This window comes from Oncorhynchus mykiss, chromosome 22 (genome assembly GCF_013265735.2).
Source record: "Oncorhynchus mykiss isolate Arlee chromosome 22, USDA_OmykA_1.1, whole genome shotgun sequence".
NCBI lineage: Eukaryota > Metazoa > Chordata > Actinopteri > Salmoniformes > Salmonidae > Oncorhynchus > Oncorhynchus mykiss.
In genome coordinates this window covers 16,434,556-16,506,644 of record NC_048586.1, presented here as the reverse complement: position 1 = coordinate 16,506,644, position 72,089 = coordinate 16,434,556, and the positions used below count along the sequence as shown (strand labels likewise).

The 72,089-nt window shown below is 42.5% G+C and overlaps 2 protein-coding genes across 9 annotated transcripts in view; both read right to left on the bottom strand.

The window, feature by feature from the left end:
* Nucleotides 1-5,184, bottom strand: part of ifih1 (interferon induced with helicase C domain 1) — an 18,147-nt gene extending 12,963 nt beyond the window's left edge. The window contains exons 1-4 of one of the 2 annotated variants that reach the window (XM_021578585.2): nt 4,776-5,184; nt 2,083-2,257; nt 1,747-1,923; nt 224-295 (exon numbers count right to left, since the gene is read on the bottom strand). In XM_021578585.2, coding sequence (XP_021434260.1) covers nt 224-295; nt 1,747-1,923; nt 2,083-2,227 — 394 coding nt within the window. In that variant the 5' untranslated portion in view covers nt 2,228-2,257; nt 4,776-5,184. 2 annotated transcript variants of the gene reach the window in all.
* Nucleotides 5,185-12,193: 7,009 nt separating this feature from the next.
* On the bottom strand, nt 12,194-62,609 carry LOC110502057 (potassium voltage-gated channel subfamily H member 7). Of its 7 annotated transcripts, none has more exons than XM_036958872.1 (17): nt 62,169-62,607; nt 61,479-61,709; nt 51,396-51,551; nt 47,588-48,043; nt 47,353-47,373; nt 46,594-46,808; nt 42,659-43,084; nt 28,592-28,991; nt 28,255-28,455; nt 26,958-27,212; nt 19,724-19,929; nt 17,680-17,776; nt 17,305-17,529; nt 16,368-16,421; nt 15,755-15,911; nt 14,077-14,260; nt 12,194-13,870 (listed from the first exon to the last, which is right to left on the bottom strand). In XM_036958872.1, exons 1-17 carry the CDS (start codon nt 62,242-62,244, stop codon nt 13,613-13,615), a joined length of 3,618 nt encoding a protein of 1,205 aa, XP_036814767.1. In that variant the 5' UTR covers nt 62,245-62,607; the 3' UTR covers nt 12,194-13,612. The 7 variants fall into 7 exon arrangements, with proteins under 7 accessions (XP_036814767.1, XP_036814769.1, XP_036814764.1 ...); XM_036958874.1 differs by having other exon boundaries at nt 17,305-17,776; nt 26,958-27,210; nt 28,256-28,455; nt 28,592-28,677; nt 28,837-28,991; XM_036958869.1 differs by having other exon boundaries at nt 17,305-17,776; nt 26,958-27,210; nt 28,256-28,455.
* Between the last annotated feature and the right edge of the window lie 9,480 nt (nt 62,610-72,089).

Here is a 72,089-nt window from a genome sequence, read left to right as displayed (position 1 = left end):
TACAGTAGGACTATATTTGTGATTGTCTGATGACTCGCAATAGTTCAAAATGTTTTAAAAAGAGCCTATGCTATGAATCTAACATATAATCCAACTGCATTATTTTCTAAGGTAATGTCAGATACAGTTTCTAACTTTTGTTCAAAGAATGATTAGGGGTTGAGCTATTTTCCAAAAATTGCCGCATATGAAACAGAACAGGACAAGGTGAATTAAATATTACCTGACATTGAGAGATCCAAGCTATTTTCCGGTTTCCCATTTTCCATTGGTTCTTCTGTGCCACTATATAGGTCTAAAAAGATCAAACAATAATTATTTACACAACTGGTGTGTTAATAATTTTCAAAGGTTAAAGTCATCCATCTCAATGTGATATTTTCAGCTTAATGTGTTAACATTTGTTTACACAGATTTTGTACTGCACAAAATATAAATGCAACATGTAAAGTGTTGGTCACATGTTTAATGAGCTGAAATAAAAGATCCCAGATATTTTCCACACGCACAAAAAGCTTATTTGTCTCTAATTTTGTTTTGTTGTAAAGCATTTCTCCTTTACCAAGATAATCCATCCACCTGACAGATGCGGCATATCAAGAAGCTGATTAAACAGTATGATCATTACACAGGTGCACCTTGTGCTGGGGACAATAAAAGGCCACTCTAAAATGTGCAGTTTTGTCCCACAACACAATGACACAGATGTCTCAAGTTGAGGGAGCATGCTGACTGCAGGAATGTCCACCAGAGCTGTTGCCAGAGAATTTAATGTTAATTTCTCTACCATAAGCCACCTCCAACGTCATTTTAGAGAATTTGGCAGTATGTCCAACCGGCCTCACAAGCACATGTAACCATACCAGCCCAGGACCGCCACATCTGGCTTCTTCACCTGCAGTATCATCTGAGACCAGCCACCTGGACAGCTGATGAAACTGAGAAGTATTTCTGTCTGTAATAAAGCCCTTTTGTGAGGAAAAACTCTTTCTGATTGGCTGGGCCTGGCTCCCAAGTGAGTGGGCCTATGCCCTTGCAGGCCCACCCATGGCTGCACCCTAGCCCAGTCATGTGAAATCCATAAATTAGGGCATAATTTATTTATTTCAATTGATTGATTTCCTTCTATGCTTCCTTGCATGTTGTGTTTATATTTTTGTTCAGTATAAATACTGTACAGTTGAAGTCGGAAGTTTACATACATCGTAGCCAAATACATTTGAACTCAGTTTTTCACAATTCCTGACACTTAATCCTAGTAAAAATTCCCCGTCTTAGGTCAGTTAGGATCACCACTTTATTTTAAGAATGTGAAATGTTAGAATAATAGTAGTTTGTAAAACAAGAAATGTGTGGAGTGGTTGAAAAACTAGTTTTAATGACTCCAACCTAAGCGTATGTAAACTTCCGACTTCAACTGAATTTACTGCTTTGAACTAGTACTGCTTCAGTGTTTCAAAAATGTGTCTCCAATGCATCTTCCTCTAGCACTCTACTTATTTATCCTTAAAGGTTGAATATCCAACCGGGGCCCGTGTTCATAAAGCGTCTCAGAGGAGGAGTGCTGACCTATGAACAGGCGTGTCGCCCGTGTCCATTAATTATAATCTAAAATGCAAAACTGACCCCAGATCAGCACTCCTACTACGAGACGCTTTATGAACAAAAGGCCCAGCACTACAACCTTGACTCTCATGATCAATGCTGTAAAGGTCAGTAAAAGGGTATGACTGTGTTATATTGCACCTGCAATTTCTGAGTCAGCCTCTGAAGGTTCATCCAGATGCATGCTGGTCACACTGCTATCCAATGTCTCCTGCTCTGGGAGAAAAGATTTCCCAGCTGCTTCTACAGGACCCTCCTCCACCATTGGATCCACATTCCCTGGAGCTTCATTCACAGCCATCAGGACACCTGGCTCATCTGGTGTATTGGTCATGTTATAAATTATATCACGATGAGAAAAAGACAGGGATAGGCTAGTCAATATTTACAACTTATTCAAAGCTACTATTCAAGTTCAAAGGAGCATGGTTTAGGCTAGCATGAAGGACAATGTATGGGCAATCTATACATTCTTACCTATCAAGTTATCACCAGGTGACTCCCCTGTCAATTCTTTACACAGGTCATTGTGTTCAGTGACCTGTAAGGCCTTCAAGAAGGTGGAGAACCATCCGGGCGGGAATCTCACGATTCTCCTGAGCAGTTCACGAGCACCACCCATATTTCCTCGGTTTTGACATTCAGCTAAAATCTAAAACAGAAATAGAATGGGTTAAAAATAGGCTAATGTAAGCGTTATGTACTCGCATCAAAGCTGCAGTGCAGTTAGTGGCATTAGTCTGCCCTCATCTGGTCCAGAGATATATTACATAAATACACTAAGCGGACAGTTTATTAGGTACACCCATCTAGTGCCCCCAGAACAGCGTGAATTCTTCGGGACAGTAAAACATTGCTGAATTGTCATCAAGGGATGTAACATGTGCTAGGAAAACATTCCCCACACCATTACGCCACCAGTCTGTACCATTGACAACAGGCAGGATGGGGCCATGGACTCATGCTGCTTAGCCAAATCCTGACTGCCATCAGCATGACATAACAGGAACCGGGTTTCCTTGGACCAGGCAATCTTTTTCCCACTCCTCAACTGTCCAGTGTTGGTGATAGCTGCCCACGCTTCTTGTTTTTAGTCGATTCCGGTGTGGTCGTCTGCTGCAATAGCCCACCCGTGAAGGACCGACGCGTTGTGCATTCAGAGATGCCGTTCTGTACACCGTTGTACACTGCACCATTATTTGCCTGTTTGGGGTCCGCATGTCATCTTGACGATTTTTTGACATTCCCTTTCTGGCACTGACAAATATACCACGCTCAAAAATGATTTTCTCTGATTGTCTATGCTATTAAAATGTGGGTGAAAAGGGAAACAAATAATACATTCTGAGTTTTTGGGAGGCGAAGGACACGGTCTACCAGTGTCCTAGCTAGCTGTGTTACCGGTGTCCTCCCGGTGGGAGCGAAGGACACTGTGTGTTAGCTAGCTAGCTAGATAGTTATCTCTAGAAGGACTCTGGTACACAGCTCAACAAGGTCTCACTGCAGAATTAGACATTCATCCACATTCTCCAAAAGTCAAATTTCAAAGTGTTTTTGTTGCTCCTGCTGCTCTGTATCATTTAATTTCTCCAAAAGGTCAAATAGATTTTTTTTAAATTCCAAAACACTAATATAAAAATTAAAACCAGTGTCACGAAACACGAAACCTCGAACACGAAACCTTCTGATCCAGAGTCATGGGATTGTTGCTCCTGCTGCACTCTATCGTTTCCATTTCTCAAAATGTCAAATTTTAAGGGTTAAATTGAGGCACTCATTCCGAATGGTTACGGTAAGGGTCAAAGTCTGGGATAGGGTTAAAACATTAAAACAAACCTTTGGACCAGAGCCATGGGATTATGTCCATCCACCACCCCCACCCATAACACTCTTGGCACAGAATCCCCCTGCATGTTTTGTTGTTGTTTATGTGTGACTGGAGCTGCGCTGACTGACTCCCACCAAACCTCACCCTTTCTGGCCTTCACATGAGAGATTAATATCACCTCCAGCTCATGGCTTCAGCCAATCGGACCAATAGCCATATGTCGCACCCCTGTCTGTGCATGCTCTAGCCATGCAGTCTCTCTAGGCCCGGATTGGCTTTGCAAATCATACTTTACAAATATCTATTCGGGCCTGTGTATTTATCTCGTGTATAGCATATTTATTATACATCTGTTTCTGTTCATTACAGAACCACACCCATGTATATGTAACAGTATAGACTTTACGCCGCAGCCCTTGCAGAGCAAGGGGAACCACTACTTCAAGGTCTCAGAGCAAGTGACGTCACCGATTGAAACGCCACTAGCGCGCACCACCGCTAACTAACTAGCCATTTTACATTGGCTACATATATACACATTTACATACCCATGTACATAACTATGTTCATCTTCTCCTGTGTGTGAGTAAAGTTCATGTGTGTGTTAACTCTTAGTCTGATTTATTCCCCTCTAACCAAGGGGTGTCAGTGAGTCACAAACCAGTAAAATACATAGAGCGGGGTCGCTCTCTTTCAACTCTAGCAAAACCTAAGCCTACTTGATGGTAATTGTGCTCACTGTTGCCCCTAGGGTCCGGTTTTGAAGGAATTTCCAAACATCGATAGACGTCCAATTTCGATGTCAATCTTGAACGACCTGAATGGGTAGCTAGTTAAAAACGCAGATCATACTGTTATTTCCTTTTTGACCCACATTTTAAATCGCACAGACAATCAGGGGATATCCAGAATATTGCCATGCAGGAATGCCCTGGTTGCGAGCCGAAATTGCACCCTTCTTGTACATTTAGGTCATCATTAATAATCTGATTTAATAAGAGTTAAAAAATAAATTAAAAAACGTTTTTTATTTAACCAGGCAAGTCAGTTATGAACAAATTCATATTTACAATGATGGCCTACCCCGGCCAAACCCGGATGACGCACATACAACTACTTACAATTTCACGGTCCTCTGCGGTGAGAATACCTTTAGAAAAACAGTCCCAGCAAACATCAGTAGTCTTCATCCCCAAAAGACTTGGCGACAGAAGTTCAATTAGTCTGACGCAGTTGTCATTCTCTGCCTCCAGAGCAGGACATGGAGGGCTATCCTCCACGTAGGTGGCAGCATGTTTACAACCCCCAGCTGACAGTGCATCCACAAACTCCCTGAACCAACCTTTCGGAAGTGGCCGGATCCTGATGATTGTATCAATAAGTAGATCCACTGCCTTTAGATTGCTCTCTTTTCTCGCCTTAGTTCGGATCAAGTCCTTGTTGTCATTGTCTAAGAAGTTCAGGTGATCCAGTACAAACTCGATTTCAATGAGTTTCCGCAGCCTAGGTCTGAAGTCCTCAATCAGACTGATGTTGGCGGTGTTATCTTTGTCAGCGGCCATCGATCAGGTTGATCAGAGATATACACGAAATGCCTGGTCACATCGAAGTCCTGAGTCACGTAGAAAAGCACACGGAAGAGTAGGCTAACTGCAGTGCAAATAGTTAAATCAACATGAGTCAATCGAGATTCTATTCCCGTCAATGCAAGCACTTTCAGTTTCGTTTCTCCCTCTTCAATCTGGTTTCCACCAGTTACCACAGCCACAAAGTCAAAATATTAATGAAAACTAAAATTAGCTATTTGGTCTTATTTTAAGGTTAGAGTTAGGCATAAGTTAAGCAGTGTGGTTAGGTTTAAAATAACATTTTAAGAAGATACATTGTAGAAATAGGCGAGGTTTATTATTTTTTAAAATATATTTTTTATTAACAACAAATCAATACAGGAAGTACATGTGGGAACACAATGGACAATTGGGCTAGGAGCGGGGCTAGGGGGTACATCACATTACACATTAAGGGACATACATACACTTATAATTGTAACAGCTTTTTTGTTAGTAGAGTATTTAATTGTCTTAAAATACAGTTCAATTTCTTTTTGTAAGGTAAGAATTTTTTTTTTGCAAGGTAAGAAAATGTGTTTTTTTATTTGTAAATTTACACTTGTGAATATGAAATTTGGCCAAAATAATTATGAAATTAATTACATAAAAATGTTTCAGCTTATTTCTATCGTAGGTAAAGATTCCAAGCAGTACATCCCTCCATAGGCGAGGTTTATTACTTTGTGGCTGTGGAAACTAGTGACGACACTGCAGTCTCGAGGAAGCACTGCCATATAATTGCCTACCACTAGAGCAATGTATTGATAAAAAAAAAAACGAGCTGTTGACTACTAAACTTCCAATAAATGGAACGATTGAGGAACACCGGTGTGAATCCACCTATGGATTCAGGGACCAATCAAAATACAAAACAAACCAGCCCGGTCTCAGAGCGTTTCGTATTATTCTATTCATAAATCTCAGACACTCGATTTAGTATGATATAATGTTTGGTATGGTTAAGTAAAAATGATGGGTGGGTATATATCGCAAACATCTAGCAACCCAAAGGTTTTGAGTTAAATTTTCATCATGGACAACTTTAGAATTTTAGCTAATTCAACTACTTACTACTTTTTAGCTACTTTGTGCCTACTTAGCATGTTAGCTAACCCTAACCTTAACCCTTCCACTAACCTTAACTCTTTAACCTAACTCCTAAACCCCTAGCCTAGCTAATGTTAGCGAGCTAACTAATGTTAGCCACCTAGCTAGAATTTGTAACATATCATACGTTTCAAGATCATACGGGGTTCAAGATGAACAACTCATGGTATAATTCTAGGAACAAACAGGAACTCAAGTCATTTTGTTCACCCAACCTAGAATACCTCACAATTAAATGCCGACCATATTAGCTCCCAAGATAATTCTCCTCCTCCTCGCGCTACTAAGACTCTCAACCATTGTTATTCAAACTTCCGGGATGCTAACAGGGCCCTCTCCCGCCTTCCTTTCGGCAAACCTGACCACGACTCCATCTTGCTCCTCCAGTCCTATAGGCAGAAACTCAAACAGGAAATGCCTGTGCTTCGTACTTTTCAACGCTGGTCTGACCAATCGGAATCCACGCTTCAGAATTGTTTTGATCACGTGGACTGGGATATGTTGCGGGTAGTGTGCAAAATTAATCTAGATGCATACACGGATACGGTGACTGAGTTCATAAGGAAGTGTATAAAACCTACCCTAACCTGAAACCGTGGATAGATGGTAGCATTCGCGCGAAACTGAAAGCGTGAACCACCGCATTTAACAATGGCGGGACTGACGTCACAGAGACTGACGTCTTGCTTCTGGACAGGATAAATACATTCTTTGCACGCTTTGAGTATAACACAGTGCCACCGACCCGGCCCGCTACCAAGGACTGTGGGCTTTCCTTCTCCATGGCTAACATGAGTAAAACTTTTAAACGTGTTAACCCTCGCAAGGCTGCCAGTCCAGACGGCATCCCTAGCCGCATGCGCAGACCAGGTGGCTGGTGTGGTTACAGGCATATTCAGTCTCTCCCTATCCCTGTCTGCTGTCCCCACATGTTTCAAGATGGCCACCATTGTTCCTGTACCCAGGAAGGCAAAGGTAACTGAACTTAATGACTATCGCCCCGTAGCACTCACCTCTGTCATCGTAAAGTGCTTTGAGAAACTAGTCAAGGATCATATCACCTCTACCTCACCTGCCACCCTAGACCCACTTCAATTTGCTTACTGCCCCAATAAATCCACAGATGATGCAATCACCATCACTTTGCACACTGTCCTCTCTCATCTGGACGAGAGGAATACCTATGTAAGAATGCTGTTTATTGACTATAGCTCAGCATTCAACACCATAGTACCCTCCAAGCTCCACTCAAAAACATTATTTTGGTATTTTTTAAATTAATCCCAGAGATGTGGACTCGAGTCATGCGACTTGGTCCCGAGTTGCTAATTTTGCAACTTGAGACTTAACATGGCAAAAAGAAAGATACTTAAGTCGACTTCGACTTGTTTATCTATGACTCAGGACTGAAATTTTACCTGAGCTGTAACACTCAAGAGACTTGAGAGACTTGGATTTCCCCCTCCCAAAAGAACAGCACCCCCTTCCTCTCCTGTTAAATTATGTTATTACACAGTAAACAATTCCGTTTCTCAAAGTGGAGAATCGCATATGGGAAATTATCATTAAATTATGTTCTTAGCACCACAGTGCCGGCAGGTGCGGAAACGCAAGGGGAAAAATAGAGCACTCTCCTATACTTTCAATGCTTGTCACTTGAAAATATGCACTCTGAGCAAGAGTTTATGTGAGTGTTTATTCTCAGTTCACCACAGACCTCTCAACGTGCATGTAGTGGGCGAGGAGAAAACACTTGATTCTAACTGGATATTTCACAATGTCAGTCGAACGGTAGCTGATTATCAACACTAGCTGGAAATCATCATTTGGATGGCATTTGTATGAGTAATGATGATTCAAAAACTTGGGGACTTGACTTGAGACACTAAAGTTAGGACTTGGCCCCATCTCTGATTAGTCCATGGTTGAGGGAAGGGAAAACCTAGTTCACGTGACGGGCCATAGTCCGGTGCTCCGAGGCTCAGCATAATCGAATCTGCCAATTCCCATCTGTAAATCCATGATGGAGGAGAAAAAAGGGGAAAATGGGAAAAATAAGCATTTCTATAAACTTTTACTGTCCTCCAAGCAGGCTCAGTCCTGACCATTCTCTTTCCCTAGGCGATACAAAATAAATACCCCCCCTCTAGGGGCGCGACCTGGCATCCCACCTGGGCGAGCCTGAGGGGCCGGCCAAGGCATGGGCGCTGGACGAGCCGGCTGGGGCGTAGAAGCCCGACGAGCTGGCAGAGGTGTGGGAGCCTGGCGAGCCTGCTGAGGCGTGAAAGCCTGACAATCCGGCTGAGGCGTGAAAGCCTGACAATCCGGCTGAGGCGTGAAAGCCTGACAATCCGGCTGAGGCGTGAAAGCATGACAATCCGGCTGAGGCATGAAAGCCTGACGCTGAGGCGGGGGAGCCTGATGAGCCAGCTGAGGTGTGGGAGCCCGATGGGCCGGCTGAGGCATGACGTGGGATGTGAGCACGATGAGCCTGCTGAGGCATAGGAGCCCAACGAGCTGGCTTAGGCATGATGTGGTATGGGAGCCTGCCGACCCAACCGGGGAAAGGAAAACTCTCGAGCCAGCTAAGCCTTGAAAGCCTGACGAGCCAGCTGAGGCACCCCCGGTTCCATCGGCGGCGGCACCCGGACCCGACGTCACCAACAAAACAAAAAACAAAAACCTCCCTGATGCTTCGTATAGTGGTGTCAGCATTCTGTAAGGATCATGAGCGCTGGAGACGAGAAGCAGGTACAGGGTCAAAACATTTAATAACCACAGACAGGAACAGAATACGGACAGCGTCTGGACAGGGGAAACGGAAACAACAATAATGCTGACACAGTGATGAAACAGAGGAAACAGACAGATATAGGGAAGGCAATCAAAAATGTGAAGGAGTCCAGGTGAGTCCAATGAGCGCTGATGCGCGTAATGATGGTGACAAGTGTGCGTAATGAAAGGCAACCTGGCGCCCTCGAGCGCCAGAGAGGGAGAGCGGGAGCAGGCATGACAGAATAGTCCCAATAAGCAAAATGAGCTTAATCGATGTGGCAAGTGACACTTTTGGGACTGAATCAAACAGTGGATAGATTTTGGTTGAATTTTTCCTTTAAGCTTTGGCCATTACTTTACCTATGTTTCTGTGAGGATAACGTCCTTATTGGACACTATTTTTAATCAGCAAACTGTTATAACTGTAATTTTGTGTATTCTATTTATCTGGGCACACTTATCTATTCATCACACCCATTCATTTAAAACAGCTCTCAATTGTCATTTCCACTTTACTTTACTGACTTTACTGTCCCCGTTGGGAAATGTTGTTTCAGTATCATGTACACGTTTAAAGTGGTGTTTAAATACAATAGACAACAAATTGACAATACAAAATGAATAACAGTTACAGTAGATAGATACATTATACACCGATGAAAGAAGACCAGCCTGCTGGCCTTACTGGGTGGATAGAATCATTAACCTGAGCTGTTTAGGAGGGATATCACACCTGGCTCAAATTATTGTCTAGTTCTGTTTTTTCCTGCCGGGGGGTGCCCTATACCTGCACCCAAAGGGGAGTAGTTCAAAGTCCAGGTACAGGGGGTGGCTTAGGTCTAAAAGGATTTTGTGAGCCTGATGAGGGCACTGACCTTAAAGATCTCATCCAAGCCTGCCCGTTTGACTCCAAGTGGCTTGCTTGCTGTGGTGATAAACCTTCTCAGCATATTTTTCTGGCTGACAGTGGCATTGCCAAACCAACAAACAATACAAAAAGTTCAAATTCTCTCATTGAAAGATTTCTACAACAGAGTCAGTGTAGTACAGTCAACATTAAAACATCCCCGCTTTTTGAGAAAGCACAGTCTCTGCTGACCCTTTTTGTAGATCCGGTTTGTACATTTACTCCACCGAAGCTTATTGTCCAAGAGGACACCCAGATATCTCTATGTTCTGACCTCTAATAGATATTCAGTCAGTATAGTACATTACAGTCAACATTAAAAGATCCCTTTAAGTAAAAACAGCTCTTAATTGCCATTTCCACTCTAGTCAGTCAAGCTCATAGAGTGTGGGGCACGAGATAAAGGGCTTCGAAGTGCAGGCATGGAATCGATATTGCGCTCAGCACTACAAAGCGTACCTTTAATTGTTTTCTTGTGTTAATTGTGCAGTGGGATTGTCTGAGGAAGTGCTATGATGCGAAGGCGAAACAATAGTGTTAAGTATAAACCTATGTCCCTGGAATACAAGCAAATTGGGATTTACTTACGAATCGACTTTATCGCTTGAGAATCTTGCAAACCATGAAATGGAGGCAGACAGTGGGAGTTCAGAGATAGAATCTGACAAAAGTGAAGAGGAAGAACCTGTGTTGACAGGTGTGGGGAGAAGGCTTCTGAGCCTTACCCCAATGATCAAGAAAATGCCTGAGATGACTCTGGCCCAGTGGGAGTGCATTTTGTGGAGAAAGTGGAGTCATGTCTTTTGGCCGACCCATTTGTGGCATCTGGCGAAGTGGAAAAGCAGTTGGCTGTTAACACACTAAAAGTATCCAGAAGTGGATATTCTGTATATCTTCCACCCTGAAGGAGCGGGCGCTCTGCCTCGCGCCCTTAGGACAAGAGCTGTAAATTGCTTTGCTCTCAGGAGCAGAGTACCACTGAAATGAATGATTTTGGCGGTGGCTTTGAGTGTGAAGATGGATCAACCGAAGTTGAGGATCCATGGAGTCTGTGATGCATGCAGTTTGGTGAGAAGCAGACCTGGTGGAGAGCGCGACACCGAGGAGACCACGTCTATCCTTTAGAGTTTTGATATTGAGTGCCTGATAAAGTCATGCTATGATATATGGATTAACCATTGAGAGCATTTGTTCCAAATCCACTACGATGTTTCAGGTGCCACGGCTATGGTCATGTAGCAGCAGTGTGTAGGATGAAGATGCTGAGGTGTGAGAAGTGTGCAGGAGGGCATCGGACAAAGGAGTGTGTAGTTTTGGAGGAAAAAGTAGTGTTTCAATTGTGGGAGGAGCCCATGTTGCTGGGGATCAGAAATGTCCTGTGTGAGTGAGACAGGTTGAGGTTGCCAGGGTTTGAGAAGGGCAGAAAGTGTCATATGCTGAGGCAGTGAGGAAGTAGAGGATGATGGGCAAAGGGTGAGGGATCATGAGAGGATACCACTAAGTAGTAGGCCAGGACTGAATGACCCGAACAGTTTGTGTTTTATCAAGGTTGGTTTCTTGGCATTCATTGCTATGGTAATTAACTGTACTGCAAAGTGTGGAAAGGAAGTCACAGAAGCTAAAAGTAGTAGCAGCAGCAGAAAAGTTATTGGGAGAGAAAGATTTTAAGCCAGAAGAGTTACAGGAGATGTTGAAGGAAGGAGTCTCGTCCCCCAGGCTGGTGGCCAGGAGAAGGAACGGTTAGGTCAAAGTAGTGGGATAAGGGAGGTGTTTAGCAGTTTTGGTTTTATAGTTGCAGGGTTATGTGTGGCACAATTTTTTTTCTTCTTCCCGTTCTTTTTCTTTTTTGTTTTGTCACAATGTGGAATGTACATTCCGAACTGAGAAAGGCAGCAATTCGCCAAAAAACGTCTAGTCTGCCGGAAATTCACACGAAGAAGAAGCATTTTGCAGGTATTTTTAGTTGATTAGCCATACACCTGTTCTTGATTGTTTGAACTCTTGGAGCTTGGAAGTTTTACCTGTCTTCTGAAAATATCCTAAACGTTTGATATCTTGGTCCTTTTGATTTTAAACCTCTGAAGTGCACTGAGCGACTTCAGTCTCCAATCCACTGACTGTGTTAAAACATCTGTCCAGGCCAATAAACAGTTCCATGGCTTTTATGTTGCAGGCCTTTTGTTGTTTTGCCAAATAGGGCCTACCTGTGAGTTCCTTGAAAAACATTGCATTATGTTCTGAATTCCTGTGCATTAGCGCCATCAATATGAAGAGTTAATGCTTTACACAGGATGGTTGATGTGCATTGATGACGACCATCCATGAAAAAAGGATAATATAAAAGACTTGGTACACTTGACATTGTATTAAATATACTTTTTATTTCTTGAAATAGGCAAGGTAATTAGCTAAACCCAATTGTACTCTTTACATTGTGTCTGTAATCACTTCTGCGCAGAAACATTCCAATTATTTGTAGTGGAGTGTAAAAAGCAAGACATGTTGAAAATGTGTCAAAAACATAATTTAAAAAATAGACCAACTAATTGTTTCTTTATCCCCCTAGTTTGTGTGAATCAGGCCAAATTTATGCAAAAGATTACTAAGGACTTTACCACGCATTTACTTTCCATGCAATACCTAGGCTACTGATTTCAGGAAATGTAAAAATAAACATTCATTAGTTGGACTATTGTGATTATACGTTTACTGTCTGTTACTTTGTTATACGTGTCCTTGTTTGGAAATGGACTTAATGTGACACACTCATTCTATAATTATAATACAGTAATCATGGAACCTAAATCCTTCCATCGCTTGAACGTTTTAGTGCTTTGGACATGCAAGTATACTGTCTTGTCTTCATTCATTTATATTGAAGAGAGAGCAAGGGCATTTGTTATCCCCTGCTGTAAATACTACAGTACACCATTGAACATGGATTGTAAATGCATGCACAAAATAATTGCATTGCTGAATATTCAAGCAGCTTTTAGTGCAAAAGACATTTCCCCCACGAACAGATATGGTGGACCAAATCTTTAGAAAAAAGGTCAACCAACTGGAAGTTCTTCAAAAGTAAATGCTTCAGTTTAATTTTATTGCTCCCATAGCTTCAGGACAAACGTACGCTACCACTAACATTTCAATGGCACCCCATCCTTTAATGTATTCCTTAATAAATAAAAATACATTTACATATTTGTACATGTCTTTCCTTATAAGATTGTATTCATGTGCATTTACTATGAGAGCAGAATACATTGGAAAACAATGTGATTGAGTTTATGTTGAGAATGAGCAGAGTGAGGCTACATAAAGCTACTGATTTGATTTTTGGATTTAGTTATAGGCACAATACACCATCTATATTTCCTGGGCCTATTGATAAGCTAACATTAGCTCCATGTGCTACATAACATGTAATACTGTGTATGCATAATCATTTAGTAAAATAAACTGCAATCTAAAACAAAGTCTGAAGTATATGGACAATGCCTTTATCATACAGCTACTTGTGGTTCAAATAAGCCGTGCAAAAAAAGAAAAGAAACATACTATGGTGAAAGTAAATGTACTACCTTGTCAACCTACCAAAATCACACTTGCCTGTCAGAGGTCTGAATCAAAGCTACCATGCAACGAAAACAATCTGTCATGCAAATCATTTCAGGAGGAAAACTACAAGATACTTCACATATTGCAATGCAATTAAGAGAGAATGAAACCCTGAGTCACACTTCAGAGAAGACAGGCAAAATGAAAATAAGAGATCTTGCTCTATGGCCTTGGAGGTCCTGGGTCTGAGACTGGCCTATGGAGTCCTGTGTTGGGAGATGAGTCTGATAGTGGAGAGGAGTCCTCAATAGGAAGAAAGAGAGATTTGGAATGCTGATGCCCTGCATGTTTGTTCTGTGTGTTTCTTTGTACAAGCAGTACTGTAAGGCTGTCCTCTATGGGTGAATCATCCATGTAAGCCAAGCCTGACAGCGAGTCTTTGGATTCCTGATGACTCCTCTCCAAGTTGAGTTCAGGACTCTGATAATGTAAAAGAAATAACAGCAAACACACACACACACACACATTTCATCGTAAGTGTGTGCTTTGACCATTAGAAAGTGCCTCAGAATCCTTGGAGCTGGTCATCACTTTTCAAAAATGATATCCATTCCGTGTTTAAAAAGTCTGAGTCCTTGATTTCCATTGTCTGTTTGTTCTGTGGAAATCAACAGTTCAGTACGTACTTGTGATGATGAATGGCTGAAGCAATGGCTGCTGGTCAAAGCAGCGATTGGCTGGACCATAACAGCTGGCCTTTGATAGTCTGGACTAGCAGTCACAGTGCTGTAGGCAGGAGGTCCCAGTGTGGACTGCCTCTGCAGGAGCTGCAGGATGGTCTGAATATCTGATGTCATCTGGGACTCCAGCCTGCAAACACAGAATGCAGAAAATGAACGGCTACTCTTGGTTATAGGGACTGGAGGCTAATGGAAGACAAGTTCAACACCAATCAATAACCATACTGCCTCTAGGCTATCGTTGTTTTGTTTTTATTGTACAGTTGTTGTATGTATCAAATTCTAGCACTAGGGGGCGCTTGTGATCTATGTTGACACTACAGGATCGTCATGGTTGTCAATTCAATCAAAAGGCTTGGGAACATGTTCTATCGGCTCTCTATGTCTAATAGTCCTACCGATTCTCTCTCTAGGAGTCATAATGAATATTCAGTAAGGGTGGGGTAACAATGCCTGGCTAACTCACATTCACACATTACCGGTAGTCATAATGGATGCATATCCTCCTGCTGCTATATATAGAGCATTATCGGTGGTAATGCTGATTAATCACTTTAATTGCCCTTAGCAGCCATCCGTCAGTCAGAAATAGTGCCATTATGCACATGCTTAGTAAAATGCCTTCATCATTTGTTCAGCAGGCCGTCACTCTCGACACATACGGGAAGACGGATTCTCTGCCATTCAAATAACAGACAACCTTGTTTCGTTTAGTGTAATATAATGGCTGTGTTGAGGAGACCAGCAATTGGCAATTATTTCAGCGCTGCTCCCCCCTTAGAACGATGGTCATTAGGCTACCGCTGAAATAGAGCCTAAATGGTGGAGACATGTTGCTAAAACCACACAAACGGTAGCTGCTAATGGTTGGGTAAAACCCAGGGTCAGAAAGAGTGCACTGGATAATGTGAGTCTTTTTGGAGACAGAAAAATGGTCCACCCGGATGCAGGAGCCCTCCAATGCGTTGTCTCCTATTCTGTGATAATTCCTGCTAAAAATACTGTACCACCTGCTGTTCGACTGTCTACTCTTGGCAGCCTGCTGGCTGCAGGTGTGTTATCTCTCCACTCAACCTGTTTGTCTGCCTCAGGAAATAAAGGGGGTTCAAATGTACTGTATTAATGCACATGGAACAAGTAGTCCATTTACATGTAATGTTGACTTGGATGGAAATTAAGCTAGCTCGCTAGCCCGAGGCTAGCACTTTTCAGACCAGGCTAGTACTTTTCAGACCAGGCTAGTAGAAAATGTGCCAAACTAGCCCGAGATCCAGATGAAATGTTGTCTTTTCCATTATCACATAGCAGATTTCCGACCAGGCTACTTTTCAGACCAGGCTAGTAGAAAATGCGGTCTACTAGTGCACAAAATACTTATAGGAAAATTATACTCAAACTATATTTTGGTATTTGTTTCATTAGTCCACTGTTGATACAGCCCCAATATGTTTTGCATGTCAACAATCAAGTTTTCAAGATATGTGTTGTCATTTTTGCCTCCCTTCTGGCTCTCACATCTTTTTATTGGTCTTTATAGCTGGAGTGAAGTTAGATGTTCATGAATGTTTGACATTACATTGTAGATGTCAGAGATGGCCAAAGGAGTGCAGTACAGTAGGCCTACCTGTTCAAGTGCTCTTCGAGCTGATCTAAGCGTTGCTCCACTTCTCCGTATGTGATTTCACTGGCATCGCCATCCTCGCCCCTCAGGTCCTGCAATTGTGCTGACTCATCCAGGTAGTCTCGGGGCTTCTCGCAGACCCATTTGTCATTGCACAGATCTGGCAAGGGAGGGAAACACACATCCTTTATAAGCTCAAATGTGGGTCAGAGCACAGGTGCCTGGTAATCACTAAACCATCCAACCATTGAAAATAGAACAACACTATTCTATTCATCTTTGGGTGAAAAGCTTCTGTGTGTTGTTCCTTGTGTTTGTAATTTATTAGCCTAGCTAGTGTTTCAGGAGACAATGGGTTTCTATGCCGTGGTGGGACATTCGGGCTAACTCTGGCGTTATCTCTGCTAAACACACTGCTAATACGTGCTGTATACACTGATTAATGCTGGTGTGGGTAAGAGCAGCCTTTTTTTTAATGATTTGAAACAACTGACAGGCTGATAATGAACTTTAATCACGTTTATCTGTTGTAGCAGGAGCCTTTGGGATGCCCAGACTGAAATACACACTCCTTTTTCTGTGGTCTCTATTGTAAGAAATAGGCCTACAGCATTACCTGAGGTGACTGTAGATGACTGTCTGTAGGAGAACAGCAATTGATTTCCATGCTCTGATGGAGAAAAATCAATGTTACCCACGTGCCTTTACAACACACAGAACCGTGTGTCACTGACTAAGTCATACATAGAATTCGCGATGATGACTATTCCAATTGGCTCACATTGTTCTATGAATGGCCTAATGTTTATAAGGTATTCACCTTCCGGGGTGAGAACTAACTAGGACGTACCGTGCACATTTGGAGGGCGAGCATCTGTGCGAAAGCAGTGCAGGATGCCTGTGACTTAAGCTGGTGAAAGAAACTGCTCCACTGAGACTCGTTTTGGTACACATTTCAGCTCCACGCACATGGCTCTTCTCAGGGATTTACAGTGGGGTGGGATTTGATTGATAGGCCTATATTGTCTTTGTGTCTTCGCTCTTAGCCTCCTACACAGGTGCATTTACTGCCTCACTGTTTCTGGATACTCGGTCTTAGACCCACCCACTTGACATCGTGGGGCGTTTTTGGCTGTACGGTAACGTGGTACTTTTCGTCGACATGTAGCCGAGGCAATGACCACATCGGAGGCCTATCTTAACAGTATGCCTGTGACAAGACACTGATGGGGGGGGATAAGTGGATGAGGTTCTATGATCCTCTTAAAAGGGATGTTTTACAGCGGTGGCCATCTCCCAACTGATATGAAGTCATCCCTTTTAGAACTCAGGGGCCCAATCATTGACCTTAACAGCATGTGGCAAAGGGACCGTACAGGCCGTACCGCACAGCTCATTTGAAAGCCGCTAATGAACTGTAGATCATTCTAGAAAGTAGTATGAGTAGAAAAATCTGACGATTCATGCGGGGACATTTAGTTCCCGTGCTCCAACAATAGACTTGGGTGTTACTGTGTGAGCACAGAAAGGGTTACGATTGCATTGCTGCTCACCAATGTTATCGTCAAAAGAGGGAGTTCTCTCCATGATGTCCCCAGGGGGATTGGAGTCGAGCCCCAGTGCAAGGTCTTCCACCGAGGGACACCCCTGGATGGCCGAGCCCATGGACATCTGCTCCTCCTTCCCTGACTGTTTCAGGTCAACTGAAGTTCTCTTTAGGCACAAGTAGGACTCCCTCTCCCTCCCGGAGTCATTTTCTGTTTCCTTGTTGCTTCCCCCTGTGGAATTGTAATCAAGACGAGGCAGTGGAACACACCGTGCTCTAATATTACAGAGAGAAAGCACTGAACTCCTCTGGGACTGAGAGAGCTGCTCAGTGAAAAATGACAAGAGGAAGTGCTCGTGCAAAGTGTGGATACAGAACTCGCCTTTAGTTGGATGCGGTGTGAAGGAGATCCTTCTTGTGATCTTTGTGCTCTTAACGTCTTCCTCTGGATCTGAGTCACTAGCGTGAGAATACGCGGCCTGCAACGATGGGAACATCGCTAATGTAATATCATACAAACAAACATGACATCATTTGCCCCAGCAACATCTAATTAAAGCCACAATGTAACATCTCTATTTAATAGCCATGGCCGTGAGCATAGTAAATGAATACAAAGTTATGTCAATGTAGTCACATACCCTCAACATATACATTAACATAACGTCATAACGCATAATTGTCATCGTCATGCAATGACCTTTCCGAACATATAGTTAAGAAATACCTAAGAATACAGGGAGTGAGCTTTTAAAATATTATTATAGATGATATAATGTTTTGTTTAACACCATCTCATATGGTAAATCTTTTTTTGTTGTTGTTATAGTCAGGCCTATTTCATTGTCAGAATATGCTACCGAATACTGTACGTTTATTGACCATACAGTTTCGACAGAGGACCCAACAGGCTAGTGTTATGACCATGTGCACCGTCTGACGTACAAAAACATAAGCGCAACATGCAAAGTGTTGGTCCCATGTTTCATGAGCTGAAATAAAATGATTTTCCATATGCGCAAAAAGCTTATTTCTCTCAAAATGTTGTGCACAAATTAGTTTTCATCCCTGTTAGCGAGCTTTTCTCCTTTGCCAAGATAATCCATCCACCTAACAGATGTGGCATATCAGGAAGCTGATTAATTAAACAGTATGATCATTACACAGGTGTCCCTTGTGCTGGGGACAATAAAAAGCCACTCTAAAATGTGCAGTTTTCTCACACAACACAATGCAACAGATGTCTGAAGTTTTGAGAGAGCATGCAATTGGCGAGTTAAGCTGCCTGCAATGTCGTCTCAAGTTTTGAAGGAGCGTGCAATTGGCATGCTGACTGCAGGAATGTCCACCACAGCTGGTGCCAGATAATTGCATGTTTATTTCTCTAGCATAAGCTACCTCAACATTGTTTTAGAGAATTTGGCAGTACGTCCAGCATGCCTCACAACCGCAGACCAAGTGTAACCACGCCAGCCCAGGACCTCCACATCCGGCTTCTTCAGAGCCACCCGGACAGCTGATGAAACTGTGGGTTTTTGCACAAACAAAGAATTTCTGCACAGAAACCATCTCAGGGAAGCTCATCTGAGGGCTCATTGTCCTCATCAGGGTCTTGACCTGACTGCAGTTTGGCGTCGTAACTGGCTTCCAAGGGAAAATGTTCACTTTCAATGGCCACTGGCACGCTGGAGAAGTGTGCTCTTCATGAATGAATCCCGGTTTCAACTCTATCGGGCAGATGGCAGACAATGTGTATGGTGTTGTGTGGGCGAGCGGTTTGCTGATGTCAATGTTGGCGGTGGGATTATGGTATGGGCAGGCATAAACTACGGACAACCAACACAATTGCATTTTATTGATGGCAATTAGAATGCGCAGAGATACCGTAATGAGATCCTGAGGCCCATTGTCGAGCCATTCATCCACCACCATCGCCTCATGTTGCAGCATGATAATGCACAGCCTGTACACAGTTCCTGGAAGCTGAAAATGTCCCAGTTCTTCCATGGCCTGCATACACACCAGACCTGTCACCCATTGAGCATGTTTGGGATGCTCTGGATCGACAGCGTGTTCCAGTTCCCGCCAATATCCAGCGACTTCGCACAGCCATTGAAGAGGAATTGGACAACATTCCACAGGCCACAATCAACAGCCTGATCAACTCTTTGCGAAGGAGATGTCACGCTGCATGAGGCAAATAGTCACACCAGATACTGACTGGTTTTCTGATACATGCTCCTACCTTTGTTTAAGGTATCTGTGACCAACAGATGCATATCTGTGTTCTCAGTCATTTGAAATCCATAGATTAGGGCCTAAATGATTCATTTAAATGAACTGATTTCCTTATATGAACTGTTGCTCAGTAAAATCGTTGAAATTGTTGCCTGTCGTGCTTATGTTTTTGTTCAGCGTCGAATTACCTTGCCATTCTCATCTCGGAGGTTGAACGTCAGCTCCAGATTTGTCAGGAAGAAATCGGCAAACTCAGGGTACATGTCAAGCACCTCTAAGAGATCATCTCTCTGTATGGTGTGCAGGTCACAGTAACTCAGGGCCCTGACGTCCGCATTGGACTTTCCAGGTTTGGCGTACAGATGGATCATTTCTCCAAAGATGTCATTCTTTCCTGGTGAGGAGAGGGAGAGAGAGAGAGAGAGAGAGAGAGAGAGAGAGAGAGAGAGAGAGAGAGAGAGAGAGAGAGAGAGAGAGAGAGAGAGAGAGAGAGAGAGAGAGAGAGAGAGAGAGAGAGAGAGAGAGAGAGAGAGAGAGAGAGAGAGAGAGAGAGAGAGAGAGAGAGAGAGAGAGAGAGAGAGAGAGAGAGAGAGAGAGAGAGAGAGAGAGAGAGAGAGAGAGAGATGAAGTTCTTCTTTGAGAGAATTATCAGGAGAATACACCAGACATCAGGAGAGCTGGTTGTAGTCTCAGCGAATAATGGATGGTCATATAATCTCAGAAGATTAGGAGAATTGCTCTGTGTCTGTCTGTGTGTAGACTAATGGATTGAACTGGTATACGAGAAGGACGTTCTGTCTGGGTTTGCCTTTTGAGGATACGAAAAGTAGAGTGCCTATTCTGTCTGTCCCAACCGTCTGTTGTACATTTTTGTTAGTGTATCATTCTACCTTCACCAAATGTCATAATGTAAACACTTTTAAATGGACATACATCCATCATTTCAAAGCTCCTTACATTGAATCACGTATCATCTAAAAAGCTAATTTCATAGAGAATGTTAAAAACGGGACTATATGTCGTAACATGTGTAAATCCGGTCCTGGAGTGTCTTAATAACAAAATTAAACCCCAAAATATTTAGGCCTATTAGGGCGTGGTGCCTGGCCTTAAAGGGCATCTTAAGAGACCTTTCAGTGGTGTCAATTCTTAATAAATGTCAACCCCTGTGCAGCATTTTGTGTGAATGAGATGCAATAGGTTGGACTGCTGTGTGGCTTTAAGTGACTTATGAGGAGTGGTCTCGAGCCTTAGTGTTCCAACTCAGCAGGGACCAGACACCTCCAACATGGAAGCCTACACATAGCTCTCACACCAGGGCTTTGCACCGGGGTTACAATGGAACAATAGTCTTCAATGGAATATTAGCATACAAACAATCGTCATTTTTGGAGGGTTTTGGTTCTCAAAAGCATACATTATGCATACAAATTGATTTCCCTATGGCTCATTGCCGTTTTACTTTCTTAAAAGTGTTCCCTGGGCAGATATGCTCTAGTGGCAGAATTCATTTCATTTGGCTTTTGGAAGGTTGCTGTGATATATCAATGTATTGTTTCCAAATATGCGGATCTTTGAGATATGCATCTTCCAGTGTAATTCCTATTATTGGTTTTGTGTTACACAGCAGCTTTGGCCTGGTTCTGACCTTATTATGTCACGTCTTTCATGATGGAAGATGCTCAATTTAATCTAGGCTTAGCCTGCAAAACCTGGCAGTCAGTGGGTTTCAAGTGTGATATTACTGTATGGAAAACAATTCCTTACTACTCTCATGTGTAGGCCATTTTAATAACTACTAACCAATATTACCTCAGTGCTTCCCCATAAGATGTTGTTTTTAGCAACGGTAGCTAATTTCCAATTGTACACATTTTGTCCTGGCTTATGCCTGTGTTCTTATGCTATCTGATTGACTCAAACATTATAACAAAATCGATGGGGGCCACATGCCATGACATTTTTGTAAATTTAGATTCTCCCTGACTGTTTAGTTTTGATTTTGGTGATTGTCGGTTCTCAAAGATGGTCTGATTTTAAATGATATTGCTCCATTATATTTTGTAAATACTTTATATCTGGTTATAGTCGATTAGATTAACACCAACGTTTTACCATCACAAATCTGTAATATTTGATTTTTCCTTTTAAGTGGCGGCCACTGCCAAATGCATATAGGTGAAACACTATAGCTATAAGACAATACTGCCAAGAACTGTTGACAATCAGATAACAGAAGATAACATCTCCTCCTTGTTTGGTTTCTTATGCCTCTCCTATGCCTCTGTTGTGTCCCTTCCCTTTTGCAGCTATTAAAAGAGCAGTGGTGCTATGCAATGACAGCTGTTTCACTTTGCTCTTTGAAGTTGCCAAACAGTCTCACGCGGAGCCACTTAATATAAATGTCAGAGCCTCCATTCTGTCAGATGAACAACTCTAATGCAATAACACTGTACCTACATATACAGAGCGCATGTGTAAAAGAGACCGAGGTCTCAATTCGTCTTCCCTGTTAAAATAAAAGGTTCAATCAAATAAAAAAAAAAACAAGACAAGACCTTCGGAATGGAGGTTTACGTAACCTCTCTAGTCACTATTATTGTTTAAGAATAATAAGAGGATAACGATAAGGCAGCTGGTATGAAATACATTCAGGTGGTCACGCTTACGAGTCCAGGTAGATCAGACAGAACACATTGTTGCAGTCAGTTGTCAGATTTGGACAAGAGAACTCCCACTGCAGGTCTGCTGCAGTGGATCGGTGTCTAAATAACCAGCCATCTTTCCTCTGGGAGGTGACACTGTATCTGCCTGAGTTGACATCTAGCTCTACACATTGCCAAATATCATATGAGCACGAAACCCTACACTGGCTAGGACGGAATAATTCAAATCAATAATTCAATTCAACCCATCCAGCAAACATGCTTTTAAAAAGCTAGCAATCAGCATTAGCTGTCTTCCAATCAGCATGTATAGAGCCTGGAGTTTTTCCTGCTCAGATCACATGGTCAGAAAACCCCACCCCTGGCCCTAACAGGGCTCCTAACTAACCATTCCCCTGGTGGCACCAGCCCATGATAAAATCATTCACAGTGATACTTAAATAGTTTGATTCAAGAAATAAGTTGTTTCATCTAACACACAGGAGTCAAACTCGGTCCACGGAGGGCCATGTGCTGCGTGTTTTCACTCCCCCCGTTGTACTTGATGGATCAAGTCAAGTTCACTGATTAGTTAGGAACTCCCCTCACCTGGTTGTCTAGGTCTCAATTGAACACATATTGAAAGCAAATAACAAAAACCAGGAGACACTCGGCCCTCCATAAAATGCATTTGACACCTGTGATCTAACATGTCCAAGCAGCAGGAATGCATAATTCAAGATATTGTATTGATCCTCGCTATATGAGCCACGTTACGATTCCCACTTCGTGGGTTAACCCAATCGGTGCGATGCGTAGGGCGTTTGCCTTTCATGCCAGCGACATGGGTTTGCTTTTCCCGAACCCACCTTTTGCAGCATTGATGTAAGAAGGGAAATGGTGGGCATGAGTCATGAATCATCCTGTTTGGAGGGGACAGTGTAGTGATTCTTGCTATATACAGTATGTCACCTTACAATTCCCACCAAGTGAGTTGACCCTATTGGCGTGATGTGTAGGGTGTTTACCTGTCATACCAGAGATGTGGGTTCGCTTCCTTCCTCCACTATGGCTACATTATTTTGATGAGCAACCAGTGATTTTCATGAATTTTGGGGATGACAATTAGGCCACATCAAAATAGGGCTCCAGAATTTGACTCCTTTGTTCAATAGATTAATTTGCTTATATCTTTCTTTGTGTACTCACATCACATAGGCTAATTATTTAGGGAAAATTCACCATCCGAGGAAGTGGAAACCCAACTCATTAACTAGATCGCTGAATATAATATGCTCCTCGTTAGCTGTGTAATTGATTAATCTAACAGTAAATTGAATGGGTGGCGCAGTAGTCTGTCGCAGCCGGCCGCGACCGGGAGACTCATGGGGCAGCGCACAATTGGCCCAGCGCCGTCAGGGTTAGGGGAGGGTTTGGCCGGCAGAGACGTTCTTGTCCCAACGCGCACTAGCAGCTCCTGTGGCGGAACAGGTGCGCTGACAATGCACGCTGACACGGTCGCCGTGGCTGGATTCCGGGCTAAGCGGACATTGTGTCAAGAAGCAGTGCGGCTTGGCTGGGCTGGGTTGTGTTTCGGAGGACGCACGGCTCTCAACCTTCGCCTCTCCCGAGTCCACAAGGGAGTTGCAGCGATCGGACAAGACTGTAACTACCAATTAGATGCCACGAAAGTTGGGAGTAAATATATATATAAGCAACAAAATACATGGGGATCGGAAGTGATGCAGACAATTACATTGATGGAAGCTACAATCTATCTGCAATATTAAAGCTGATCTACCCCCTAAAATCTTAATTTATTAAATAAAGTTAACTTTTTTTATTTCGTTTTTTGGTCCATTAAAATATCATCAAATTGATCAGAAATACAGTGTAGACATTGTTAATGTTGTAAATGACTATTGTAGCTGGAAATGTCTGATTTTTAATGGAATATCTACCGTGCCTTGCGAAAGTATTCGGCCCCTTTGAACTTTGCGACCTTTTGCCACATTTCAGGCTTCAAACATAAATATATAAAACTGTATTATTTTGTGAAGAATCAACAACAAGTGGGACACAATCATAAAGTGGAACGACATTTATTGGATATTTCAAACTTTTTTAACAAATCAAAAACTGAAAAATTGGGCGTGCAAAATTATTCAGCCCCTTTACTTTCAGTGCAGCAAACTCTCTCCAGAAGTTCAGTGAGGATCTCTGAATGATCCAATGTTGACCTAAATGACTAATGATGATAAATACAATCCACCTGTGTGTAATCAAGTCTCCGTATAAATGCACCTGCACTGTGATAGTCTCAGAGGTCCGTTAAAAGCGCAGAGAGCATCATGAAGAACAAGGAACACACCAGGCAGGTCCAAGATACTGTTGTGAAGAAGTTTAAAGCCGGATTTGGATACAAAAAGATTTCCCAAGCTTTAAACATCCCAAGGAGCACTGTGCAAGCGATAATATTGAAATGGAAGGAGTATCAGACCACTGCAAATCTACCAAGACCTGGCCGTCCCTCTAAACTTTCAGCTCATACAAGGAGAAGACTGATCAGAGATGCAGCCAAGAGGCCCATGATCACTCTGGATGAACTGCAGAGATCTACAGCTGAGGTGGGAGACTGTCCATAGGACAACAATCAGTCGTATATTGCACAAATCTGGCCTTTATGGAAGAGTGGCAAGAAGAAAGCCATTTCTTAAAGATATCCATAAAAAGTGTTGTTTAAAGTTTGCCACAAGCCACCTGGGAGACACACCAAACATGTGGAAGACGGTGCTCTGGTCAGATGAAACCAAAATTGAACTTTTTGGCAACAATGCAAAACGTTATGTTTGGCGTAAAAGCAACACAGCTGAACACACCATCCCCACTGTCAAACATGGTGGTGGCAGCATCATGGTTTGGGCCTGCTTTTCTTCAGCAGGGACAGGGAAGATGGTTAAAATTGATGGGAAGATGGATGGAGCCAAATACAGGACCATTCTGGAAGAAAACCTGATGGAGTCTGCAAAAGACCTGAGACTGGGACGGAGATTTGTCTTCCAACAAGACAATGATCCAAAACATAAAGCAAAATCTACAATGGAATGGTTCAAAAATAAACATATCCAGGTGTTAGAATGGCCAAGTCAAAGTCCAGACCTGAATCCAATCGAGAATCTGTGGAAAGAACTGAAAACTGCTGTTCACAAATGCTCTCCATCCAACCTCACTGAGCTCGAGCTGTTTTGCAAGGAGGAATGGGAAAAAATGTTAGTCTCTCGATGTGCAAAACTGATAGAGACATACCCCAAGCAACTTACAGCTGTAATCGCAGCAAAAGGTGGCGCTACAAAGTATTAACTTAAGGGGGCTGAATAATTTTGCACGCCCAATTTTTCAGTTTTTGATTTGTTAAAAAAGTTTGAAATATCCAATAAATGTCGTTCCACTTCATGATTGTGTCCCACTTGTTGTTGATTCTTCACAAAAAAATACAGTTTTATATCTTTATGTTTGAAGCCTGAAATGTGGCAAAAGGTCGCAAAGTTCAAGGGGGCCGAATACTTTCGCAAGGCACTGTACATAGGCGTACAGAGGCCCATTATCAGCAACCATCACTCCTGTGTTCCAATGGCACGTTGTGTTAGCTAATCCAAGTTGATAATTTCAAAAAACTAATTGATCATCAGAAAATCATTTTGCAATTATGTTAGCACAGCTGAAAACTGTTGTCCTGATTGAAGAAGCAATAAAACGCCTCACAAGTCCTCAGCTGGCAGCTTCATTAAATAGTATCCGCAAAACACCAGTCTCAACGTCAACAGAAAAGAGGCGACTCTGGGATGCTGGGCTTCTAGGCAGAGTTGCAAAGAAAAAGCCATATCTCAGACTGCTCAGTTGGGCCTCCCACTCCTCTTTCTGTTCTGGTTAGAGCCAGTTTGCGCTGTTCTGTGAAGGGAGTAGTACACAGCTAGAATTGTGATACAGTGAATTATAAGTGAAATAATCTGTCTGTAAAAAAATATTGGAAAAATTACTTGTGTCATGCACAAAGTAGATGTCCTAGCTGACTTGCCAAAACTATAGTTTGTTAACAAGAAATTTGTGGATATGGTTGAAAATGAGTTTTAATGACTCCAACCTAAGTGTATGTAAACTTCCGACTTCAACTATATATATAAAACATTCTATTGTTTGGAAGAGTTTTGTATAATAATTGAAATTGAAAAATGCTAAGTTTTGGATCCGGCGTTGTCTTGCATAACAGTTCATAAACAACGTGCCATAGAATCAGCACATCAAAAATCTATTTTGCCATCTAAATGGCACAGCTTTCAATTTGTTGGTCCTTAAATGAAACGGCTTTGTTTAAAATGTCAATTGTTTATTGAACCTTTATTTAACTAGGTAAGTCAGTTCAGAACAAATTCTTATTTACAATGACGGCCTACACCAGCCAAACCTGGACGTCGCTGGACCAATTGTGCACCGCCCTACGGGACTCCCAATCACGGCCGGTTGTGATACAGAAAGCTGAGGCCCTCCTCACTTCAACGGTTAAAAATCCAAAAAACAGAACATTTTGAGTGAGCAGATTTGCAGCTCGTACCAATGCAACCAATTAAGAATTGTACTCTCACAGTCAAGTCAAAGGGTCGCAAAATGCGACTAAATGGTCGCAGTCTGGAGCCCTGCCTAATAATAGCATATCATTTCATTTCTCCTGACCACATGACCAGGAAAAAAACACCAGTTTCTATAGTTCACATGCATTTACCCAGAATGGCTACCACAATGTCATCTTTCAGGATCTCTATGGAGCCCCGAGACAGGAAGTAAAGTGCGGTGAGGACGTCTCCGCTGTGGACCAGGGTGTCCCCTGGGGGGGCGTGGGTGGTCTGGAAGCGCATGGCCAGGGCTCTCAGGCAGCCCTTGGTGGCTCCGTGGAAGGCCTTACAGCTCTCCAACAGAGCCTGGTTGAGGTGGAGGCAGATATCTGCCTGCAGACACTCAGGGAAGCCTTTTAACACCTAGAGTATTTGTAGAAAAATGAAACCATTATAGAACGCAACCACCATGGGTTCACCTCAGGAGTAAGGAAACAGTGTTTCACATGTACAGTATGTTGTCATTGTTATTATCACCCTTCTCAAATGGTTAGTATTTCAATATGTTTTTATCTCCTGGAATTTAAAATAGGCTACCGGTTGTGACAAAAACAATAACAGAATATACTTACCTCTTCAATACATGCAAATTATTCTGGGCTAAACTATTCCCCTGTTTCCCCACAACAGTGTTTCAGTGATACAAATGCAAATACTATAAAACACAGGCAGTTAGGACCTTTTTCACAATGAAAGATGCAGGAAGTTGTCCCAAAGTTTTTCTACAGAATGCTGTACTTGAAAAGGAAAAAGCATTACTGTATCCTTCAAGCAAGCTCATGCATCCACATGCAGACCTTTTAGTCTTTTTTTAATACATTTTTATGTCTGTATATCGTTGTGTTTGTGTGACTGTCCTTGTCTATCAGTGTTTTGTTACTTGTCATGTTTTTTTCTTTTTTTGTGGACCCCAGGATGAGTAGCTGTTGCTTCTGTAAAAGCTAATGGGGACACAAATAAAGCCAATCTGTGACATATGCCCTTGGCCTCAGCTCAAAGCACTCGGGTAATTGTAATCTGGCATGCATGTGGAAGCTCAGCGTTGGGCTGTTGCTACACAGGAGATGGTATGGAAACTCAAACACCTCACTCAAAAACTGAATAGAAAAGTGATGATGATGGATTATGGTGTTGATGGTTGTCTACTGTCTACACATGGGCAAGTATGATATATTTTGCGAGATTTAAAAGCCAAACAAAAATGTATAGCAATTAAGCTTAACATGGAAATGGTTACAATTCATACTTTCACATATGTACCTCCTGCTCTTACCAGCGTAGATGTTATTCCATTTGAAAAGCAGAAATGAAAAAGAGTTGTTTTTTAAAAACATTTTGCATGAGGATCACATTGCAAGAAAGAGGATTGAACTATGTCGGTGTGATGAATTGAGGTTTTTCTGTTTACCGTGTTCATGTCGATGCCATTCGTGTAGGTCCAGGAGTGTTGGAAATACTCCTCCAGCCGCTGCTTTAGCGGGTTGGGGATCTGGTGGAAGCGGATGAACTCTCGGACCCGGAGCATCTGGGTGTGGTACCTGGCCGTGCCCGAGTACAGCCGCTGGATGATAGCTGACACGTTACCGAAGATGCTGGCATACATGAGGGCTGCACAACACACAGACAAAAGTAAAAGTCACCAGTCCTTTGTGCTATCTATAAGCACAATGAATCTTGTGAATGTTAGTTCATTCTAAACATTCCGAGCAGCTAAGTAAAAGGAAACAGGAAGTATCAGACTCACAGCCGATCAGCATGACACAGATAGAGAAGATCTTTTCTGAGTTGGTATTTGGGGAGACATTCCCAAAGCCCACGCTGGTTAGACTGCTGAAAGTGAAGTAAAGTGCTGTGACGTATTTGTCCTTGATGGAGGGCCCAGAGTTAGGGTCACTGAAGTTATACCTCTTGCCAATGGATACCCCAAGATTGTCGAGCCAACCAATGTTGTGCTCCAGGTAAGGCTTCTCCACATTGCCAATGGCGTACCATATGCAAGCTAGCCAGTGAGCGATGAGTGCAAAGATGCACATGAGTAGGATGAGTACAGCCGCTCCGTACTCAGAGTAACGGTCCAGTTTCCGGGCAACACGCACCAATCGCAGAAGTCGGGCTGTCTTCAATAGGCCAATCAGAGTGGTGGTCTAAAGAGACAAGAGATGGTGCATAATTAGCAAGGTCTCCAGTAATAAGAGTGACATGATCAGATGTTGTGAAACATGTTCCTTGCCAAATATTAATAATACATTTTATGCAAAGTTGGTAGTGATTTACTGTATTTGATATCACAAAGGTGCATTGGAAATATATTTCAGCGCTCAGCCATTACCAACAGATGTTTGACCAAAAAAGAGTCAACGTCACTTCATCAACATTAGTAGTGAGTTTTCTCTAGACTCCTCTCAACAGTACAATTAAAAGATTCTTAATCTTGCCGACTTTCTATGTAATGGCTCTGGTCAATGTCGTACTAACATGGAACTGTGAAACAAAGAGCACGCAGATAAAATCTGCTATATTGATGTCTGGGCAGGAGGAAAGTAACACAATGAACGAGTCCCAGGGAGGTGGCTGCTCGCTCTGTCTCATCAACAATGGCTCTAGCAACATTTTACAATTGTCACCTCCAAGGAGATCATTTATTTACCTGACAATTATAACATGGCCCTGGAAAGTGAGGCTAGTAGCTGCGTTTGGTTATTTCAGAGGCTCTTTAACGGATAAAACTGACAGTGATTCTTATGTACAGTACCAGTCAAAAGAGTGGACACACCTACTCATTCAAGGGTTTTTATTTGTACTATTTTCTACATTGTATAATAATAGTGAAAACATAAACTATTAAATAACACAATATACAGTTGAAGTCTGAAGTTTAAATACTCAGCCTTGTCTCAGGAGTCATTAAAACTTGTTTTTCAACCACTCCACACATTTCTTGTTAACAAACTATAGTTTTGGCAAGTCGGTTAGGACATCTACTTTGTGCATGACACAAGTACATTTTCCAACAATTGTTTAGAGACAGATTATTTAACTTATAATTCACTGTATCACAATTACAGTGGGTCAGAAGTCTACATACACTAAGTTGACTGTGCCTTTAAACAGTTTGGAATATTCCAGAAAATTATGTCAAAGCTTTAGAAGTTTCTGATAGGCTAATTGACATAATTTGAGTAAATTGGAGGTGTACCTGTGGATGTATTTCATGGCCTACCTTTAAACTCAGTGCCTATTGGCTTGACATCATGGGAAAATCAAAAGAAAATCCGCCAAAACCTCAGATTCTTTTTTGAGACCTCCATAAATCTGGTTCATCCTTGGGAGCAATTTCCAAACGCCTGAATGTACCACGTTCATCTGTACAAACAATAGTACGCAAGTATGAACACCATGGGACCACGCAGCCATCATACCGCTCAGGAAGGAGATGCGTTCTGTCTCCTAGCGATGAACCAACTTTGGTGCGAAAAGTGCAAATCAATCCGAGAACAACAGCAAAGGACCTTGTGAAGATGCTGGAGGAAAGAGGTACAAAAGTATCTATATCCACAGTAAAACGAGTCCTATATCAACATAGCTTGAAAGGCCGCTCAGCAAGGAAGAAGCCATTGCTCCAAAACCGCCATAAAAAGCCAGACTATGGTTTTCAACTGCACATACCTCTTGCCAATGGTCTGGTCTGATGAAACAAAAATAGAACTGTTGGGCCATAATGACCATCGTTATGTTTGGAAATAAATGGTGGAGGCCTGCAAGTCGAAGAATACCATCCCAACCATGAAGCACGGGGGTGGCAGCATCATGTTGTGGGGGTGCTTTGCTGCAGGAGGGACTGGTGCACTTCTCAAAATTGATGGCATCATGAGGCAGGAAAATTATGTGGATATATTAAAGCAACATTTCAAGACATCAGTCAGGAAGTTAAAGCTTGGTCGCAAATGGACAATGACCCCAAGCATACTACCAAACTTTGTGTCAAAGTGGTTTAAGGATAACAAAGTCAAGGTATTGCAGTGGCCATCACAAAGCCCTGACCTCAATCCTATAGAAAATTTGTGGGCAGAACTGAAAAAGCTTGTGTGAGCAAGGAGGCCTACAAACTTGACTCAGTTACACCAACTCTGTCAGGAGGAATGGGCCAAAATTCACCCAACTTATTGTGGGAAGCTTGTAGAAGGCTACCCAAAACGTTTGACCCAAGTTAAATAATTTAAAGGCAATGCTACCAAATACTAATTGAACTTCTGACCCACTGGGAATGTGATGAAAGAAAGAAAAGCTGAAATAAATAATTCTCTCTACTATTGTTCTGACATTTTACATTCTTAAAATAAGGTGGTGATTCGGGTTGGTGCCTCCCCCTTGGGTTGTGCCGTGGCGGAGATCTTTGTGGTCTATACTCTGCCTTGTCTCAGGATGGTAAGTTGTTGGTTGAAGATATCCCTCTAGTGGTGTGGGGGCTGTGGTTTGGCACAGTGGGTGGGGTTATATCCTGCCTGTTTGGCCCTGTCCGGGGGTATCGTCGGACAGGACCACAGTGTCTCCCGACCCCTCCTGTCGCAGCCTCCAGTATTTATGCTGCAGTAGTTTATGTGTCGGGGGGCTAGGGTCAGTCTGTTATATCTGGAATATTTCTCCTGTCTTATCCGGTGTCCTGTGTGAATTTAAGTATGCTCTCTCTAATTCTTTCTTTCTTTCTCGGAGGACCTGAGCCCTAGGACCATGCCTCAGTACTACCTGGCCTGATGACTCCTTGCTGTCCCCAGTCCACCTGGCCGTGCTGCTGCTCCAGTTTCAACTGTTCTGCCTGTGGCTATGGAACCCTGACCTGTTCACCGGATGTGCTATCTGTCCCAGACCTGCTGTTTTCAACTCTTTAGAGACAGCAGGAGCAGTAGAGATACTCTGAATGATCGGCTATGAAAAGCCAACTGACATTTACTCCAGAGGTGCTGACCTGTTGCACCCTCGACAACCACTGTGATTATTATTATTTGACCCTGCTGGTCATCTATGAACATTTGTACATCTTGGCCATGTTCTGTTATAATCTCCATCCGGCACAGCCAGAAGAGGACTGGCCACCCCTCATAGCGTGGTTCCTCTCTAGGTTTCTGCCTAGTTTCTGGCCTTTCTAGGGAGTTTTTTCTAGACACCTACACCTGCATTGTTGCTGTTTGGTGTTTTAGGCTGGGTTTCTGTATAGCACTTTGACATCAGCTGATGTAAGAAGGGCGTTATAAATACATTTTATTGATTGATTGATTGATCCCAACTGACCTAAGACAGGGAATTTTTACTAGGATTAAATGTCAGGAATTATGAAAAACTGAGTTTAAATATATTTAGCTAAGGTGTATGTAAACTTCTGACTTCAACTGTATAGAACCATGTAGAAACCAAAAAAGTGTTAAAGAAATCAAAATATATTTGAGATTCTTCTAAGTAGCCACCCTTTGCCTTGATGACAGCTTTGCACACTCTTGGCATTCTCTCAACCAGCTTCATGAGGTAGTCACCTGTAATGCATTTCAATTAACAGGTATGCCTTGTTAAATGTTCGTTTGTGGAATTTCTTCTCTTCTTAATGCGTTTGAGCCAATCAGTTGTGTTGTGACAAGGTATGGGTGTTATACAGAAGTCCATAATATTTTCAGAACAGCTCAAATAAGCAAAGAGAAACGACATTCCATTATTACTTTAAGACATGAAGGTCAGTGAATCTGGAAAATTTCAAGAACTTTCTTCAAGTGCTGTCGCAAAAACCATCAAGCGCTATGATGAAACTGCCTCTCATGAGGACTGCCACGGGAAAGGAAGACCCAGAGTTACCTCTGCTGCAGAGGATAAGTTCAATAGAGTTACCAGCCTCAGAAATTGCAGTCCAAATAAATGCTTCACAGAGTTCAAGTAACAAACATCTCAACATCAACTGTCCAGAGGAGACAATGTGAATTAGGCCTTCTTGGTTGATTTGCTGCAAAGAAACCATTACTAAAGGATACCAATAATAAGAAGAGATTTTCTTGGGCCAAGATATATGAGCAATGGACATTAGACCAAAGGAAACCTGTTCTTTGGTCTAATGAGTCCAAATTCAAGATTTTTGGTTCCAACCACTGTGTCTTTGCTAGAAGCAGAGTAGGTGAACAGATGATCTCCGCATGTGGTGCTTTTCTGGTGACACTGTCTGTGATTTATTTAGAATTCAAGGCACACTTAACCAGCATGGCTACCACAGCATTCTGCAGTGATACGCCATCCTATCTGGTTTGCACTTAATGTGACTATAATTTGTTTTTCAACAGGACAATGACCCAACATATCTCCAGGCTGTGTAAGGGCTATTTGACCAAGAAGGAGAGTGATGGAGTGCTGCATGACCTGGCCTCCACAATCACCTGACCTCAACCCAATTGAGATGGTTAGGGATGAGTTGAAACACAGAGTGATGGAAAGGCAGCCAACAAGTGCTCAGCATATGCGGGAACTCTTTCAAGACTGTTGGAAAAGCATTCCAGGTGAAGCTGGTTGAGAGAATGCCAAGAGTGTGCAAAAATGTCATCAAGGTAAAGGGTGGCTACTTTGAAGAATGTAAAATATAATTAATACATTTATGGTTACTACATGATTCCATATGTGTTATTTCATAGTTTTGATGTCTTCACTATTATTCTATGATGTAGAAAATAGTCTAAATAAATAAAAACCCTTGAATAAGTAGGTGTGTCCAAGTGTTTGACTAGTGCTCTATGTGTGGCTGAGCCTGTGGTGTGGCTGAGGGAGTATGTTTGCTGAATGGCCTTAGATTTCAGAGTTGAAGCTGCAGTGAGACATGGCTGCAGGGCAATATGTGAAACAGGTACAATTGAAAACATTGATAATTTCCTCCAATTCTATGCATTTTGCCATGTTCTTTTGCTGAAACTTAATACCAAAATGTTTTTGGAATTTTCAGTTCCACTCACTGTCTAGCTGATTATATTATTTAAAATTATATTGGTCCATTATCTTTTCTACAGACTATACATCTGTTTTTTACACTGAAAGCTTTTTGGCCGCTAGACTAATTTACCAATCTACATTTTATTTATCTGACATGGGCTAATTTCATGGCTATCAATTACTGACATAAAGAGGAAAAACTGCTGATGCACTTGCAACAAGTTATTTTTTTTGGGGGGGGGGGCTTCAAAAGGGGTGCAGTTGCCCATCCCAGATCTAGCTCCACATAGGGCTTATATAATCAACGTGGTCTGAGGTAACGTTAGCTAGCACTAGGGGGTAAGGTTAGGTTTAAGGTTAAGGAGTTAGGTTAAAGGGTTAAAGTTAGGTTTAGGGGGAAGGGTTAGGGGAAAAGATAGCTAACATGCTAAGTAGTTGCAAAGTATCTATTTAAGTAGTAAGTAGCCGAGTTGCAAAGTTGTTCAAATGCTAAAGTTGTCTGTGATGAGATTCAAACGTACAACCTTTGGTTTGCTATAGACCCATCCATCTACCCCCCTTTTGCCTTAAGTAACCTTCTAGCTTATGTAACCACATAACATATAATATTAATTTGAGTGTCCTGGATTTAAGTTGACTATGTTACGTCTAATCTACAAGACCACTCTGATGTAATAGCACAACAAGTCCTTTACCAACATAAAACAGACTCCCTATTAACATGCCCTCTAAAGCCCAATTGTAATAACTCGTCAAGGAGTGCAAGTCAGGCCAAAACCCACAATGCAACATGCAACAATATCAAAGATTTGACTGAGTTACAGTTCATATGAGGAAATCAGTCAATTCAAATAAATAAATTAGGCCCTAGTATATAGATTTCACATGACTGGGCAGGGGCGCAGCCATGGGTGGGCATCGGCCCACCCACTGGGGAGCCAGGCCCAGCCAATCAGAATGAGGTTTTCCCCACAAAAGGGCTTTATTACAGAGATAAATACTCCACAGATTCATCAGCTTTCTGGGTGGCTGGTCTCAGACGATCCCGCAGGTGAAGAGCTGGATTGTGGAGGTCCTGGGCTGTTGTGGTTAAACGTGGTCTGCGGTTGTGAAGCCAGTTGGACGTACTGCCAAATTCTCTAAAGGGACATTATCTTTAATAAATTAGCAAAACATTCTAAAAACCTGTTGTAACTTTGTCATTATGGGGTATTGCGTGTAGATGTATTTATTTAATCGATTTTAGAATAAGGCTGTAACGTAACAAAATGTGGAAAAAGTCAAGGGATCTGAATACTTTCCGAATGCACGGTGTGTGGATATATATACACTACCGTTCAAAAGTTTGGAGTCACTTAGAAATGTCCTTGTTTTTTAATGAAAAGCTATTTTTTTTGTCCATTAAAATAACATCAAATTGATCTTAAATACAGTGTAGACATTGTTAATGTTGTAAATGACAATTGTAGCTGGAAACGGCAGATTTTTTATGGAATATCTACATAGGCGCCCAGAGGCCCATTATCAAAAACCATCACTCTGTGTTCCAATCGAACATTGTCTTAGCTAATCCAAGTTTATAATTTTAAAAGGCTAATTGATCATTAGAAAACCCTTTTGCAATTATGTTAGCACAGCTGAAAACTGTTGTCCTGATTAAAGAAGCAATAAAACTGGCCTTCTTTAGACTAGTTGAGTATCTGGAGTATCAGAATTTGTGGGTTTGATTACAGGCTCAAAATGGCTAGAAACAAAGAACTTTCTTCTGAAACACATCAGTCTATTCTTGTTCTGAGAAATGAAAGCTATTCCATGTGAGAAATGGCCAAGAAACTGAAGATCTGGTACAACGCTGTGTACTACTCCCTTCACAGAACAGCGCAAACTGGCTTTAACCAGAATAGAAAGAGAAATGGGAGGCCTTGGTGCACAACAAAGCAAGAGGACAAGTACATTATAGTGTCTAGTTTGAGAAACAGACGCCTCATAAAATCTCAACTATCAGCTTCATTAAATAGTACCCACAAAACACCAGTCTCAACGTCAACAGTGAAGAGGCGACTCCAGGATGAGAGTGTTATTTTGCCGATCTTAATCTTTTCTTTTTATTGGCCAGTCTGAGATATGACTTTTTCTTTGCAACTCTGCCTAGAATGCCAGCATCCCGGAGTCGCCTCTTCACTGTTGACATTGAGACTGGTGTTTTGCGGGTACTAGTTTTTAGAGATATCTGTACTTTACTATTTATATGTTTGACTACTTTTACGACACTTTTACTTCATTCCAAAAGAAAATCTTGTACTTTTTACTCCATACATTTCCCCTGACAACCCAAAGTACTCGTTACATTTTGAATGCTTAGCAGAACAGAATTTTTTTGAAATTCACGCACTTCATCAAGAGAACATGTAGTCATCCCTACTGCTTAAGTTCTGGCGGACTCACTAAACACAAATGCATCTTTTGTAAATAATGTCTGAGTGTTGGAGTGTGCCCCTGGCTTTCCATACATTTTTGAAACAAGAAAATGTTGCTGTCTGCTTTGCTTAATATAAGACATGAAATTATTTAAACTTTAACTTTTGATAGTTAAGTATATTTTTGCAATTACAATTTGCAATTTACTTAAAGTATATTTAAAACCAAATACTTTAACTCAAGTAGTATTTTACTGGGCGACTTTCACTTTTACTTGAGTAACTTTCTATTAAAAAGGTATCTATACTTTTACTCAAGTATGACAATTGGGTACGTTTTCCAGCACTGCATATTGACATGGTATAAGTTATGGCAAAATGTGTATAAAAGCAGGAAATTCGCTTTAAACTGCAAAAATAATATCCACCTCATGCTAAAATGGTTAGAATTATCTGTAAAACTGCACATTTTTCTCTCTGCCCCATGGCAAAATGAATAGAATTGCATTATATTTGTTATAAAATTGTTACATTTACTCTACGCCCGATGACAAAATGTGTAGAATAGCTATGTCACAATGGGATGCTGGACTACTGCGTCTCAGCTGTGGACTATGATTTCCGCTTAAGCAGCTAAAGCATGAGAGAGACCTTAAACACAGCGCGGGAGCCTGCTGGCTTGGTTATGAAGCTCCCTGATCATCCTGTTAGACACCAACTGTGCTTCGAAAGGGCAAAGATGTGAATCCAGTAACACTTGCAGGTTGTGATAAAATAGCTCAATAAAGCAAACTGATAAAAATGGTCACCAATTACCCCTAAACACCTGTTTCATAGGCATGGTGCAGCTTCATCCAACACATACAGTACATGAAAACATCTGCTTCTTTAAATCAGGAAAAAAAAATGTACATGTTGAAAGGAAAAAGTGAGACAAACCTTGGTAGCATAGAAGACAATGGGGCTAAACTGAACATTGAACGATTTTGTATTAAATTAAATTGTGACATGCTGAAATTAAACGATGACTCGGCACCGGTTTTTATTTTGATTTGTTGTCAATATTCACTGACTGACTTTAAATATATATATATATATATATACAGTATATACATACACTTAACCTTTATATAAATAGGCAAGTCAGTTAAGAACAAATTATTATTTACAATGACGGCCTACCCCGGCCAAAACCTAACCCAGACGACGCTGGGCCAATTGTGCACCGCCCTATGGGACTCCCAATACCGGCCGGTTGTGATACAGCCTGGAATCGAACCAGGATCTGTAGTGACACCTCTAGCACTGAAATGCAGTGCCTTAGACCGCTGCACCACTCGGGAGCTGACTCAGTAGTAGAGGTGGAATAGGTGATTATGCTTTAGAAATGAATCGCAAGCTGTCTCTCTCGTGTTCTGGTGAACCCATAGACATAAGACTAAATAGAACGGGCTTGGAACGTCTAACCCTAGAAATTTGACTGGTAAACTCATAGGTACACTCGCAATGGCTGTCTGGCATTGTGATGTAATAATTCCAATGGTAATGTAGAATGTTCATTCAAATTATGTTAAGTGATGTGGCTCATGCAAGGGAATGCATTTTTTGTAATGTCATTTGAGTTGATTCAACCCATGTTAAAAAAACAAGGTTAAGACAATATAATAATTCCATGCGTAGGCGTTAGAAAATAACTAACTAGCAACGCTGGTCTCATGAATTGCAAAGGGTTAGGGGAGATTAGAACCTTGTTGTCTTAACATTGTAATCTTCAACCTAGGATTCAACAAATCACAGCACAGATTGATGGGTACACTTCCTGCTTTTACTTTCTGCTTTGCTCCAATGGGTAGACTCACATGGCCACCAATCCACCCATTATGCCATCATTGACTTGAATGGGAACGCCTGTTCTATTCATTCTTATTTCTATGGGTGTGCCAACAGAGCATGATAAAGCACTGAAAGGATATTCCCTCATTAACAAACAAGCAAACATGCCGGCCTGCCCAGGGCTGGATTAATGCAGGGGCTTACAGGGAAGCCCCTGGACCAAAGCCCACAGGAGCCCACAGGAGCCCACTCTCAATGTTCAAAATACACCAGAAAGCATAATTTAGCCACAGAGAATCAATAGTTTCAAAAAACAACTGTGAATTAAGTTTTATCACAATCACATACATGTAACTGCTAAAATAAAGGAAACACCAACATAATGTGTTTTAATAGGGTGTTGGGCCACTATGAGCTGCCAGAACAGTTTCAATGTGCCTTGGCACAGACAAGTGGACCTAAACCATGGCAGGAAAATGCACCCCCATAACATCTACTTTGTATCCCTCATTTACTTATTTATTTTATTATGGCAGTTACCAGTATGCCTACCGTCAGTAAGGCAGCAATTTGGGCAGAATGCCAGCCAAATACAGAACAGCTTGTTGCATTGTGGCCATAGACATATCATCCATAGAAGGGTTTTGGAACTTCTTACCCTGGCATTTTGTTAAACTCATGGGTACACTACAGTAGCAATGGCTGCCATTCCTGACTTGAATGGGAACTGCTATCTGTGGACTATATTTCTATGGTTGGTTTCAGCTGTCAGTTTTCCTTTTAAAAATGTCTAAATACATTAACATTTTAGTAATTTAACAGACACTCTTATCTAGAGGGATTTGCTGGGACAACGTCAGATTATCACCTAGTCGACTCAGGAATTCGATCCAACAACATTTTGGTTATTGGCCCAACACTCTTAACCTCTAGGCTACAATCACCAGAAAAAAGTACAGTTTGTAAAGCAAATGCCTACTGCTGAAAAGAGAAGACGAATCTGTCTGTAGAACCAATAACAGAACAAAAGTCCTCAAAACAACTCCCAATTTTGAGCGAACAACAGCACTGTTTTTTAAAAGTAGCTCATCTTGAGATAAGCTATTGCCACGAGGAGCGCAGCGACCATCACCGGTGAGTAGCCTATGGCTTCATCTTCATCATTGGGTGAGTCAGTGTGGCACTGAAAAGTTTATTTAGTAGCTTACGTATGTATATACAATGCAGTCGGAAACTATTCAGATCCTGTGACTTTTTCCACATTTTGTTACGTTACAGCCTTATTCTAAAATGGATTAAATTGTTTTTTTCTCCCACGCGCAATACCCCATAATGACAAAGCAAATACAGGTTAGCACATTTATTTTAAAAAAGAGACTGAAATATCACATTTACATTAGTATTCAAACCCTTTACTCAATACTTTGTTAAAGCACTTTTGGCAGAAATTACAGCTTCGAGTCTTCTTGGATATGACGCTACAAGCTTGGCACACCTGTATTTAGGGAGTTTCTCCCATTCCTCTCTGCAGATCCTCCCAAGCTCTGTCAGGTTGGATGGGGAGCATCGCTGCACAGCTATTTTCAGGTCTCTCCAGATATATTCGATTGGGTTCAAGTCTGGGCTCTAACTGGGCCACTCAAGGACGTTCAGAGACTTGTCCCGGAGCCACTCCTGCGTTGTCTTGGCTGTGTGTTTAGGGTCGTTGTCCTGTCTGAGGTCCTGAGCACTCTGGAACAGGTTTTCATCAAGGATCTCTCTGTACTTGCATCCGTTCATCTTTCCCTCGATCCTGACTAGTCTCCCAGTCCCTGTCGCTGAAAAATATCCCCACAGCATGATGCTGTCACCACCATGCTTCACCGTAGGGATGGTGCCAGGTTTTCTCCAGATGTGACGCTTGGCATTCAGGCCATAAAGTTAAATCTTGGTTTCATCAGACCAGAGAATCTTGTTTCTCATGGTCTGAGTCCTTTAGGTGCCTTTAGGCAAACTCCAAGCAGGCTGTTGTGCCTTTTACTAAGGAGTGGCTTCTGTCTGGCCACTACCATAAAGGCCTGATTGGTGGAGTACTGCAGTGATGGGAGAACCTTCCAGAAGGACAACCATCTCTGCAGAGGAACTATGGAGATCTGTCAGTATGACCATCGGGTTCTTGGTCACCTTCCTGACCAAGGCCCTTCTCCCCAATTGCCCAGTTTGGTTGGGCAGCCAGCTCCAGGAAGAGTCTTGGTGGTTCCAAACTTCTTCCATTTAAGAAGGAAGGAGGCCAATGTGTTCTTGGGGACCTTCAATGGTGAAAACATTTTTGGTACCCTTCCCCAGATCTGTGCCTCCAAATTTCTAAAAAACCTGTTTTCACTTTGTCATTATGGGGCATTGCGTGTAGGAAAAGATTGATTGTATCCATTTTAGAATAAGGCTTTAACGTAACAAAATGTGGAAAAGGGGGAGGGGTCTGAATACTTTCCGATGCACTGTCTATATACTGAACAAAAATATAAGTGCAACATGTAAAGTGCTGGTCCTCTGTTTCATGAGCTGAAATAAAAGATTCTAGAAATGTTCCATATGCACAAATAGCTTATTTCTCTCAAATGTTGTGCACAAATTTGTTTACATCCCTGTTAGTGAGCATTTCTCCTTTGCCAAAATTATCCATCCACCTGACAGGTGTGGCATATCAAGAAGCTGATTAAACAGCATGATCATTACACAGGTGCATCTTGTGCTGGGGACAATAAAAGGCCACTCTAAAATGTGCCGTTTTGTCTCACAACCCAATGCCACAGATGTCTGAAGTTTTGAGAGAGCATGCAATTGGCGAGTTCATTTCTCTACCATAAGCTGCCTGAAACGTCATTTTAGAGAATTTGGCAGTACATCCAACTGTCTTCACAACCGCAGACCACGTGTAATCATGCCAACCCAGGACCTTCACATCCGGCTTCTTCACCTGCAGTATCATCTGAGACCAGCCACTCGGACAGCTAATGAATCTGCGGGTTTGCACAACCGTAGAATTTCTGCACAAACGTTCAGAAACAGTCTCAAGGAAGCTCATCTGCTTGCTTGTTGTCCTTACCAGGGTCTTGACCTGACTGCAGTTCGCCGTCGTAACCTGACTTCAGTGGGCAAATGCTCACCTTTGTTGGCCAGTGGCATGCTGAAGAAGTGTGCTCTTCACGGGTGAATACCGGGCAGATGGCACACGGCATGTATGACGTCGTGTGGGCGAGCGGCTTGCTGACGTCAACGTTGTGAACAGAGTGCCCCATGGTGGGGTTATGGGTTGGGCAGGCATAAGCTATGGACAATAAACACAATTGCATTTTATCGATGGCAATTTGAATGCACAGAGATACCGTGACGAGATCCTGATGCCCATTGTCGTGCCATTCATCTGCCACCATCACCTCATGTTTCAGCATGATAATGCAAGGCCCCATGTCGCAAGGATCTGTACACAATTCCTGGAAGCTGAAAATGTCCCAGTTCTTCCATGGCCTGCATACTCACAAGACAATGTCACCCATTGAGCATGTTTGTGATGCTCTGGATCGATGCGTACGACAGCGTGTTCCAGTTCCCGCCAATATCCAGCAACTTCACACAGCCATTGAAAAGGACTGGGACAACATCCCACAGGCCACAATCAATAGCCTGATCAATCAATAGCCTGATCAATCAATAGCCTGATCAATGCAAAGGAGATGCTGCATGAGGAAAATGGTGGTCACACCAGATACTGAGTGGTTTTCTGATCCACGTCCCTACCTTTTTTTTTGCTTTTCCACGGCCCTACCTTTATATATATTTATTCATTTATTTCCTCCTAATATTGTAAAATCTGTGTGTCCCTTCATTGGCCTGGGCTATTGTTTTAATTCAAGACCAGATCGTTTTTATTGATCTCAGTTTGTCAGTGTCAGAGTAGCCACTCATTTAATTCATTTGTGTGGTATAAGAAAGTATTCTACTAATGTCTTCTGCCATGTAAATGAAATGCATTTATTAAAAGCCACCCAAAAAATCCCAACCCTCCTACAATTTTTCCCCCATGTCTAGAAATCCTAAAAACAGTAGCCTGTGCCACATCGCAAATGTTACGGCTTTACTATAAAGGGGCTTCATCTTCAACCGTAAATTTACCACGCAACTTTGTGCGCAGATTTGTTGACAGAAAATTAGGGTGTGTCGGGGGTGGTGGGGGGCATAAAAATCCAAAGCCCTGGGGTCTATGATTGCTTAATCCTGCCCTGTGGGCCTGCCTGCCAATGGGCCTTTCACATCTGTATGTCAGCTGTGCACACAGCACTGCTGGGCTCTGCTGGCTCGCTCCTCATTTAAATGCATCATTGAAGCCATTAATCCACGTAAATGGATTTTGAAACGACGGCCATTCAAAAAAAACAACAACAACAACATGCAATTTAATACAGTAATCCTTTCAGGGCCGAGACAGAAAAATTCAGCCTTTAAGATGTAGCCCACGGGCATAAGTCTGAGCTTAATAAATGGGAAAAGAGTGGAAGCACTGCTGAAGTGATATGCAATAAAACTCCCAGAGAGAAAAACACAGGGAAAGACATGCATTAGGGATGACTTACTTCATCTGATCCTGAACCGAAGATAAGCAGGTCAAAGGGGATCGCAGCCACCATGTCTATAAGGAACCAGCCTTTGAAATAGTGAATGGCGATCTTCCCTGGTTGGCTGACGACTTCCTCGTTTAGGTTCACATATGTGGTCCGGAAGTTGATAACGATGTCAACGATGAACATGATGTCCACCATGAAATCCACCACGTTCAGGGGATTGCAGGAGTATCCACACTCGCGCCTCATTTGCTCCTCGCGGTCATTGAGTAGGAAAGCAGCAGAGTAGGGTGTGAGGATGGCTGTATAGATGACCAGCAGCAGGATGAGCCAGTCCCACATAGCTTTGAAGGGACTGTAGTGGAGGATGGTGAATCTGTCCATGCGTGGAGTCTGGAGCTTGTATTCTGGAAGGACATCAGCACCCAGTGACAGTACCTGTAGTAGCAGAGAGGAGGGGACAGCAATCACCAAGAACACTAATTTAAACAAATTCGGGCAAAAAGTTTTACTCTGTAGATTTGAGTGTCAAACATTTCTCTAAGTGGCAATATAATAATCTATCCGAGGCAGCTTTTAACTCCCTTATCTCAGTAGCTGGCTATTGCCGGAGCAATCGAGGTAATGTACCTGGCTCAAGGACTTGACAGCCGCTATGATTCAGCTGAGAGTAAGTGAGGCACAGTCCAACTCTATTAGGACAAGTCCTCTCCTCTCATTTGACAGACAGGATGATTGCCACCGTCTTGGGAAGGAATAATAGGATTCCCAATATCAAATGTGTTCCACAGAATCCCAAGTCTGGGTAACAGTCTTTTTAGCTAACATTCCACTCCTGTCTTTGGCAAATTACAAGGAGTGGATTGTAATTGCTGAACAGCGAAGGCAACCAGGCTACAGAATCACTGCCTTACCGTCTAACATTCCGGTAGTAAATTCACGTATAGATTTTGTAGGGGTAGATCATTTTGAAAATGCAATTTGATTTAATGATAGAATTGAGGGAGGATAATCAGGTTATATATCATAGCAATACATCTTTTGAAAATGGTAGCTTCTACAAAAGCTTTCGCAGTGCTCTGTTAATAACAATGGTAGAGATACAACAGACAGTGTCCATTGCTCAACAGCTTCTGGGTTAGCTTCTCTCCATGGTTGGACTCTGACTCTGGGGCTTATTTTGGCTATCTAAGCAATGTTGTAATCTAATTAAGCAATAATGCCCGAGAGGGTGTGGTATATGGCCAATATACCACGGCTAAGGGCTGTTCTTAAGCACGACGCAACGCAGAGTGCTTGGACACAGCCCTTAGCTGAGATATATTGGCCATATATCACAACCCCCCGAAGTGCTTTATTTTTTATTATAAACTGGTTACCAACATAATTAGAGCAGTAAAAATAAAGATTTTGTAATTCCTGTGGTATACTGTGATGACTGTTTGATAACGCTCTCCGTAGCCGATTTGAGCAAGACCTTTATACAGGTCAACATTCACAAAGCCGCGGGGCCAGATGGATTACCAGGACGTGTACTCAAAGCATGCGCAGACCAACTGGCAAGTGTCTTCACCGACGTTTTCAACTTCTCCCTGAATGAGTCTGTAATACCTACATGTTTCAAGCAGACCACCATAGTCCCTGTGCCCAAGGAAGCGAAGGTAACCTGCCTAAATGATTACCGCCCTGTAGCACTCACGTCGGTAGCTATATGATGTGCTTTGAAAGGCTGATCATGGCTCCTCCCGGATACCCTAGACCCACTCCAATTCGCATACCTCCCCAACAGATCCACAGATGACGCAATCTTAATTCCACTCCACACTGCCCTTTCCCACCTGGACAAAAGGAACACCTATGTGAGAATGCTGTTCATTGACTACAACTCAGCGTTCAACACCATAGTTCACACGAAGCTCATCACTAAGCTAAGGACTCTGGGACTAAACACCTCCCTCTGCAACTGGATCCTGGACATCCTGACGGTCTGCCTCCAGGTAGTAAGGGTAGGCAACAATACGTCGGCCACGCTGATCCTCAACACCGGGGCCCCTCAGGGGTGTGTACTTAGTCCACTCCTGTACTCCCTGTTCACCCACGACTGCATGGCCAAACACGACTTCAACACAATCATTAAGTTTGCTGACGACACAACAGCGATAGGCCTGATCACCGACAACAATGAGGCAGCCTATAGGGGGAGGTCAGAGAACTGGCAGTGTGGTGCCAGGAACATAACCTCTCCCTCAATGTGAGCAAGACAAAGGAGCTGATAGCGGGCCACAGGAAAAGGTGGGCCGAACAGGCCCTCATTAACATCAACAGGGCTGTAGTGGGGCGAGAGTTTCCACATCACCAACTAGCTATCATGGTCCAAACACACCAAGACAGTCGTGAAGAGGGCACGACAAAACCTTTTCCCCTCAGGAGATTGAAAAGATTTGGCATGGGTCCCCAGATCCTCAAAAAGTTCTACAGCTGCACCATCGAGAGCATCCTGATCGGTTGCATCACCGCCTGGTATGGCAACTGCTCGGCATCTGACCGTAAGGCGCTAGAGGGTAGTGCGTACGGCCCAGTACATCACTGGGGCCAAGCTTCCTGCCTTCCAGGACCTATATAATAGGTGGTGTCAGAGGAAAGCCCATAAAATTGTCAGAGACTCCAGTCACCCAAGTCATAGACTGTTTTCTCTGCTACCGCACGGCAAGCAGTACCGGAGCGCCAAGTCTAGGACCAAAAGGCTCCTTAACAGCTTCTACCCCCCAAGCCATAAGACTGCTGAATAATTGATCAAATGACCACCGGACTATTACATTGACCCCCCCCCACCCCCCCCACTCGTTTTGTACACTGCTGCTACTCGCTGTTCATTATCTATGCATAGTCACTTCACCCCTACCTACATGTACAAATTACCTCAACTAATCTGTACCCCTGCACACTGACTCGGTACTCCACAATTTTTTACTTTAGTTTATTTGGTAAATATTTTCTTAACTCTTCTCGAATTGCACTGTTGGTTAAGTGCTTGTAAGTAAGCATTTCACAGTAAGGTCAACACTTGTTGTATTTGGCGCATCTGACAAATAAAGTTTGATTTGATTTGATACGGTCTGATATACCATGGCTGTCAGCCAATCAGCATTCAGGGCTCAAACCACCCAGTTTATAATGTCCAGTTAGTATGTGGCTTTCCTCTCCTTTGGATCTTAATGAGCTCTGACAGGCTGCAAAGAGAGACCTTCTATCTGATGATAGTGCTGGAGAAATGATGAGGACAGAGGCCTTTGTTTTATGTTGCCTCAGTACATCTACAAGATGAATTATGGATTCTCCCATGCATCTCGACATCTACCGTATCTAATGTGAAAAACCCACCCACCGAATGGCCAATTCAAGGTAGTGCAACACAGAGAATTCAGAGAGTTCAGTCGGATGATGGCTGTACTTATGAGTGAGAATGGCTCGTCTCTTCTATAGAATGTCATTGTCAGGAGGAGTGCTTGTCAAAGAAGGTCTGGTTGTACGGGAAAGCTTGGTGCTCTACCCTACAGCCTGTGCTGACGGTTTGACACTGACGGTAATGAGAGGACAGTCACTATACAGCGCTTACTTGTTGAGGGAACAAGCAGGAGCGATTCTACTGCATACTGTATTACACTGCTGGACTTGTTTTTCCACAGAGCAAATCACACCGGCTATTCATTGATGAGATTGGTACTAATGCAATGAATTGGAGAAACAATGTCAAACAGTGTGGAAATATATGATTCAAAAGCAGCCATTTGTACAAACATAATGAATAATATAGGCAGCAATGTGTCTGGCATTCATTTGGTAAATGGCTTATTTTGTGGCTCGTACGCATCATGTAACATGAAAGTTGTACGGGGGAAAAAAAAAAAAAGAGTCAAATGTGCTTTCCAGACAGCCAATTGTCTCACCTGTGTGACTTTCTCAGTGACGTTGTGCGTTCTGTCCTTAACCTTGGGTGCTATGATAGTGTTTTCTGACGATGGGGGAGAGTGTGCCTTGTTTTCGTTATTCCGCTCCGTGAAGTTGAGCGCAATCAGCGGGATCTTGTTGATGGTGCTGTACTTGTTGATGTTGGACTCAGAGGTGGAGCCCAGCAAACTGGACTTGAGATGATTGAACGGACCTGGAACGTAAAGACAACCCAAAGAAATTGACTGTAGAGAGGTGGTAATACAGTATAGCACAGCTCTAGTAAAGGACATGGAGTAGTACCTGGACAGAGGTCAAAAACTGTAGCAGTGAGCCAAACATCACACATTTGATGATGGTTGGCGTTGGTGATCAGGGAAACTGATGGGAAGCAGACAGAGCATAGTGACCACTGATTCCCCCCCCACCCCCCCCCCCCCCACCCGACCCCAGAAAGCAAAATAGCTTTCTTTCATGCAGGTGTTAGGTTGGGTGGGGATGGCAATATTAGCAATCAGTGGAGGCAGCAGGCTTTCATTCAGGAGGTGTTGATCAATCATTCAAAGACATTTAAAAAAGCTGACATGACAAAAAAACACTCAACTGTCTAAGTCACAACACATTCTCAAGTGCAGCGCTTCGTTGAGGGTAGAATTTCAGGGAGAAATCATCATCACTTGTGGTCAATTGGCTTGATTAGGACACATGCTTCAAACAGTCCAATGCACAACAAGCATGGTCAGTGAACGCATCGTTACCTCTGATATAGCGACCATTGTCTAAAAGCAGCATCAAAGTGGCGAGAGGAAGAGAGAAGATAGAAATAGTACTGTGGATGCAGATATTGTTGGCATGGATCCGTAATAGTATGCTGTAATACACAATTCCTGAGCAAGGAGTACTCACAAGACACAAAGATGACAATAGCTCTGTCCCCATTCGAAATCTAGGGACCACAAAGCTTTCGCTAGACATTTCATCGTCCTACTTTACCTTCACTCGCGTGTCGGTCCCTGAACATGCTCTTGGAGTTGCTGAAGCCTTCTATGTCGTGGACGGAGGACGCTCGCCTCATGCTGCTCCCGCTGATGCTGCCTCTGGAGATGGTGTGTGCGAGGCAGGTGGTGGACTGGTGCGCCTCCGTCTGGTACAGCCTGTCCCACGGGTGCTGCTTGGGAGAGGAGTGGTCCAGGGGTCCGGGTCCATGCACACTGGCCTGGGAGGAGTGGTGGCTGGAGCTGATGAGGGCCCGTGTGTCGTTGGCATCGGTGGGGCTGCAGTTGTCCTCGGTCGGGGGCGACTGGAAGTTGGTCAGAGCCACAGAGTCCTCGTTCTGTTTGGGGGAGAGGGAGTCCACCACGACGGCATCTGGGTCTTCTTGTGGAAGAGACTGTTTGTTGGAGACCAGACTCAAGGCAGCCTGGCGGAATCGGAAGAATCGTCCCTTTCCTAAACAACAGAAAATGTTGGACGTGTTTATTCCTGCACCAAACAATCAAATGATTAAATGATGAGAAAGTTTGATTTTGACTAACATAACATGTCAAAGATCTAAAGCATAAGCAATAGCAACAATTATTTAGTCAATTCAGTCACATTTTCAATGAATGCCAATCTCATTACTGTTCTTTGAGCTGGAAGGTGCACTTTCATTTCTCTGATTGTGTGGAATTCTATAATTGGATTACCTTATGTGTTCATGATCAAACAGAGGAAGCAGAAAGCCGGAGAATCAACCTCTAATCCAATGGCATTCAATGGTACGTGACTGGATAACCTTGATCGGCCCTTTACCCATAGTGCATAGCGTGTATACTGCTGTAATGCCTGTCATAGTGTTCTTTCTTATTTGAGGATTAATGAATTAAAAGTGTTGATACGTGGACACTATGTATTGGCATACACCGCAGGGTATCACAATGTATCATACTCCGTTCAAGGTCATAAGTGAAAACACTTAGCGGAAAGTTAATCTCCTTCCTTAATTTAATTTAATGTGTGCCTCATGTGTGTCCACTGTGCAGTAACGTCTTCAGAGTGACACACAGGCACATATAAACCAGTGAGGGAACTGTAGTTTGGGTTCATTAACAATAGAAGTGGTGAAAGTGAGCCCCAGGCTCACTCATAAATATGAGGCAGCCATCGTTCAGCACCCTCCTTGCATCGTGTCACTGCCATCTGTTTCCATTCCCCAACCACACATACTTATGTTACAACCCTAATACACAATAAAGCCATCACTCTCAACAGGGCCCCTGGACAGGCCTCTGAAATAGCCCCCAATTGCAGGAAGTCTGCAATTTAGACCTGTTTTTTTTTTTTAAATGGACATAGGAATACCTGCCTCAGCATCTCTACTGTAGGTGTCTTTGATTTACACTCATATGAGATGCCAGAGGAATGTAGCGGGCTGCATATTTCAGGTGAACTTCGAGTTCCAGTAGTATAGAGTTATGGTTGCAAAGTTCTGGTAGCTTTTCCAGAATTCTCAGGTCTTCAGGAAATCCCAGATGGAAGATTTCCGGAATCAGAAGGAAATTAGAAGGAAATCCGGAAACTACAACCAGGATATTGGGGGAAAAATGTGCGAAAGTTACCGGAATTTGGCAAGCCTACGTAGTAGCCTACTGGATTCATTACTGCTTTTCTCCTCTCACTTATTTCATCTGTATATAAAACGACATCGATCTGTAAACCCAGCATCACCAGACATGGCCTCCTTCACCAGCTGACACACGCTTTTGTTTTCATCCCCCTGCAATGGCTTGGTATGAATGCAAGTAGAAGCTGTTGATTTATGAATGGTAGGGCAGAGAGCACTTGATCCTCACGGAGCCTTCTGAATTAATAATGGCTGTTTTAGTGTTTTACTCCTGCTTATGTCAGAATGTACTTATGTAGAACACAGTTCCTGTGTGTTTTGTAGAAATGTCAAAGGAACAGGATATAGAAGCAATACAGAAGCAAGAAGACAGGGAATTCAATTTAGAATACGCTTTCTCGTTTCAGCCCCACTAGTGTAGAGTATTTATTTCCATTGGGAAGAAAGAGAGAGCATGTGGAGGTCTTTCTCTTTTATACCGTTAAGCCTTCTAGGTGTCATTTACTCTAAACACATTCATTTTCTATTCCATACAGCAGCTATTAATCCGTCGCAATAACTCAGTATGAAATTAAAATGAAATGGTTCAGAGGCAGAACAGCTATTGGTTGCACCCAGTGAATTTAGCTGACAATGAAGTCCTGAATTCAAATAATGTATTGTAGTTTATGTGAATCTATACCGCCGTCATTTCCCTATAAATAGCACGGAGGAAAGATTCATTTTCATACGGTCCAATGCATCTCTTTTCTCTGTAATTTTGTACTTCTATTTTTGCTGAGAAGGGGGTTCTGTGTGCAGACTGTGAAGAAGGGATTATTCTTGCCTTCGCTCATACTATTGTGCTAGTTGCTATGATACCTGGAGACAGTATGCACAGGTTCATAATTAGTCCCCCATTGCCCCCAAAATCACTTTGCAAAGGGAAGCATATTTGTATGAGGCCAATAACTGCAAGCCGATGCCTGTCGGTGAGGAAGCTACTGATCGATCCCCCAACATGCTTATCTTTTCCTTCTTTCTGTGGTGTTTGATCCCCTCAGTAAAGACCTTTAGTATGAAAATCAAGCAATACGCTCTGATCAGTGGTGTTATGAACACACACACACACTAACACACACAAATATAATGCACACACAGATGACACACACAACACGCACACGACACACACAGTGGACACGTGCACCCCCCCCCCCCCCCCCCCCCCACCCCCCCCCCCCCCACCCCCACCGCCTTGGGTGCAGTGCAGTGTTCAGGATTCCTACTGAACCGTGCGGATGGCTCTGCCTTGCTCAGTGAGAGGAGATGCTCGGCACCTCCAGAATCAGGAGCAAGCAGAGATGTCTTGTTGACATTTACACCCTCTGACACACAGCAGTGGAGGAGATGGTAAAGAGACACAGCCCCCAGTTCAAATACCACTGCTTTGTTCCCTATCTAAAAATAAGCACAGACGAAGCAAAATAAAGAGATGGCAAAATTCCACAATGACAGAGTCCAAATAAATTGTGAAATAAAAATCTATTCAGTTTCTTGTGAAGAGAAACACAATCTAGTGTGCTGTCTTCCAGATGATAAAATAACTGTCCAGTAAACATCACTTTTAAAAGTTCATATTCTGTTAACTCATACCCAAATAATGGAAATGCCTTGTCCTATATTCATACTCGCAGCCAAAGCATAAATTGGTGAAAAAAACACTTAAAAACCCCTACCTCAAACTTGTCAAACAAATCTGGAAACATTGGACATTTACTTTAAGCTACATTTGTTCCAGGAACCTGGGTTGAATTTCTACAACTTGCCTAATTAGCCTCTTGTAGATGAGGATGAGCATGAATAATTGCAATTAGTAGTATCCATATGTGTAATTGCCCTTCGATAGAAGAGGAGTGTGTCTTTGGGAACTGGAAGGAAGGCACTTCTATTAGTGGACTGCAAAGTCAGTTAGGACTCCCTATGTGATGAGCTCCCCCTGATCTAGCTGCGGTCTTACATCATTACATAGGTAGTCTTCTAAATGACACCCTATTCCCTATCTAGTGCACTACTTTTGACCAGGGTCGAAAGTAGTGCATTTTATAGGAAATAGGGTTCAATTTTGGGTGAAACATGACATTTCGTTAAAAAAAAAGGGTAATACTGCATATCCACATTACCAGTAGACATACACAGGGCAGGAATCCGGATACTCACTGGAATCAGTTCTTTCCGGGGATGAGTGATTCAGCTTCTCTGTCGAGTCGCTGCTTCCTTCCTCAAGTACGTAATCAAAGTTTAGAATGAACAACATCACTACGCCTTCCTCGTTCTTCACCGGGATTATGTGAGTGTAGCACTGGAAGTCCGTCCCTGTAAGAAATAATAAACCTGTCATGTCTAAAAGCTAATGCTCCTCATCTTCTCCTTCCACAGTTGAGCTCCACAACAGTATAACTTCTAATCCATTCTAAGATGGATGCCTGCTACTCTACCTGAGAACGCTCCAATTTAATAATAATAATAATAATAATAACATAGTGTTGGAACCCATGGCATCCTCCGCTCTCTGAGCAGAGAGGAAAATCATGTCCTGCAAAAAGAGAATTTCGACCCCTAGATGGCAATACTTAGAGAGATTATTTTTATTCCAATTATTATTTTTCCTCTAGCAATATTGATATCGTAATGCCACGCTGCTAGCACCTCTCTTAGTGCTAAGTGTTCATCATGAATTCCCTAGCTTTATGATAGTAAGGCAGTTTGCTGATTCGACGTGGACACAGACTGGTCAAGAGGGCACCTTACAAGTAGTGTGCTTTATCCTGGACTCAGCACACAGGCCAGAGCTTGACATTGCACATACAATGTGCCCAAATGGCACCATATACCCTTTATAGTGCACTACTTTTGACTAGGATTCATTGGGCTCTGGTCAAAAGCAGTGCACTACTGTATACAGCGAAAAAGGGTATCATTTACAATGGACACATAGGAGGACAGGACTACGCTTGGAACAGAGTCAACTCCCAGGGTTTCTACTGGGTCATGCCAGACCCACTACCGCTGAGCTGCCTCCTCAAGAGGAGGAAAAATCCACTATCAAGATCTTGGCTGCGTTCCCCGGTCAAAAGTAGCGCACTAGGGAATAGGCCGCCATTTGAGACAAAAAGTATCTTTCTTGTGCCCATAAGATGGCAAATATCTGGAATGCACTGACTGGATTATAGAAGGATCAGTACCTTGGGATGAATTTCTCCAGGCAGAATGGAGCAAGAAAAAGAAACCGACCCCCACCCAGTGAATATGTGTTCTACAGAAACGGAAGCATTTAGGCTACAACACAGTATATGCAAAACATGGAATGCAACATTTCATCAAAGCTTAATCATCTCATCAGCAAATCAGTATTATGTTAGGTAATAGTATTACTAAATATGTTGTACTTATCGCGCAAACCCCTAATATCGCGCAAACCCCTAAAAACCATTTGAATATCCACACCAGAACTTAATAGGGTCAAGAGAGTTTTAACAGATTGCAAATGACTTCAGCACTGCTGGAGACACTACATCAAAACAACAACAATCTGCCAGCCTGAATGCTTGTCATGCTATAGCTGAGCCATGCTGTAATAATATAGGGAGAAAAAGTTGACAACGCCATCAGCACCTTTTTAAGTGAGATTGACTGTTCTCTTCCAGTTACCTCAACTCGGCTGAAGTCTGTGTCAATTAGTTATAACACATATGCTAAAGCTGCACTACTATCTAATTACCAACAAAAATGGTGATACAGGAAAAATGGGTTTTGGTTCCTTAGGGTCTTCCAATCTATTTAGAGCCGGTGCAATATGTTAGGCCAGCTTCCCCGAGGCCTCGGTAGGGCATCAATGTCAGGAAAATTGTGTTGCTCGCTTATTTCAAAGGATACCAAACAAGCTTCTCAGAAAGCATCGTAAACAGAAATACATACTGAAATGTTAAGGGTCCTTCCATATAAACAGGTAGAAACTATATATGTTTGTGCGGCTATATCATTTGAATAGGAGCCATTCCTTCAAAAAGATAGGAGGGCCAAGGCACTCTTCATATAATTCATTAAAAGGCCTTTATTTGTATGGCATGTTCAATGGAAACAAAGATGGCGTGTTTCGTCAGGGAGTACAAAGACATGATAATGCAAAGTCCTCTTTTTGAACAGCTTTTTCTAAATCAACCCTGATTTGAAGAGGGAGTGGTTGCAGAATTCATTGGACAAAACCTAGTAAGCAATATTCTACACATTAAAAAGTGAAATACTGTAGATACGGTATGTTATCAAAATGCAAATCAAGGTTAGACCCATCAGAACCCCTAGGCACCTTGAATATGACTGGGCAAGGTGGTAAGAATAGGAGACATCTTTTTTTATAGTACACTAGATCACAGGAAACATGGACCACCGCAGTCCTTATTGCACACAAAATCATTTCATAAGCGCACATTGTCGTCAGCAAATGGAGGGCCAGGAGGTTGAGGGTGGTCTCCTGTTGCCTATACATGGTTTAAAAATTAATATAGCCTTGGTACTGATGATGCCGATTTATCTGGTGGCTAAATCTGTCATTAGATCAACTGATGATTTTCCAGCCCTAATCTCTTAGTGCAGCCTCCATAACCCTATATCTCCATAACCCTATATCTCCCACTGCATTATAATGCCATCAGCATTATCATTGAATTGTAAAAGGCGGGTTCAGACTAATTCAGAGTCATGCAGAGTAGAAGCACCAATGCCAGAGAGAAATAAATCCTCTCATCAGTGGGACTCCATTTCTCCCAGAGTCTCAATGCCCTCATAAAACAAGCCGCACATCTGCTGCCCTTCTAGGAAGAGCACCCGATGTGCAGTAATAAGCAATACGCAAAGAAGATCAAAAGATGCCCATCCGCCCCTATGCAAATGTGTCTCTCACCGTCTACCAGCCAGGCCAGCAGAGGACACGTTACCAGTGTTCACAGTAATCTCCTCAGAGCTGGATCTCACATCCACACTGCCAGTCACATTCATCGGCAGTAGGATGTCTGTCTGATTAAACCTAACAATCCTCTGTTGGACTGCATTTACATGTCAGGCTTTAATAGGAGCCCCCATGGCATGGCCATTCTTCACAACAATATTTTATGTCCAAAACTGTGAAAAACATTTACATTTCTATTGGATTTGTATTTTGTACATTTAGCAGACACTCCTTATCCAGAGCGACTTAAAGTCCGTGCATTCAACTTACAGTAGCTCGGTAAGGCAACCACGTAACCACAATTCTTGTAATTGTGGTGAACTGGTGATAAGGGAAGCGCCTTCATCTGGTATGGGTTATAATGTCCGTTGTATGAAACTCCTCACTCATCTCCTCTGCTATCAATACTGCTCATTGTCATTGCTTTAATCATTAATCATTCATCGATTTTAGTTAACTGCATTTAGGTTCCCCCCACAATTACATGACGGAAATTACCTCTATTCATCTCCTTGGACATCTATCTCAGCAATAAATGATTCAGTGCATACACGGATCTTGTGTCTGTTAGTTGGCATACATTAATGTTTCACACTGCGTCACGTTTTAGATCTGTGGAAACTAGCTACTGTGTGAGGAGAGTAAAGAAAATGCCGCAAGAAAGAGGAGACCCAGAATGATTCTGTGGCAGCATATTTGGGAATTGATTTAACTTACCAGATGGGAAAACAATACCCCGCTAAAAGGCTGAGCTATTTGGGTGCCTCCTCACCCTGTCTCCTGCTGAAAGTCACCTACGCAGGTGTATAATAGCCAACATCCTCTTTTCTTTTTTTCTTTTTTTACCTCCACCGGGGTGATGAATGTAAGAATCCGAATCATCATGTTAGATACTTCTGATGACATATCCGGCCTAGTCATGTGATCTCAAGATGATTCTGTCACAATACAAGATGGTTTAACGTTATAATATGATGTTAACATACACACAAATGCACACACACACACACACACACGCTTACTCTAGAAATAAGGTACAAGCAAATAGAACTCGGGAGTGAAACAGGCCAATCATTTCCTAGTCCTGGTTTCATGTGGTCAGGGGACTATTCACACCTTTCACTGTCATTAGGAAGGATTGTTATGGCAGACAGACTCTGGTGTGTTGATTGAATGGAGAATTCCCCAGTTCATTCCCTCTGCCAGTACACGGATCACATCAGACCACGTGCATGATTGTGGAAAGCGGCCAGGATAAACAGTGTTGCATACACTATGTGCACCTCTCAGGTTGGTGGTAAATCACACTGAGAAGCACTGGGAAATGTGCAATAAGAGCATTTAGTGGTGCATTTGACCTATGGTTCAAGACGTGTTATTCAGTGCTATACATATCCTAAACAATTGCGTTATTAGTTGCGTACCGGGTTGTATTCACTAGGTACCAAATAGCAAACAACTAACTGAAATAAGGAGGGACTAACTGAACTTGTCCAACACAAAATATAGTGTGCACTAATGAATACGACCCAGTTACCACCTCCCCCCTGTGTGAGTTGGTAATCATTTGCAGGCAGGTTGGGATAATTGAAAGTGGCAGGTTCAGCAGAATACAAAGGTCTAATAGTGTACATTAGTGTCTCTCCTAGTGATTGGATTATCATTAATTTCAGTAGGTGGGTTCAAGTTTCCCTTCAAGTGTCAATCTAGCAGCCCCTTCAGTCCCTAAGGAGCTGCCTCAGCCCCGAAGCATGATCACTGTCTTCAGACTGGCAGAAGGTCAAATGAGATTTCCAGCGCTTTTACCTTCTGGTCCCATTGAATGTCAGATTCCAGGCCACAGAGAAATGCAGATCATACTGATATTGTGGCCTTTAAGGATAATACACCTGTCATGGAAAAAGCTTTTATCAAGCTGACTATGAATGCATAAGCTCAGCGGGCAAAGCAATTGTGTGATTCCTAAGATGCACAGATATGAGGCTTCGGAAAATAACGTGGTAACTGAAAGATTTGATAAGACTTAGAATTTCACATTTTTTTCCAAAAGTCTGCAGAGACATAACTGATAAGGGAAATTGATTCTTAATTAACTATATATTCAATGTGTTGACAATAGGGAAGTCTAAATTGTTACAGATCAGATATATCTGAATTCGTGTTACTTTGCATACTATACACATGATGACCGTACATCACCTTGGCATTGCAAACTATAATTTTCCTTTCAATGCTTTTCAAGTATGGATAAAAATAGATGTCATTCCTTACCAATGACTGCACAAGGTCAATGTCTTGCCAGTCCCGTAGAAGTATTGTGCCTGTGTGAATACATAGATACAAGTGCTGTATGGATATCAGTTCCCATTTCAAGATGATGGAAATTCCATTCGATTCTATTTCCACCATCAATAATTGAAAAGATGGCTGCACATTGAGCCATTATTGATTGCTAAAGGTCTACAGCTGTGTTGATCTCTTCGTCTTGGAAATACTTCTCTGTACGGAAGCACTCTGGCGAGAAAGAGAAGTCTAAAGGTACTTTTAGAAGGGCGGGGCTAGGACAGTTAGTTACGAGCAGTACTTCCCACCCCTTAAACACAGGACCTTCAGCACTCACCCACACTGTTTCGGATCTTTATGGGCACGTCGCATTAGTCGAAACTAAATTGATATAGGTACACGTTATTTTGTTCAGCAGACGCGTCTTAAGGTTAAATGCTAGTGCAACGAGGGGAGAAACATTCCCATATTAAAAAAACATTTAACACGGATCTTCATTTTTTTGGTGTTCGCTATGAATCTCAACATGTAGAGAGAGAAAAACAGCAGTTCCAGACGGAGCAGGCGATACATGAGTCATGACACTCTCCGCGGTTATCGTGCTAATACAATGTGACGTGGTTGTTGCAGGGCTGTGTTGCGGAGGCCATACACAACCGCACAAGGGGCACAGCCATTCGAGAGGGGAATGTGTAAGGGGAGGGAAGGCATACTAACCCTTTGTTTGGAGTCTGTTGGCCATGTGGCCATATCTCGCCTCAGTTGAGACTGCCCTAAGCTAGTCATCATGGCCTACTTTTATCTTTAATCAGTGTCATCAAGATGAACACCAATTTCAAGTGCATCTTACTGTATGTGTTTTGCTAGCTAGCCAGCTAGCTGATATTTGTCATCCAATGGGCTGAAATAGCTAATTGCTGGCAAAAGCTAATTGGAAGTAAAACAGATGGTTTGGTGGCCGTTGGATTGGATTCAAGAGGGTCCCCCATGAAATGGAGATATGAATTCATATGTGGATATGTAGGGCGACTGGCCAAGGCGTGTGTTTGTGATGTTCAATACTCCATCTGCTACCTACTGTACTCTGTGTTAATTATATTTTTGTCAGATGATAATTACAGAGAGCCTGTCTAGAACAGCATTTATATCAGGCCCATTTTATCGAAGACTTCAGCGAAATCTACTAATCTAATTCAAACCTGATATGTTTTAATTCAATCCAATCTTTATTCTGATAGAATGGGTTCTTTCTAATAAACGTCTGACCTTGGCAAACACTAAATGTGCTTTGCAACATACTGGGAGTAACCAAAGAGGCTAAGATCAATAAAAAATGCATGCACCTCTTTTTGAGCGCAGCCATCCAGGTCTCCCGAAGCAGCCAATTGTGAGTGTCCCCCCCTGTCGCCCCCACCCTCCCCATCACCCTGCAGCGGGGGGGGGGGGGGACGGCCCTCCAGCTCCTCAAAGGGGAGTCACCTTTGAAACCCTGCACCCACGCATACCTCAGCAGCATGGCTAGGTATGCTGGGACTGTTATGTATTTAACTTCAGCGTGCTGCTCAGTGTCAGCTTCCCTTTGTACTCACTCATTCAGTTCCAAGGTACTATTACACCCCTCGGAATAGGGCCGTTTTACAAAGCCCAGCAAAGGAAGTTATTTATCTCATTGATTATGAATCTTCTTTGAGAGGGAAGGCGTTGTGATTTCGGATTTATCTCCTCTCACAACTATTTACTGTTCAACACCGAGATGAACGATAATGTGCCTGTGGCGACGGTTTTGGATGTGTATCTCACTGTGGTCTGGACTGTCCTTTTCGAAGCATACGCATGAACAGCTTCACTTTTCAGCTTTTTGCAGGGCAAAGAGCTGGCGATGTGTTGCTGATGATGTCGTCACCGGGCATTTCAAGACCCCCCCTCCCCCCCCTCCACAATGGGAACATGACACAGTATGAAAACCAAATTAGAGATGCTTATATTAAGCATGACTATTCCCATCTGCAGTTTTATACTAACATGTCTGCATGACTATGATTCATTTGATAGTATCGCACTCCTGTAGACCGAGAGTGAGCAAGCAAGAGGGAGCACCTGAGGTCTAACACCATCGAGTTGTGAGTCATGATTTAATATTGGCCAGACACACTTCCCCTATTTCCTATGCCGTGACACTATCGCCTATCCATCCTTATGCTCAACTATTCCTCTATGTTGTCAACACTGGTTCAGCCCTATTGTGTCTAATGTCATTTTCACTCGGTGAAATGTGATAGGCTTTAGCTAAATGCTTTAGCAAAGTGGGGTCGACAAACAACTCGCGTCGATAGGCCCATTGCTCGCAAGGATGTCATGAATCTTGCATTTGTGTTCCCATCTACGGGAGCCTGTGGATTGTGCCCTTCCATAGCCCTGTAATGCATTTACGCGGTAAGCTGCTCACTCCCAGTCACCGCAGTGTCATCCTTGACATCTTTATTCATGAGCTCTGCGCCTCACTCTAGACTCATCTGAGGAGTATTAAGAGTCCTGTCTCGAGGCACGGGAGGGAGGGAGAGCGAGTGTAATGATTAAGTTTGAATGTGTCGTATGGCTTTTACTCTGCTCCCATTCCTTATTAACCATGATTGACACATTGAGTTTATACAGAACTACACGGAGACTAAAGTGACCTTAAAACCCTGCTCTTCAGAGAGATACTCCTCACCAATGGCTCCCTAGGGTACTTTGTGTTGTTGTCTTTCTCCAGGATTCTAAAACAATCTATTCGACTTACTCGAGGAGCATCTGGCTCTGATTCCCACGTGATTAGCAGAAATATGTCAAGGCTAATGACTGCTGCTGCTGGAAGGTACAAAAATTATTTGGATTTTCCAGTGAATCTACAGTCATTTTGCACTATGTACATATATAGTGAACGGCAGAAAAAAAGTTGGGTTAAACGCTCTTTATTGCCGTGAGCCGGGGGAACAAAAAAATACGACCTGCCTTCCTGTCATCATATACTATCCCTTGAAAAGAGGAGCGACACTGCAATGCCTTTGAGGGGTGAATTATACTGACCAAAAAGCGCACTGCCTGACAATGGCAGGAGGTGGCATTACATTTTTAGATGTATGTCATTGAGCAGCAAGTTCCTTTTAATTCACTGCGAATTCACAGCACTGCTGCCTGCACTGAACACGGTTCATATCATGTCTGGAGTCAAGCTAAAAAACCACTAAACCCATGTGGAGATAGTGGCTCAAGAAAATGGAACCCAAAGAGGACCGAAGGTCCTCCCGAGAACAGTCAAAACGAGGAGATAATAGCCACATCTGCTTTTCGGATTACATCTAGAGGAGGCAAGGACCTTGAACATATGCTGGAATAACAATGCCTCATGGACATAATGCACAGTACAGTTAGAATGAAACCTGGTGTCACCCCTCACAGGGATGAAGCTCAATACAGTAGCTCACGTCCTTTTCTTGCTCAGTTCATGTGCTCAGGAAAAGCCATAGAATTAGGAATTAGAATAGGATCTCTATGGGGAAAAACTCGGAACCGACAGTTAAATCTAATTGAGAGGAAAACAGAAAGGCCCACCTTTTGAAGCTGGTGCGGCATCCCAAATGGCACCCTATTCCCATAAGGCTCTGGTCCAAAGTAGTGCAGTATGTAGGGAATAGGGTCCTATTTGGGATTCAGCCCTGGTTCCAGTCTGATGATGGTACATTGATTACTGGATGAATTGTTTTGTTCAGACTCTCATAGATTTCTCTATAAGGGTTGTGACTGGGCATGGCCCGTCTCGCCACTGTTGAGAGATTTCACAGGACGGCATGCAAATACTGCAGTCACTCATTGATTTATTGTCATTGTGAAACAAGATGACATTGATTCGCTGTTAGCTATTTGTTTCGTCATTACAATCGTCTGGAACAGCCTCGGAGGAAGGCAGGTGAGTCGCAGCATATTGTGCTCTAGACCAGAGTGAACTGAGACAGCACTTTCCTTTCCTCTGTCAGTCACAGACAACACACTACTCCCTACTGTGCCATGGCAGCTGACCAATCCCCATTGACCTTGTCAGAGTCAAGATCCACTCGCTCTGCTGCATGTGTCTTAGTGACGACTAGGACCAAGAGAAGGTACAAACTACCCTATTGCCACGGACAGTCTCTACTATACATACAATTGGAAATTGATAATGTGCTGGTTCATGCTCCTAGAAGCTGTATATCACATAATACCTCTCCAATGCCAAGGTCTTCAATAAATTGGAATGTTCAGCCTACTGGCATTGTCTGCCAAGCCACTGATTACACCTCCATTACGCAATGGCAATTTAAAAAAAAGAAATCAAGCCAGATATCATTGTCAAAGGTTATCTTGCTTCCTCGCTTAGAATATAATAACATTTACTGAAACTCTCACATCACACCTCATCAAAACAATGATATCCATAATGGTTTAAGACCTAAATGGTTATTGTTGGTAGTTAAATACAATATTTTCCAGAAGTAGCACCGTTCAGTAAATGCAAAGGAAGATCCGCATTCTACATAGACAGGAAATATGGATATTGGTAGTGCTTTCCTATAAATGCTAATTGCCTATAAATGCTGTTTGCTCCATCCACATGAATAGCGACATTTATCGCACAGGTCAATGGAGACACTTTCTTAATTGAAGGAAAATCTCTTATTACTTCTCATTGTCAAGTGCACTGTCAAAACTGCATAACCTCATCTCTGCTGTGTTCACCGATTCTCTCGAGTAGGATATCAGCACATATAATCAAAACAAGGCTGCATCTCAAATGGCACCATATTCCCTTTATAGTGCACTAAAACCCAAAGGGCTCTAGTCCAAAGTAGTGCACTATTAAGAGAATATAGTGCCATTTGGGACTCACATGGAGGTGGACGTCTTGCGGTGGGACTGTAGCTTATGATTTCTCAGAGACAGCGTGTCACACCTAGTGTATAAGGCCACCTCTCTGTCGCTGGCCCGGTTCACTGACTCACCATCTTTGCGATGATATGTGATTTCCACCTTGCGCTCCTCTGAGCCCATCAGAGCCTGGTCCACCTGGCTGATGGCATGTGTGTCAGTGTGCTCGCCATGGAGGAATTCACAGGTGCACGGCTTCTGCATGACGTCCGGTCTGGAGTAGCCAGTCATCTCACAGAAGCCATCGTTACAGTAGATGATTGCACAGTTCTGCACCCGGGCATTGGCTATGACAAATTTCCTATCTGCAAGAAAAAGGAAACAAAAAACCACAAGGCTATCAAACCAATTGGTTTGTGGTGTCTAGATTTGAGGTTTATGAACATTTTAAGAGTATTTGTAAATTGAAGACAGTCCAGTATTTGATATCATTAATACAAATGTGGTATAATTTGAAATAACTGTCGAGAAGTTGTAAAATAGCACTTGATTTCTGAGAACATCTATTGACTAAGACTAGAGCATAACAGAATACATTCTTGACACTGCTTGATGTGTTCCTCTAACGCATTCTTTAAATGAACAAACCCATTCTTAATTGGAGAAATATGAACGTTAATTCATACGACCCAACAGCTTTTAAAAACCTAACTTTATGCCCACTCTATGCCCACTTTTACAAACAGACTAATAAAACACACGCGCCACAACGCCAAGAACAACACTTTAGATTAGCACGAGGATACCAGGGATGTTATACTTACTCTGTCCCTCGAATTTCCGTATTATTATCCCAAGAAATGTATTTTGTGGCGCAACATGACCTCTTCGTACAGGCATGATTATTCCGTGCTCTTGTGTAAAGGCGCGTTTGCAATGAGACCCTGAAGTTACTGTTGTTGCCTCTTGCTGATATTTCCTTTGTCACAAATCATTCTCGGCGCACTCACCTTGCACTTTAAATGACCTTTCCCAAATTCACTAGACTACACTTCAGCCAGCATGCATACCAGAGCATAGGAATGACTCCTTGCCGATGCGTACGGAATCGGGGAGGATTTCTGCTTTGGTCAGATGTAGTTTGTAAACCATTTCTAGTTGAAGATGGATGCGATGTTGACGTTCTCTGTGGCGATGTGGTGGACAAGAATAGAGGACAGAGGCTGATATGCCAGGGGGAGTGACGTTACCCCCCTAAGGGTTTAGTGCACAGCGCTGCCACCTCGGGTAAGGTTAATTTGCAGTGCTGAGAAAACTACAGTCAAGCAATCTCGACCTGCACATACAGTATGTCGTGTTCAGTGAGTAGGTAATATGTGCGCTATGAGTTACATATTTTGTCCTTGCTATCTGTGATCATTGGGACGTCGTCCCTGACAATTTTGAAGTTGAAATGTAAAATGGTTAAGGTTAGGATTAGGGTTCAGTTAGGGTAAGAGTAGGGTTTAGTATAAGGACGTCCTAAAGATCCCTGATAGCGCTAACCTTGGCATCTTTGAGCCACGTGGTTTTTATTTAGGTAGACTATATATGTTATATCATCCATGGACAGTATAGGCTATACATTCATGAAAATGGCTTTGCTCGGTGAGTTCATAAATACAAAAATAATGAAGCCACAACGAGAAAGGAAAGATGTACTTTATCCACAGTATTTGTTATGCCATTACTGGGCAGCTTGAGCTTTACCATTTCGAAATGACAACATGAAAGCGTTCTGTAACAGCTCGTGAGAAGCCTATGCTGTTATAGCACACGATGACTTGTCCATGGTGCTGAAGTTTCAGACGCTAGATTTCCTTATACAAAATACTCTTTAACGCTGTTTTTGGCGTTTTTTTTAAATGTGCATTGTTGTGTCTTAATGTGTAGCAAAACAATTCAAATGTACTCAATGAGTGTTATATTTGAACTCGTGAAATCCCTAAATGACCAATCGGCAGCTCTGCTAATCTCTGTGTAAACAAATGCAAATGTGTGCAGAATGAAAAGCCCTTCTTACTGTCCTGCAACATCTGCTCATATATTTCGGTAGGAGCGCACCACCCATCTTCTCCAATAAAACAACATATTCAATAGATGGCATGTGTACTGCACTGTCCCCTTCTTTTTCTTTATGCCTTCTTTCATTATAAGCGTTTAGTTGTGGTGTGTAAAATCTTACATCATATTTTGTCTTCCAGCGTTCTTTTTTAGAGGACTATTTTAATCTCATTCTGTCATGTATATCAGAGTATTTGAACTGCATGCAAATGCACAACATAGCACATGCAAGACACCTACAAGTAGCCGACAAAATCACGTCAACACTTGCTTCCACACAGGTGTTGATCCTGCGTTAATGAAGCAATTAACATCCCATCATGCTTAGGGTCATGTTTAAAACTGCTGGGCAGGCCATTATTTTGGCTAGCATGACTATGCCCCCTATAGGATGGCAATGCCTCCATCCACAGGGCACGAGTGGTCACTGAATGGTTTGATGAGCATGAACATGATGTAAACCATATGCCCTGGTCGTCTCAGTAACCAGTCAACCCAATTGAACACCTATGGGAGTTTTCCACCACCATCAACAAAACACAAAATTCTGAAATTTCTCGAGGAAGAATGCTGTTGTATCCCTGCAATAGAGTTCCAGACACTTGTATAATCTATGCCAATGTGCATTGAAGCTGTTCTGGCTCGTGATTGGCCCAACGCCCTATTTAAGCCACTTTATGTTGGTGTTTCCTTTATTTTGTCTGTTACCTGTATATTATCCTGTAAACGATATGCAGCTGCGTACACTATTAGTTATTGTAATGCTATTGGTCACGTTAACAGCTGAGCACTCCTTTTTCCCAAGACCAGTAAAAGGCACAGCTTCTTTGTGAAACTTAGTCTCTCAGGGATTTGAAAAAAAAAAAAAATCTGTGAGAGTTCTTCACAAGTCTCAATTGAGCCATATTTTGGGTTCTGGCAAAACATATTTATAGACCCAGAGTGAATGTATGTGTATTTTTGCTTTGACCTGATGTGTTGTGATCTCTGCAAGGCGTGGTGGTTCCACCGTGGCTAAGCAGAGCTGTTGGTGTGGGTTACAGGAAAACACAGCCTTCCTCTGGCTTTAAAGCTGTATCTGTGAGCTTTTATTCAATCACAGTTGCATTAAGGGAATCGCAAGGCCTCACCCATTACTCATTCTACAGTTACACGGGGACCCTGCAGATATGTACCAGGCCTGGTCATCATTCACTCACAATCAAGTTATGAGTTATAAAATAAGAAAAAAAATAACCATGGCGTGTGTTTTGATGTCATCCGTACTGTTGTACAATTAAAGCTGAATTTGTTATGTTGAAACGGATTCATTCTTAGAACAGTACAAGACACTACAAAACAACTTGTATTTACTCTAGAGATGGTGCAAGAATATGACTAATGCACATATTTTAGTCACAGGTGTGTTTGATTTATATGATCAAATATGCTGAGTGTTCACGGAGAACCGACGGGTGGGTGAGGGGTGATATTTACTGATCTCGTTTGAGTGTTCCACACAAGGTAAGCAGTCTCCCACAGAGGCCCTCTAGTGCCCTTGGGTATGGACATTACATATCCTCCAATCTGGTCCCTCACCTCTCAGCAGTCAGCTTCCTGAGTGTGAAAGACTGGAAATAGCTCCAGCAGTGCCTATGACGGCTGGCGCTCACTTTGATTGCAAACCATGACATGGTAAGAGCACCTACATACCAGCAGTGGTTTGATGTCTCTAATGACTGCTGGTTACTGAAGTCCTAATTAGTCGTATATAAATGGGGTAATCTGGGATTGGTACATGCATATTTAAAAAAAAAATCCCAGATTGCCCCATTAACTAAGTAACTGTCATTAAAAGGATATGATGCATTGCAGAAGAAAATGTACTGTCTGTACTGTCTATACTGCTTGAGAGATGTCAGAGACTAACAGTACTACCGGAGTAGAGGTATTGGGGTTTATAACATTGACAAACAGACACTGCCAGTAAGCGAAATTACATGACTATTCTCCCTTGTGTGTAATGCTGCACACACATCCCTAGGTCCTCGACTATGACATTGCAGGGTTGTGGTTACTCTGATCTATTGTTCCCATGTGGTTCACTATGCAGTCTGGAGTAGTCTGACATTAAGACACTGGCATTAAAAGCCCCACTAACAGCCTGTAGTGGAAGGCTGCATAGGAATATGGTTAGCATCATTCAGCTAAGGACATTGATCGTCAGCCCAAAGGGTGCTCTTTAAACCTTGAAAGTGAGCAAAGCAATGTAAACCCCCTGATAATAAAGTAAAGGCTGTACCCAGCACTGTTCATGCTTGTTGCATTTATATTTGTAGATCTTCAAACAGGATCCCATATATACTGTATATTGTTTGGATATGGATGTGTTCTGGACATTGCATGGCTGCTTTGATATTAAGCATTTTCCCCCCATGACAGACTGTCACTGTTCATTCATTTTCCCCCCTTAATCTCAGAGAATTTAGAGCAATTTGAAAACAGCAGCCAGTGCCTAATCCAGCTCTCACGGCAGGCAGGGACTGCATCTCTGTCCCCTGCAGTGCCCGCCCCTGCTGCTCTCCTGTCTCTCTCTCACACACACACACACACACACACACAATCTCAACTGATTAGGGCGACCCTGGTAACACAGTGCAGCAGAGGGCTTATTCATTGTCCATATAAACCATTACTGTCCCATCTTGGAGAATAATCCACCGGTGCAAAACACAAAATAGAGTGCAGTGCTTATACCCCGCATCCTGCAAGCAGCCAAAACCATCTGCAATGAATGAGATAAAAAGAAAAACAGAATGAACAACAAGAGCTGACTCACACCTGTGGCCATTTTCATGTGACTAAAAACATCCTCTAATCTCCTAGAGGTTGAGGTTGAGCGTGTAACGCGTAGCAGGGTTTACACAAAATACTATTCCGGTAGCTGATACTATGCCAGTTGTAACAAAGGATTCTTGTCGGAAAGAGCAGTGTCAACCAGGTCTACAACTAGATACAAGGCCATGGAAACAGATCACACTAAACAGAGTTAAAAAAATATATAGTTTATTACAGTGTTATAAATGAGTGATTACAGTTTCAATGACTCAATCCCGGGTTAGGTGTTGAAGGCCGTACCGCAAATTGTTGCCTGTTGCACAATAATCTTGCTGAGAGAAGCCAAGTTGCGGCTAGGTAAAGTTTCAAGTTGTATTATACAAGGTTCAAAGTTTAGCCACCCGCGCAGGATACAACAGGTGTAAAACAGTACAGTGACATTCTTACCTTGAGAGCTCTTTCCCAGCAATGCCGTGATAATTACAATAAAGATAATAGAATACAATTTAAAACAACAACAAGAACTATGATGCGAGTTAGAAACATGAGAATGCAAGCACAGTTGAAGTCGGACGTTTACATACACCTTAGCCAAATACATTTGAACTCAGTTTTTCACAATTCCTGACATTTAATCAGAGTAAAAAGTCCCTGTCTTGGGTCAGTTAGGATCACCACTTTATTTTAAGAATGTGAAATGTCAGAATAATAGTAGAGAGAATGATTTCTTTCAGCTTTTATTTATTTCATCACATTCTTAAAAACAAAATTGTACCCGTTTCCTCCAGCATCTTCACAAGGTCCTTTGCTGTTGTTCTGGGATTGATTTGCATTTCTCGCACCAAAGTGCGTTCTTCTCTAGGAGACAGAACGCGTCTCCTTCCTGAGCGGTATAACGGCTGCATGGTCCCATGGTGTTTATATTTGTGTACTATTGTTTGTAGAGATGAATATGGCACTTTCAGGCATTTGGAAATTGCTCCCAAGGATGAACCGGACTTGTGGAGGTCTACAATTTTTTTTCTGAGTTCTTGGCCGATTTCTTTTGATTTTCCCATGATGTCAAGCAAAGAGGCACTGAGTTTGAAGGTAGGCCTTGTAATATATCCCCAGGTACACCTCCAATTGACTCAAATTATGTCAATTAGCCTATCAGAAGCTTCTAAAGCCATGCCATCATTTTCTGGAATTTTCCAAGCTGATTAAAGGCACAGTCAACTTAGTGTATGTAAACTTCTGACCCACTGGAATTGTGATACAGTGAAATAATCTGTCTGTAAACAATTGTTGGAAAATTACTTGTGTCATGCACAAAGCAGATGTCCTAACCGACTTGCCAAAACTATAGTTTGTTAATTAACAAGACATTTGTGGAGTGGTTGAAAAATGAGTTTTAATGACTCCAACCTAAGTGCACGTAAACTTCTGACTTCAACTGTATATACAGGTCAGTGCCAAGTACCTCATTCAACGTGAGGGGTACAGGAGCGGTTGAGGTATGTTTATACACAAAACTTGACTAGTAGTAGGATATACTGTACATGTAAACAGGGCTGAAAAGTCAAAAGAAATGTTTACTTCCAGGTTCCTTCGACAACGCAACAATAATAAGAAAATAATAGGAACATAGTAAATGTCTCAGTAGAATAGAATAAACATTTTACCGTAATACAGGAAGGCACACTTCATTGTAAAATATTTTGTTTTGGGGAAGGGGGTATTGGGGGGCAAGTGTTAAAATTGTGCAGTATTTAGCAATCATGATAAGAGTCTGGTAGCAGCAGTTGTGAATGTATACGTGGCTGTGCACGTGAGTGAGTGCTTGTGTTCTAAGGTGCAGAGAATCACAGCAGGTGGTCAGACCAGTTCAGGTGTTCAACAGTCTGATGGCTTGTAGATAGAAACTGTCTCTGAGCCTGTTGGTATCAGACCTCATGCTCCGATACGTCTGCCCGTCAGTAAGGGAGAGAATAGCTTGTGGCTGGGGTGTGTGGGGTCCTTGATGATGCTGCGGGCCTTCATCAGGCACCAGTTCGAGTAGATGTCTTGGATGGGTGGGAGCCCGGTGATGTACTCAGCCGGCACTACCTGCTGAATGGCATTGCAGTCGTGGATGGAGCAGTTCCCGTACCAGGCCATGATGCAAGCGGTCAGGATGCTCTCGATGGTGCAGCGGTAGTGTTTGGAGAGGACCCGGGGTGGTATGCCAAATTTCTTCAGCTGCCTTAGGAAGTAGCGACCCTGTTGAGTCCTCTTGAGACGAGTGGTGGTGTTGTTGTTCCATGTCAAATCCTCTGATGTGGACGCAGAGGAACTTAAAACTGTTGACTCTCTCGATTGCAGTCCCGTTGATGTGGATTGGGCATGTTCCCTCCTCTGCTTCCTGAAATCAAGAATCAACTCATTTGTTTGCTGACATTGAGGGAGATGTTGTCCTGGCACCACAATGACAGTACATCTACGTCCTCCTATAGAGAATTATTGTACCATCTAAACTGCTGTGAAATATATTTTCCATAACGGAAAATATTGTATTTTCAGCTGTTATACAAAACTGAAAGTAAAACACCCAAACAGAAACGTAAGAACGGGAAGCATAGACATAACTCAAATAGAACAGATCTACCGATTCTTAGACTGATGACAGTATATAACACACATTTCTCTGTGAATTTGGTCAGGTCACTCAAAAGTGATATACAGTATTATAGCTTTGGCCATCAACAATACAACTCAACCTTACAGCAACTGGCATTGCAACTTGATATGGCTCGACTTTCGTCCAACGTGCACCGTTAAGCTCCTCAATTATAGGGAGGGGAACAGGTGTGCTCAATCAGCTCATTACCCGAAGCAAGCAGACAAACACAAATCAAACCCAGAGCACATTCAACACAAGAGAAAACACTGAAGAACACTACCAGTCACAGGGAATATCCACCCTGTTAGAAACATATTGGGCAACATTTTAAAGTGATATACTGTGTGAATGGAGTTTTAAGGACATATCTGCTTTCAAAAAGAAAACGATGAGCTCATTCATCGATTGTCAAGTCCTAATTGAGTTAGATTGAGGTGGTACAGTAGTAGATGATGCATCACTAAGGCATAATGAGAATGCATGCTGCGGTGAAAACCTCCCAATTATCCTGCTCAGTCCACAGCTTGCTTTGAGACCTCGCCTCACTTCCTATTTTTTCCATTAATTTGCAGGGTGATAAATGTGGCACCATGTGTCCCTAGTGCCTCTATCTGTAGGAAACTGCTGCTGGGTCCCGTGAGAATAGAGCAGTACACAGGCAGGCAGGGTACACTGTAGGCCAAGAGTGATAATTCACCCTGATGTCAACCAACAAATAGGGCAATGCCCTACGGTGAACTGCTGGCGTTGTCTACTGTCACTGTCCACGCTGGGACTGCAGGCTCCTCACTCTAAGCTACACATCCTTCTATTATCTTTAGTGTAACACTATTAGTTGGCTGGTGGCACCCATCCAGGACTCGCACCCTAGAAATACACAGCACTTAGAAAACATAAGCAGGAATTTAAATGCTTGGTGACAGCCAATTGAATTCAGTTTGAACAATATTTTGGTCTTTAGATTTTTTTGATTCAGATGGATGACCATTCAGCAAATTAAGAAGGTAATATTAACAAAAGAGTATCAAAAGGCACGTGCTTACGTAGGACGTCTCGCTTCTGTCTGCATCACTGGCTTAATTGGACTCCAGCAAATAATCACGGAACAGATATGAATCCTTCTAGTTTGAGAATTCACTTTAAAACCTTTTATCATTTCCAATGGTCTTGTAATAGTTTCACACTGAGCTGATCCAGCTATAAGTGCCCCTATTTATCGAATGGAAATCGCTTTCCAGGCCTCTAATAACACCAGATTGTTGATCATTTACCCAGGGGCATAGCTCCGCCATTTTCAATGGAATGCTAAAGGTACCATCCTTGAGCTGTTTTCCAAAGTACCAATTTTCCATCATAAATAATTAACTTGTTTTGCACAATGAAAATCTTGCCTCAAAACCATTACGGTAGGAGACAAAAAGAAGACAAAAAGGGCATATGATCAGAGAGAAAGAGAGGTGGAGCAAGGAAGTGTTTTACATGGAAAATATTCAGAATCTAATATTTAAACTGTATTCATATGAAACCACTTATAAAGGCACCACCTATAAAAGCACACGCATTGTTATTTATCTACAGTAGCATTAGAACACAGCCGATAGAACAGGTATGACGTTACACAGACAGGTTAGGAGTATTATTTCATGCTGCCACTCACTAAACCAGCCATTATAAAAACCAGCTGGACATACTCATTGTGGATGAAAGCAACTGTTAGTTTTCTGTCTTTTTCTCTTTGGGAGATTTCTTGATAAGGCTGTCACAGGATATGGAATAGCTCAAAACGGTTAGCATCCTTTTGGGATGTTTAGAAGGGAACCCGTTCATTACCACTGTTGTCAAACTGTTGGCAGGCCTCAATGGAGTGATTACCTCATTGCTGCTAGATCCATCCGGTCTGCTTGATCAGACGTTTCCATGGAAACTGCTGTACCCCAATGGATCCCTGCCTGCCTTTTTTTCCCTATGTAAATTGACTTCCCATAGTTCTAAAGCATCTCTTCATAACACATTGGCCAGACTTCACATCTGTCCTGCAAATATGGAGGCTTGGGATCAGAATGAAACAACTGTAATGCCAACTATTTTCAAGTCATTTGAACTGCGGGAAACTCAGCGGCTGGCAGCATTGAAATGTAGCTTGTTACTGCAGTTTGATACAATAGGAAGCAACAACCAGGTGAAAGCGTATCCCCTTACATCATACAGCTCTCTTTCTGTCTTTATCACGTAAGTGCATCACACTGTATTCGGCAGGCACAGACAAGCCCCTCTCCTCCAGCTCTGTCTGCTTGACACGGCCCACACCGGGGTCTCTCTTTGTGGGTTGTCTGTCTGCACAGCAGAGCTTCTCTGGAGGACTGCCAACACATGAAGCCCTCCTCTACCCTCTCAAATGATGTTATGCTTCAATTAAGCAGCCACATTTACGTCAGTCTCTTTCCTTAAGCTATCTTTCCACATTCACCAAAAAATGTGATTATGTGAAACCCATCTTTTAACTGACATTATCTTGCACTTGAGTAGAATATGTTGAGGGGAAACGACAACAGCTTACAGCTACAGTACACTGTATGTACAGAGGGGAAACTGCTACACCTCAAATAACAGTAATTGAACATTTATGGTCAAACATATCCCGGCGAGGGCCATTCCTTTGCAAGGGGAAAATACTGTAATTGTTCAGTAATATGGCTAGCCTACAGTAAGCATCTTTAATCAACACCCTGAATTCACTTGGAGTTTTCCTCTACTGTAAATTGTCCCCTAAGATACTGTAATATCAGATCTCAGCAAGGCATTAGTTACAGAAAGGTCATCCATACTGATTGGAAATTCATGCTGCATCATTTAAGGTGTTCCAGGAATGGTGAGGAACTCTCATTTGACGCACTCTAATTCACCAGGTACCCTTTATTGAATGAAAATGAGCTGCGTAATTACTTAATAACTCATATTCCAAGACCAGACAAAAGATATGTTTGTTAATATGTGCACAGCCCCTATTCAGACATCAGTTGTTGGAACAGCCCACTGGAAGCTCCGTTATTGTTTTAATTTTAGCTGCCTCATATCCATTCACTCCTGGCACGGTGATCAAATTGTAATTCAACCTGATTTCGTTATAAAAATAAAAAAAATTGCCTCAGAGAACAATTTATTATTGCTATCTTTAAAATAATGT

Excerpts from the sequence above, each read along its gene's own strand:
- LOC110502057 (XM_036958869.1), bottom strand. The coding sequence starts at position 62,244 with ATGCCTGTACGAAGAGGTCATGTTGCGCCACAAAATACATTTCTTGGG. Across the intron at positions 46,809-47,352 it reads CAATGGTCGCTATATCAGAG|GTCCGTTCAATCATCTCAAG; the intron begins GTAACGATGCGT and ends TTTACGTTCCAG. Across the intron at positions 28,456-28,591 it reads CTGTGTCATGCTGATCGGCT|CCCTCATGTATGCCAGCATC; the intron begins GTGAGTCTGATA and ends TGTGTTGTGCAG.